At 53.1% G+C, this 67,357-nt stretch overlaps 5 protein-coding genes, 1 long non-coding RNA gene and 1 other non-coding gene across 11 annotated transcripts in view; 4 read left to right on the top strand and 3 right to left on the bottom strand.

Annotated features, from left to right (window-relative positions):
* Positions 1–9,711: 9,711 nt before the first annotated feature.
* On the top strand, positions 9,712–14,685 carry FOSB (FosB proto-oncogene, AP-1 transcription factor subunit). Of its 2 annotated transcripts, XM_055311676.1 has the most exons (5): positions 9,712–10,383; positions 12,317–12,637; positions 12,879–12,986; positions 13,940–14,095; positions 14,236–14,370. In XM_055311676.1, the coding sequence occupies exons 1-5, from the start codon at positions 10,258–10,260 to the stop codon at positions 14,236–14,238; spliced, it is 714 nt and encodes a 237-aa protein (XP_055167651.1). In that variant the 5' UTR covers positions 9,712–10,257; the 3' UTR covers positions 14,239–14,370. The 2 variants fall into 2 exon arrangements, with proteins under 2 accessions (XP_055167651.1, XP_055167649.1); XM_055311674.1 differs by having other exon boundaries at positions 13,940–14,685.
* Positions 14,686–18,950: 4,265 nt separating this feature from the next.
* On the bottom strand, positions 18,951–19,037 carry TRNASTOP-UCA (transfer RNA opal suppressor (anticodon UCA)). Its single transcript has one exon. It is a non-coding gene; the product is annotated as a tRNA-Sec (tRNA).
* Positions 19,038–22,829: 3,792 nt separating this feature from the next.
* RTN2 (reticulon 2) lies at positions 22,830–31,295 on the bottom strand. Its single transcript, XM_055312025.1, has 10 exons — positions 31,090–31,295; positions 29,186–29,230; positions 28,593–29,063; positions 28,217–28,489; positions 25,430–25,637; positions 24,938–25,076; positions 24,727–24,796; positions 24,554–24,600; positions 23,605–23,663; positions 22,830–23,281 (listed from the first exon to the last, which is right to left on the bottom strand). The coding sequence occupies exons 1-10, from the start codon at positions 31,121–31,123 to the stop codon at positions 23,200–23,202; spliced, it is 1,428 nt and encodes a 475-aa protein (XP_055168000.1). The 5' UTR covers positions 31,124–31,295; the 3' UTR covers positions 22,830–23,199.
* Positions 31,296–31,901: 606 nt separating this feature from the next.
* On the top strand, positions 31,902–35,953 carry PPM1N (protein phosphatase, Mg2+/Mn2+ dependent 1N (putative)). Of its 2 annotated transcripts, XM_055312024.1 has the most exons (5): positions 31,902–33,422; positions 33,958–34,075; positions 34,154–34,259; positions 34,346–34,406; positions 35,472–35,585. In XM_055312024.1, the coding sequence occupies exons 1-5, from the start codon at positions 32,508–32,510 to the stop codon at positions 35,508–35,510; spliced, it is 1,239 nt and encodes a 412-aa protein (XP_055167999.1). In that variant the 5' UTR covers positions 31,902–32,507; the 3' UTR covers positions 35,511–35,585. The 2 variants fall into 2 exon arrangements, with proteins under 2 accessions (XP_055167999.1, XP_055167998.1); XM_055312023.1 differs by lacking the exon at positions 34,346–34,406 and having other exon boundaries at positions 35,472–35,953.
* Positions 35,954–39,949: 3,996 nt separating this feature from the next.
* Positions 39,950–52,446, top strand: VASP (vasodilator stimulated phosphoprotein). 2 transcript variants are annotated; one of them, XM_055311729.1, is made up of 13 exons: positions 39,950–40,298; positions 46,680–46,851; positions 46,945–47,110; positions 48,148–48,241; positions 48,733–48,782; positions 48,914–49,155; positions 49,309–49,409; positions 50,015–50,066; positions 50,221–50,260; positions 50,458–50,503; positions 50,659–50,749; positions 51,414–51,471; positions 51,597–52,446. In XM_055311729.1, exons 1-13 carry the CDS (start codon positions 40,294–40,296, stop codon positions 51,632–51,634), a joined length of 1,155 nt encoding a protein of 384 aa, XP_055167704.1. In that variant the 5' UTR covers positions 39,950–40,293; the 3' UTR covers positions 51,635–52,446. The 2 variants fall into 2 exon arrangements, with proteins under 2 accessions (XP_055167704.1, XP_055167703.1); XM_055311728.1 differs by having other exon boundaries at positions 39,951–40,298; positions 50,218–50,260.
* A 1,471-nt stretch (positions 52,447–53,917) lies between these two features.
* LOC129500116 (optic atrophy 3 protein homolog) lies at positions 53,918–54,518 on the bottom strand. Its single transcript, XM_055310245.1, is given in 2 exon segments — positions 53,918–54,038; positions 54,040–54,518. Coding segments are annotated over 2 exon segments (600 nt in total).
* A 12,183-nt stretch (positions 54,519–66,701) lies between these two features.
* The window catches only part of LOC129500553 (uncharacterized), a 4,981-nt gene continuing 4,325 nt past the window's right edge, over positions 66,702–67,357 (top strand). The window contains exons 1-2 of one of the 2 annotated variants that reach the window (XR_008662567.1): positions 66,702–66,794; positions 66,865–66,918. This is a non-coding gene — a long non-coding RNA (uncharacterized LOC129500553). The remainder of the gene's footprint in view (positions 66,795–66,864; positions 66,919–67,357) is intronic. The other variant, XR_008662568.1, reaches the window with a different exon arrangement.

Here is a 67,357-nt window from a genome sequence, read left to right as displayed (position 1 = left end):
TGACTTGGAGGTGCATGACTCTGCCAGTGACAATGTGTACGTCTGGTATTTCCTGTGTGAAAGCATGATCATGAGGGCTTCCTTTGTGTGTGAAAGAGCAACTAATTACCAGACTCAGAGTTTCCCCAGCTTGCATTTGTGTATCTGGATATATGGGTATTTGGAGCCCTGCTAACTCTGTGTGTGTTTGCATGCGTGTGTGTGTTCGTGCATGCCAGTGTATAGTTGTGTCTCTGCATGTGGTCATATGTAGAAACTGTGTAAGCACAGTGCTTGTGTATGGTTTTGCCTCTGGTTTGCATTTCTAGTCCTTTGTGTGTGTGGTTCTGAATCTCATATAGGTCACGTGCGTGTAACTATATGCAGGTACCTGTTGTAGTGAGCAGATTATCTCTAGAGTTCTCTCTCCAGCATTTATCACAATTTCTACTAGTTATACATTTGTTTATCTACAGTCTGTTTCCTCCACTGGACTGTGTGCCCCATGAAGGCAGGGCCCAGAGCTGTTGTCACCGCTGGGTCCCCAGCACTGCCCTGCACACAGTAGGTACTCAGTAGTTATTTGTTGAGTGAATAAATCAATGATTCATGTGTGTCCATGTCAAGTGCACGCATTGGTGTAACTGTGAGGGTGGGTCTGTGCTTCTGGGTGGTGGTCTCCTCTGTGCGGTTCGGATCACAGGAGGAGGCATTGTGTCTGGCTGCGCAGCTCTAGTTTTCAGTACTCGCCACCCTATGTGATGCATAGGAGGGCCTCAGTCAATATTTGTGGACTTGAACCTGTGTGCTTCTCTCTTTTAGCATTAGGACCTCTACATACCTCAGTTTTCTCATCTGTCAAATGGAGATAGTAATCGGCCCACTCATGGGACTGTTGTGGGAAGTAAATGAGTCTGTACAGAGAGCATTTAGAAAGTGCCTGGCACACAATAAATATTTACAAAAATAGCACTTTTGATCGTCAGCAGTATTATTACTTCCTGTTTATTCGGCCCTGGATGCGTATGTCCTGAATTCAAGTTACAGACTCAGGTGTTAGCTGTGTGGTCGTGACCTACTTCTGAGTCTCAGTTTCCTTCTTATAAAATGGGCACTTCTCCTCCAGAAGTGACTGTAGCCAAATGAAGCCATGTCTGTTAAGTCTTGGTCCTGGTGTAAGAATGCAACGAGCACTCAGAGTCTACAAGGCCCAATGACCGTCATCACTGTGAAGCTCAGGTCCTTGGGAAGGCCAAGGAGGGGTGGAGGTTCAGATCCTTCAAGGGGACCAGGAATGCAGAGTTGAAAAAAAGAAAATGTATCCACTGAGGCAGGCTGACGGAAGGTCAGATTCCAGAAAGGACTTCTTCCAAGGACCATGAAGGGCTAAGGATTAAAAGAAGCTGGAGCTGTAGGGAGAGTTGCCTGGAGGAAGAGAGACCAGCCTGAGTATTGCAGGCTGGTTGGTGGGATTTGGGGAGGGGGTAATGGTAGCAATGATCCTAAGGTACAGTGTGTAGATGCCATTAGGGGTTTGGGGGGGGGACTTCTGTCTTGTTCTCGGCTCTGACACCAGTGGCTAGACTGCCTGACACAGGGGCCCCGCTGAGGAGTGTGTTTGGTGGATTGGATGAATACAGAGTGGATGAATTTCATCCCACAACAACCCGTGAGTCTGGGTCTTGGGGGGGAGTGGGGAAGGCCGGAGGGCATGCCCGGCTGGCTCTGGGCCCTGGGCCTGTGGGTACCCCCTCCCCCGGGCCTGCCCCCACCCCCACCCCGCCGTTCCCACAGCTCAGCGCCGCGGAGGGCGTGGAAGGGGCCGGGAAGGGAGTGGCAAGCGGCCGGCCCGCTGCCCGCCCTGGACGGATGCCCGGAGTGTCTGCTGCAGGAGGGAAAGGGTAGCTCAGGCGCCTGAGTCACCTCAGAGAAACCCCGGGGCCGCATACCTGGCCGCTGACATCACCCAGCCAGGGCACCCCCGGCAGCCCAGACAAGCGGACTGAATCACAGGCGGAATTCAGCCACCGCGGGCGCGGGCACGTGGCCCGCTGTGACCCCCCCAGGAGACACCTCCGCGCGGCCAGTCTGGGTGCGGGGGCCGCCGGCAGGCCGCACGGGGGTCAGGGAGGGGGCACCGGGGCCTGAGTCAGGGATGGGCGGCTACCGGCGGGGACCACCGGCCGCAGGCATCCCCGACGTGCAGGAGGGACAGCGTGAGGGGGGGCAGGGGGCGGAGAGCGGCGGGGAGGCCCCAGCGCTGGAGGAGGAAGCCCGCGTGGGTGTGACCGGGAGGCTGTGGCTTGCGGGCCCGCGGCTGGATGACCTGCCGGGGTGGGGTGGGCCCCGCTGCTTGCGCAGGGAGCCACGGGGTCAGGGAACAGGGCCATCGCCATACAATGCGCTCACGCACGCACGCACACGCACACCCACACCCACACCTGCAGGCACGCGCGATCTCGCACACTCCGATCCCCAGGTGGTGAGGCCCTGTAGCCATCCCGCCCATCCAGCCCGGGAGGCCCCGCCTGGGTTGGCACCTGGGCCTCACACCACACGCAAGCCTGCAAGTTGGGCAGGTTCCGCAAGGGCTCCGGGCCTTAGTTTCCTTATCTGGGGAATGGGGATGATGCTACTTTTTGCCCTGAGCGCTTAAGCTCACGGGGAACATACTTTTTGCCAGACACTGTTCTAAGCACTTTGCATATGAACTCTTGTACTCCTAAAAGCCAGGCTTGGGGGGAGGTGTCCTGGTTCTCCCCACTTCACAGATGAGGACATTGAGGCTCGGAGAAGTTAAGTTACTTGTACAGGGTCACACAGCTAGTGCCCACCCTATAGTGTTACTGGAAGGGTTAAACAAGAAAATACGGTGGTGGGATGCCTGGGTGGGATGCCTCAGTGGCTGAGCCTTTGGCTCAATCCCGGGGTCCAGGATCGAGTCCCGCATTAGGCTCCCCATGGAGAGCCTGCTTCTCCTTCTGCCTGTGTCTCTGCCTCTGTCTCTCTCATCAATAAATCAATAAAATCTTAAAAAATAAAAATACAGTGGTTCTAGGGGGGCCTTGCTGGCTCATTCAATGGACCATGTGACTCTTGATCTTGGGGTCGGGTCATGAGTTGGAGTCCCACACTGGGTGTCTGGCTTAAAGAAGAGGATAGAGTGGTTCTGCATAACATAGCACCTGACACATGGTCGTTTTCTTAAATGACTGTTACCATATTATTACTGCTATTCTGATTATCTTCACCCCAAATCCAGCCAGAAAGGTCTTCAAAACAGTCATCTTCAACACCTCGGGCTGGTCCTTCCTCTCAGCTTTCCACAGTCTCTGCTGCTTCCCCTTCTTTGGTCTTACATGTCTACAGTAAGGAGAGAGCGCTCCTTATCTAAATCTTTTCAGGACTTGGTGGTGGTTGTCCAGACTCACCTCTACCAGGAAGTTCTCCTGGCTTGCTCCAACATCGCAGACCACTCTTGCCACCCAATGCCTGGAGTGATGATAACCAGTGACACACCATTGCACTGTGCGGGTCTAGGTTGGGGGTGAATGAGAAGCTAGCCTGCACAGTGAAGGGGTTCACAGCACCCCTGGCCCATGGCCTGAGACAGGCCAGCAGCTGAGAGTGGCCTCTGCTTAGCTAGGTCTGCAGGCCCACAGATGTAGAACTGTGTGTGTGAGTGCATGTTGGAGCGGGGTGTGTGATCTGTGTGCCTTGTTCTATAGGTTTTCATGCAACTCTGAGCAAGTTCATTGAGGCTCTTTGGGCCTATGCATCTGTGGGTGCATCTCAGCACAAAGAAATTCCGTGAGTCCACAGCTCTGGGGGGATCTTACCTGGCAGTGGGGTAAACTCAGCCAGTTTGTGCATGTGGAGTTGTATGTCTGTGCAGACAGACAAAGGAGCATGTCGGTACCTATGTGGTTTGGTGTATGCACACCTCTGTGCTGTGGATGCACAACGGTGTGTGTTTGGCTGTGTGTGTGTGATTGTGCACTGACTTCGTTATCTGTGTATCTATGCAGACAAAAGTGAAAGGTATGTGCCTGTGTATCTGCTGCGTGTACGTGTCTTTCTGCCTCCACGGTTTGGATTCTGTAAACCAAACCTGCTTCTTTGCTGTACCCCTGAAAAATGTGTCCACACCAACCCAATCCAACTCACCAAGATTGGAAAGACCCAAGGTCACTAGCTCGGCTCAGTTCCCCACTTAAATTCAGGCAGGAAGTATGAGCAGGCCGACTGTTTATCAACACCTGGAGCCAGGCCCCAACACCCACGTACAGCCTCCCCGCCTGTCAACCGGTCTATAACATCTTTCCCCCTCAAAGAGCATGATGGCAAAGGAACAGAGAGGCCTCGATATGCTTCTGTCTGAGACAATCTGTCAGGGTTTGAATGCATAAATGAGTGAATGGTGAAGATTCATTTAGTCAACAAATGTTTATTCAGTGCCTACTGAATGCCCGGCACTGTGCTGGACCTGGCTGTGACCCGGACAGCCTCAGCCCAGGCCTCAATTACAATGCAGCCTGGTGGGAGAGAAAGATCCAGTTCCCAGAGGGTGATGAATACAGACAGAGCTGGGAGGGGGGCTGCCTCGGAGGGCTACCTGGAGGAAGAGGCTAAGCAAGGGACAGGGAGAGTGCTCCAGGCAGAGGACAGAGCACATTCAAAGACCTGAAGACAAGGAGGGAGACCATGACGTCTAGAACATGGAGAGTTGGCACAGGCCAGGTTATGGTGGACCTTGTGGGCCACGGTGAATGAGGAGTTTGAATTCCAAATGCAAATGTGCTGGGAAAGTCAAGCTAGGAGTCCCCCATCTGGACTACTTGGTTTCCCTGACACGCTACAGACACCCCCTCCAGGAGGCCTCCAGGACTGCTGAGTGGGGAGCTGGCCTAGCTAGCCAGTAAAACTATTCAGTGCTGGGTACCAAGGGGCCAGCAGTAACTAACCTGCCTGGCCCTACAGTCATGGAGGTCACAGTCACAACAGCAAAACACACACTTGCAGGTGCATCCCACCCCCACCCCACTCCATTACGCAGAAACCCCCACAGACATTTCTCTTGGGGGCTGAAGCCCCAGCATCACCCAGGGGCTTGCTGGAAATGCAAAAGGCTCCATCAGATCAGCCCTGTAACCAGATTCCCCAACTGATTCGCCATCACACCAACAGCTGAGACGCCCTGCTCTCAGGCTTCACCTCCTAGTTTCTTTTCTGTACAATGTGGATAATAACAACCTCCTCCTGGGGCTGGCCCGCTGTGAAGATTAACTGAGATAACGTGCATGAAAGCACCCAGCACAGCCTACTAAGCATTTGCTTTCCTCCTCCTCTTCCTCCTCCTCCTTCTTCTCAGCATTAAATTAGAGAGGGATCCCTGGGTGGCGCAGGGGTTTAGCGCCTGCCTCTGGCCCAGGGCGCGATCCTGGAGACCCAGGATGGATCCCACGTCGGGCTCCCGGTGCATGGAGCCTGCTTCTCCCTCTCCCTCTGCCTATGTCTCTGCCTCTCTCTCTCTCTCTCTCTCTGTGTGTGTGTGACTATCATAAATAAATAAATTTAAAAAAATAAATAAAATAGAGAGCCAGAAAGGGCTTTCAGAGCCCACTGTCATCCAGCTGTCTTGCTCTGTGGATGGGGAAACTGAGGAACAGGGTTGCAAGAGTTTTGTTCAGGGAAAGATAGAAGGATGTGCTGAGGTCCACCTTTGGCAGAGTTGCCTCCAGGGCTGCTTACAGGATCCTCTGAGCAAGCGGGAGTTAGCACTGCCACCCCAGCCCCCACCCATGGGGGCAGAGGGCTGAGGGTTCCCTCTTCCCCCTCCCCATGCAGAGCCAAGCCCTCCAGAGCCAGAGCAGGTATGTACGTGTGTGTGTCTTGCCCTCTCCCCTATATTCCAGTCCTCCTGGAAGCTCCCTGGGATTGAGCCCTGTGAAGAAAGATTTGCCTTGCCCACCCCATACTCTGTGAACAAGGTGTGCATACCTGTGTGTGTGTTTGTGTGTGTGTGCATGTGTGGTCACCAGGGCTAACGTTTCCCTTAGGCACAGAGGGCACAGCACTAGAGCCTATGATAGTTTTAGGGCCTCACCCCCAAAATGCAATTTCTTTTAACATCAGAAGAAAAAAAAAAACCCTGAACTTCTAAGTAAAAGAAAATGTTCTAATATATAGTATTCTCTGTCTTTATACCAATGCAGTCATAATAATCCCATTTTATTATTTTTCTAAAAGATATTATTTGAGAGGGAGAGAGCGATTGAGAAGGGCAGAGGGAGTCAGGGAGAGAGAATCTCAAGCAGACTCCCTACTGAGTGCACAGCCCCATGTAGGATTCGATCTCATGACCCTGAGATCATGAACTGAGCTGAAATCAAAAGTGTCAGACCCCCAAATGACTGAATCACCCAAGTGCTGCATAAAATATAATTTTAGATGTCTTTATGGAGGAAGAAGGCAATGAAAACAAAAGTATCCATGGCTCAAGAGAGTTATAATGTGACCTTGTGCATCTCTGCTTCAGGGTGACATCTCTAGGAGGGTGCACATCTGCAAAGGTCAGGATGGCTCTGTTTCTGTTTTGTTTTTTTTTTTTTAGTAGCATCATGCCCAGTGTGGAGCCCAACACAGGGCTTGAACTCACAACCCAGAGATCAAGACCTGAGCTGAAATCAAGAGTCAGATGCTTAACCAAATGAGCCACCCAGGTCCCCCAGGGTGGCTCTGTTTTCATAACAAAACAACTCCCTACAATGTGCCAGGTGTGATCCAGAAGCTTTCCTGATACTCATCTTATGTAGTCCCCCACCAGCCACATGAGCTGGGCGCTATTCCTTTCCTCCTTTCCCAGATGAGGAAATGGATGCTCCAAACATCACTAAATCAAGGTCACCCAACTACTAAGTGGTAGGACAAGAATGTAAGCCCAGGGTGTCTAGATTCTGGGTCTGCCTGTCAAGAGCATAAATGCAAAGTGTCTACATGAGCATAATCATATGCATGTGAATATATTGACATACATAACTCATTAAAAGCACAGGCTTGGGGCACCTGACTGGCTCAGCAGGTGGAGCGTGCGACTCTTGATTTCAGGGTTGTAAGTTCAAGCCTCATGATGGATGTAGAGATTATTTAACAATAAAATCTGAAAAAAATAAATAAACAAAATAAAAGCATGGGCTCTGACATGCTGTCTTGGCATCCCAGTTTTGCCGCTAATTTGCTGTGTGACTCTAAGAAAGTGACTCCACCTCTCTGGGCCTCCATTTCCTTGCAGGTTAAATGAAAGTTCCTACCTTACAGGAGTGTGGTGAGAAGAAAAGAAATTAGTAGGAGGGCTGGGGAAGAGTTAGCCCTCATTATGATCATGTGAAGAGCGTCCATGTGCATCCACAGTGAAGGTGTGTGGGTCATGTGTGTCAGTGACCACATGACAGTTGTGTGTTTCAATATGTGGGTGTGGGCGAAGCTGTTTTTCTGTGTGGCCATATATGTTGCTGGTCGTGGGTGAATGTCTGAATGCCCGCATGACCCTGTGAGTATGTGCCGGTGACTGAGTGGACATGTGGGCCACCTGTGTCGGGGTGTAAGGGTGTGAAGATCTTTGGGCAGCCAGGGTATTTGTGTGTCTCCTTAATTCTGTGGGAGAGATGAGGGGCTTAGACAGGACAGGGAACGAGGGGTCACTCCCTGTCTGCTGCTGGAGCCGAGTCACTGCCTGCTGGTGGTTGCTGTGTCATCTCCTAGTCCTTGTCCCTACTTCCAGACTGATGGCAGACAGAGGGGGCGTAGGGGAATGAGGTGGAGGGCAAGCTTGAGGCTGGACTTTTGTCTGGAAACCTTGACCTCCCCAGATTGCCCCCTGTGTTCCTCCAGCCTTCCACGTCTCCCCATCCCCTCCCCACTATCAAAGCAGGGAATGAAGGTTCTGCTGGGAATCAGGGTCTACCCACCCCCTCCTGCTCTGCCTCAGACCTGCTGTGTGACCCTGAGCCAGAGCCTCCTCCTCTCTGGGCTTCAGCAATCTCAAAGCGCTTCTCCCTCCAGGGCCAGGTTTGGCTCCACACTGGAGGGGAAGTACCGAACCCAGGATCTCTGAGATTTGTGAAGCAGCAGGTGGGACCCTTTCCAGTGGGCGGTTAAGAGCCAGGGATTGTGGCATCCCAAATACCCAGATTAAACTCCTGAACTCTATTTCCTAACTGGGAGGGGCCGCAGGGAAGCAACTCTACCCCTCTGTGCCTGGGTCACAACAGTACACTGTGAGCAGACAGGCAGGTTCGCAAGGCTTAGAGCTTCAGCTCAGTATCACCGTTATCATTTCAACAATCCCAAGACCCAGTTTCTTCAGGGAGTTTCGCTGAACCAGGCAGTTCTCAGAAATCAGGAAGAAAGTAGGAGCTCTGGAGTTTAACATTCTGGGTTTGAATCTCTTGCCATCGGATCCCAGGCAAGTCACTTAACCTCTTTGAGTATTATTTTCCTCTTTTAGAAAGTGAAGATTTTCCTCCCTTAACCTTCAAACACCGTTTCGAGGATTACAAATCTCATATTCAAAGGCTTAGTACAGGAGCTGGTATTTGGTCATTGTTAAATACAGGGCATCTATTATTATTTTTATTTTATTCATGAGAGACACATAGGCAGAGAGAGAAGCAGGCTCCCTGCGGGGACCCGGATGCGGGACTCGATCCCACCCGGGATCAGGACCCGAACCAAAGGCGGACGCTCAACCACTGAGCCACCCAGGCGCCCAGCATCTATTATTACTATTAATGATTCTTCACGCACACATTCGTTCTGTCTACAGGTAGGATTATAACGCGGGAAGGAGAGGTTACCAACCCCGTCAGCAGGGACGCTTCATCCTAAATTTCGCTCTCTACCCGCTCGGAACCTGCATACCTCCCCCGAACGCCGGGCTGCGGGGCCAGCGGGTTCCAAGACACACATCCTTTGTCCAGCCGGGAAAACTGAAGCTGAAACTCAGAGCGGGAAAACACTTCCCGAGTCAGGGCCGAAAGCCTCCAAGAGCCTAGGGGCTCCACCCCCACCTCCACTTTCACCTGGAGCAGCAAAACCCCTCCCACTCCGCTCGAGACTCAGTTTCCCCACCTACGTGACTCACGCCACGCTAGCCAGGGTCTCTACCTGGGGATCTGACCTTCCTCTTGAGCGAGGGCGCTGCACCCCCGGGAGAACTGAGGGGGCCTGCCAGAGGTGAGGGGTACCCGCTTCTCGGGGTCTTCCCCAGGCTAGTTTCAGAGCCTATTAATACTCAGCCCCCGGGGCAGCGCGGTACTGCGCAGGCGCGGGCGGGTTCCGCAGGCGCGCGGGGTGAGCGCGCGAGCGAGCGAGGGATTCCCTCTGACGTAATTGCTAGGATACCAAACAAACACTCAGCCGCGCCGGCCGAGCTCCTTATATGGCTAATTGCGTCACAGGAACTTCTGGGAGGCGGGCCGGGATCCCCTCCCGCCGAGGGCTCTGGAACGTAGCCCCCACGACCCCCAGGGTCGCGAAGGTGATGCAGGTGGACAGACCGAGGCCAGGGCAGACCTCTTGCCGGACGGCGCGGGGCTGCGTTCGGTGGGGCCAGAGATTTTAGGAAGTTTGTGGAGCTTGGGTAGGGTGACGTAAGCAGAGAGGCGGGCCCCGGGCATATAAATACAGGCTGGCGGCTTTGGGCTTCATTCATAAAACTGAGAGCTACGGCCTCGGCAGGGACAGGCGGAGCTGGGACTTGGGGACTTGATTGTTGTGGTTCTTCTTGGGGGCTGTGAAGTTCAGCTTTTTTTTTTTTTTTTCCGGCGAGAAAGTTTTGGGGGCTGGATTCTTCTAGATAATTCTACATTTTATTTTGGAGGAGCGACTTACTCTTTTTGTCTTCTTTATTACTCCCCTCCCCCCGTGGGACCCGCTGGACGCGTGGAGGAGACCGCACCCGAAGCAGATTCTGTACGGCAAGACAGCGCTTTCAGCCTCTGGGGGAGCGATCCCCCCCCACGCCCCTGGGTCCTACGGAGCCTGGACTTTCGAGGCACAGCGGCATCTTGTGGGGGCCTGGGCACCGCAGAGGAATTGCACAGAAACTTTGCCATTGTTGGAGCGGGACGCTGCCCTCATCCCGAGTTTTCTCGGACAGCGCGCTTTGGGGACGCGCTCGGCTCACCCCGGACTCGCACCTTTCTTTTCCACCCGGCCATAGCCTTGGCTTCCCGGCGACCTCAGCGTGGTCACAGGGCCCCCCCTGTGCCCAGGGAAATGTTTCAAGCTTTCCCCGGAGACTACGACTCCGGCTCCCGGTGCAGCTCCTCACCCTCCGCCGAGTCTCAGTATCTGTCTTCGGTGGACTCCTTCGGCAGTCCACCCACCGCCGCCGCCTCCCAGGTAAGTTCTGGAGGGTTGGGGTGCTGCTTTACGGGTTTTATTTCATTTATTTTTAAATCGGGGTGGAGCGAGCAATCCCCCCTCCCCAAATAAAGACGCACCGAAACTCAGGATCTGAGGAGAGACAGGCTCACCGCACACTTTGCAAACTGCAGAGTCGGGACGCGTTTGCAATTGGTGGTGTGCGCGGATCGCAGGGAGGGAACGCGGAGGGGTAAGCTTGGGGGTGGGGAGAATGCTCCGTTCAGTGCAACGTGTATGCGGTGGCAGGGCTGAGAACTTTTAGCTCGCTCCGGGACTGCTCCCGACTCAGTCCCCAACCTGAAGCTAGCGCAGTTAGGCAGGTGGGCGAAACCCCAGGGAAGCTGCCAATGACCTCCTCCCCTTTCCTTCTCCATCGGAGCGCCTACTCCGGCATCGGGTTGCCCTCGATCCCGCCGGCAAGCTGGCCTCGAACCCTCGCTTGGAAGCGCAGCCTCCGCCTCCTGCGCGGAGACGTAACGGGGGACCCGTGCGTAACGGCTGACGCGCTGGAATCCTCCGTCTGACGCGGGGCACGCACGGCGCGCGGCGCCCCCTTCGTCCGCCCCGCCCCTGACGTCCCGGAGCGTTCTATTTTGGAACGCCGGGGCCACGTTGCTAAGGGAGGGGGCAGCCCGGCGCTCCGATTGGCCGCCGCGGCGCGGGCTTTGGCCAATCAACTTTCCCTTCCTATTTGTAGGGTGCAGTTCCCTTCCCCCTCCCCTCCGTCCCCGGAACTCGTGGTTCCTCGGCACTGGGGTCTCTGTTACGGGCCTCTAGAGGCCGAGTGATGGGATTCCTGTCGCGACAGGAGCGACCCTCTGCGATCCAATGGATCCACGAGGACCTTGCGGGGATCAGGACTCTCCGATCTCAGGGGCGGCGGGCGTCCGTGCGCCGGGATCTCTTTGGGAAACATGGGTGGCCGTCACCCTCTTGCCAGGGCACACACAGACACAGCCCCAATCCCCCTGCTCCGGACGCCCGATCCCTCCGCTGTGTCGGAAGAGGGGACTAGAAACGCTAACCTTGGGGGAACCAGCCAGGTGGTCTCCGGGAGCCCCGCCCCCTCTGGGTTTCCAGGGCTCTGATTGGCCAGTGAGCCAGCCCATCCCTCACCACGCCCCCGGGAGAGTAGTTAAGCCTGCCGAGCAGTTCTAGGATTCCATTTGGGGGTGGGGGTAGATGAGCGCCGCGGGGCTGGGGGGGCTCGGGACCTGCTCCATTCGTTCCCCGTGGCAGGCTGTGGGAACCCGGGTCGTCACTTTTCTCTACCTGTCGGTCCACCGTAACCTGTCACTTGTCGGCCTCACTCCGTGGAGAGACAATTACTTGAAACGTTGTTCTAAACTCCTAGGCCTGTCCCCCAACACCCCTTTAACTAAGAACCCCTCCCACCCCTGCACGGAGGTCTCATGGACCTTCCAGTCTCTCGTCCCCCCGTCTCAGAGGAGTGTGTGTATGTGTGTGAGTGTGGAGGAAGGCTTGGCCTAAGGCCTCTCCCTCTCCCTCCCCTTGCCTCTGGGGTGGGGGTGGGGTGTTGTGGCTGTGTGTGTGGCTGTGACTCCTTCCCGGGGGTTCTGTCACCCGGCTGTGTCCAGCCTCCTCCCCACCCCCCCACCTAAGAGTCACCAACCCGGGGTGTGATTCACCACCCGCTGGAACCGTGCAACCTTTCCCCGAAGAAGAAGGAGGAGGTAGAAGCCAGTTGAGCAGAAATCCTCTCATTAACCACTGCGTCACGGTGTAGTGGAAGGGTGGGTGTTGTGGCTTTTTGCCTGTGACACACACATCCACACCCGCTCGCCCTGTGCTCACTCACGGGGTCGGTGTGTGTATGTGTGTTGGGTGTGTGTGTGTCGGTGTCTCTGTTTGTGTGTCTACGCCTGTGTGTGTATGTGTCACCCCGTAGGAGTGCGCCGGTCTCGGGGAAATGCCCGGTTCCTTCGTGCCCACGGTCACCGCGATCACAACCAGCCAGGACCTCCAGTGGCTTGTGCAACCCACCCTCATCTCTTCCATGGCCCAGTCCCAGGGGCAACCATTGGCCTCCCAGCCCCCGGCTGTCGACCCCTACGACATGCCAGGAACCAGTTACTCCACGCCGGGCATGAGTGGCTACAGTAGTGGCGGAGCTAGTGGCAGCGGTGGGCCTTCCACCAGCGGAACCACCAGTGGACCTGGGCCTGCCCGCCCCGCCCGAGCCCGGCCTAGAAGACCCCGAGAGGAGACGGTGAGTAAGGGGCACCCGAACTTGGGGCTGGGAGTGGGAAGCAAGAGAGGTGGGAACTTTCTCACCCATGGGGTGAGGGACCAGCAAGGCTTTAGTGCCACAGAAACCTTGCCCACAGTCAGTGAGGACCAGAGGGGTCCTCTTCTGGCCCTTGGGCCTTCTGGAAGAAGAGGAGGTTTGGAATGGATGGAGGCAGTGCATCATGTCCCCAAACCTCATGGCCTCTGTCTCCCCTATTCAGCTGACTCCGGAGGAGGAGGAGAAGAGAAGGGTTCGCCGGGAACGAAACAAACTGGCAGCAGCTAAGTGTAGGAATCGTCGGAGGGAGCTGACTGACCGGCTCCAGGCGGTGAGCATGGTCCCTGGGGCAGGGTGAGGGTAGACTGACCCAAGGTGGGGGGCTCCCCCATCTACTACCCCTTGCCACCTGTGCCTTTGGCCTGACTCACTGCCAGAGGTTCCTCTCAAGGAACTAGGTACGGGTGTGGCCAGACAGGGTAAAACACCCCCCTGCCCCCCGCCCGGCACACACAGCCCCTCATGTACTCCCTGCCCTGCCTGCCCTGGCTTATGACCTTTAACAGAGGTCCTGTCCTCTCTCCTCCCTTTCGGGCTTGGGCAAGCCATAACCCATTTTGGACTCAGTTTCTCCATCTCTTCAACCCCTCGTGGAACCTTCCTGGTTCCTCCTAGTTTTGGCATTCCAGAAAGTCTGGGAAACAAAATGCTTTTCTCCTAGGTCAGTTTCTTGTCACATGCACCCGTGCTTCTCAGACCATGGGCAGGTGGCATCTGCCACCGCTCCCTTCCCTTTTTTACAATTCACCTTGGTCTGGGAGCTGTGCCTACAGGGTAACCTGCTGCCCTTTGAGGAAAGCAGGGCAGAGTGTGTGGGATCCTCTCCTTCCCTGTGCCACCTGACCTCTTCCCTGGGAGACGGGGAGGGAAGGGTAACCGAGAAGAGGAGGTGGCATTAAAATCATGTAACGATTGCTCATTCATTCAACAAACCTCCGAGTGCCTCTTGCAACCAGAGCCCCCCCCCCCCCATGTCTACCCTTCTCAGTTCCCACTGAACATATGGGGAAAATGGGCTCTTCAGAGGCAAGACCCTTGTCCCAAGTCCCATCCATAGCACACTGGGACCCCCATATCAGGAGGTCTCTCCTCTCCATGTGGAGCTGCTTCCAGCCCCCCGGGGGCCTCTGCAGCACGTCTAAGGGAGCTGGTTTCCACCGACCCACCTTCTCTGGTCGCTCACCGCCTTTTTCTCCTTCCCTCCTCTCCACGACCGCGCCTCAGGAGACAGATCAGTTGGAGGAAGAAAAGGCAGAGCTGGAGTCGGAGATCGCTGAGCTCCAAAAGGAGAAGGAGCGTCTGGAGTTTGTGCTGGTGGCCCACAAACCGGGCTGCAAGATTCCCTACGAAGAGGGGCCGGGTCCTGGCCCGCTGGCGGAGGTGAGAGATTTGCCGGGGTCAGCATCCACTAAGGAAGATGGTTTCAGCTGGCTGCTGCCGCCCCCGCCAGCACCGCCCCTGCCCTTCCAGACCAGCCAAGACGCAGCCCCCAACCTGACAGCTTCTCTCTTTACACACAGTGAAGTTCAAGTCCTCGGCGACCCCTTCCCTGTTGTTAACCCTTCGTACACTTCCTCGTTTGTCCTCACCTGCCCGGAGGTCTCCGCGTTCGCCGGCACCCAACGCCCCAGCGGCAGTGACCAGCCCACCGACCCCCTGAACTCGCCCTCCCTTCTTGCTCTGTGAACTCTTTAGACACAAAACAAACAAACACACAAGGGAGAGAGATTTGGAAGAGGAGGAGGACGAGAGAGAGGGGAAGAGACAAAGCGGGTGTGTGGCCTTCCTGCCTCTCCTGTCTGACTCTCTGCGACCACTGTCATCGGACAGGAGGACCTCCTTGTGTTTTGTGCCGCCTCTTGTTTCTGTGGCCCGGTGAGGCCAGAACGCTGGTGACTCTGGGGGCAGGGGTTGGGGAGGGAATGGACCCCCCCCCCCAGCTGCCGGTTGGCCCTTTCACCTCAACCCAACCTCTGGGGATGGGAGGGGAGGGGGTGGGGGGAGGGCGTCTCGCTTTGGGCGGAGGGAAAGGGGTACTGGTGGTGAGCTGCGGGGTGGACTGGAGTCTTCCCAGAGAGGCCCGACAAGGAAACGCCACAGACCACTGCCCCACGATGTTGCCCACGCCCACCCTTCAGGGGGTAACCAGGCGGTTCTTCCTGCTTCCCGGACCTTAGCTTATTTATCTGACATTTCCACGTGGTTAGATCCTCCTCTGAATTGAGCCTCCCTTTAAGGGAAGTTGATGCACCCTATGATAATCTCCTTCCCTGCCACCCAGACTTAGTCTGAAATGTGAACCTCCCTCCCTGGCTGTCCAGCCTCTCCCTCCCAGCAAAAGTGGCTCTGAATTTCTGGTCTCCTAAGGATCCCCCATCACAACCACCGTCCAATTCAGCCCCCAGTCCTCCTTTCTGATTACAGTGTTACCCCAAGCCTCCCAGCCTGGCTCAGCCTTCCCTCCTGGCCTTCCTTGCTGGGCCTCTCTGATTCAGGCAGCAGGGGGGCGCTGTGATGCCCGCCCTGCTGGAGTGCTTTATACTGTGAACCGGGTTGGCCGGATTGTGGGGTGGGGGGCGGGGGGCGGGGGAGGGAAGCCCAGTGGGACAGAACCCTTCCTGTGGGCGGGGAGAGAATTGTGTTCCCCAGCCTCAAAGCCTTTCCTTGGTCTCCCCTCCTCCCAGCCGCCTCCTTCCTCCCCTCAACAGTGAGTTAGTTAGACTCCAGGGGTGACAGTATCGAGAGTGGGGGTGACAGTTATCCACCCGCGTGGCCTCTGTCCTCAGGACCCCGCAGCCCCCAGCCCTGGCCTTCTTCTCTAAGGCCTGTCCCCCTACCCCGGCCTAGGACGCCCACTTCTCCCTCCTCGTGGCACCCCTACATCCTTTCTAGAAAGGGACTAATGGGAGGTTGCCAGGGGGCCCAGTATTTTTTTCCGGAGAAGATTTAAAGGCTGAGGCCTTGCCCCCACCCCCAACCCCCAACCCCAATATTTTCGGACTGGCAAACTCAAAGGGGCTGGACTCCCACAGTCCCAGCTTCCTAGCCCCCCAGGCCCCCAGCCCCAGATTCTTGGTTTGGGCTCCCCATCCCTACTCTTCCCGTGCTTCACCTCACGGGAATTCTACCGTGAGGCTGATTGTTTTTTTTTTTTTTTTTTTAATTTTAACTTCGGGTGGGCCACGCCGCCTTCTGTGCTGCATGGGAAACATTCCACGTGCCCCGTCCCCGCGCCCCCCGTCCCCGTGGCTATTTATCCCTTTCCTGGTTTCCGAAAGGCACTTATATCTATTATGTATAAATAAATATATTATATATGGGTGTGCGTGTGCGCGTGCGCGTGAGTGTGTGTGAGAGCTTCTGCAGCGTCGGCCTAGGTCACGTCCGGCCCCCCAAAGCAGTGCTGTTGAATTGGAAGCACTGCTTCTGGAACCTTCGAGGCAGCCTGTGTCAGGCTCCCGTTTTCCTCTGGCTGTCTCTAGCTGTCTCTTCTGATTGTCCAGGGCCCCTCTGGTCGTTTGGGGGCAGTGTCTCTGGCTGTCTCTCTCTCGAGTCCCTCCCACGCCGGTCTCTTCTCTGCCTATTCTCACCTGGTCTTGTGCCCGCTCCCCCCCACCCCTCAGTGTGTCTCTTTTCTGATGGCCCCCCATCCTCCCCAGCTGTCTCCTGACTCTGGGTGTGTTGGGGACATGAGATTTTACTCTTGTGAGCGAGCCTGAGGGATCATAGATTTTTACAACCTGTATCTTTTAAGGATTCTGGGTGTGAGTGTGAGACTGTGAGCAGGGCCTGCCCCTGCCGGACCACAACTTATTGACTCCGCGACTCCCCCCACCCCATGCTGTATTTGTGATTCTCTTTTTTTGTATTTTGCACCTGACCGTGGGGGGGCTGGGGCTGGCTGGCACTGGGCCACCACCCTCCCGCCATGGTTCTGCACTGTCGCCAATAAAAAGCTCTTAAATATGAGTCTGCCAAGCTGTAGGGTCTGTTTGTCCCTGATACCCGTCCCCCTCCTTTGGCAGGAGGGTGCCAGGTTAGATCTGCTGAGGGGGCTGGACACACGCATCACACATTCTGGGACTCCCACTTGTGAATCAGTCTGTAGCAGGACCACAGGACAGAGGAGGCTAAGCAGTCAGAGGACTTCCCACAGAGTTTGCCTCCTCTTAGAGGGACTGAGGCAGAACAGTGGGTGTGAGGAACTGAAATGCCAAAGGGTGTTTTGGGGGTTTCTTGACAATAGAGGAACTTAACCAGCCCCTGTATGCTCAGGATGAGCTGAGTGAAGCTTGAACAGGTAGAGAAATTCGAACCACGCATCCCACAGTACTAGAGATAAAAAAATACTTAGCAATCCTCAGGGTTATATGAACCACAAAAACATGGATCACTTTACACCGAAGACGAGTTTCCTCTTACTTTTCCCATGACCATATTTTCTGGATTATGAACATATAGAGGCCAACCTAAAATGGAATGAACCAAAAATATTGCTACTTCATCTTTTCAAAGATACAGATGAACCATCCCCGCTGCAAAATTCAAGCCCTGTCTTATTTGCACGGCAGCAAGTACTCTGGGAATGAAGTGATGGTCTGGAAGCCTTTGTAAAAGAATAAGGAGGGGCAGTTGTCATGATGGAATCACTTAATTTATTAATCAATATGAAACATTTGCTAAGTACCTACTCTGTGCCCAGCCCACTGCTGGGCAGTGTGGGGGACTCGGCAGGGACTGAGACAGCTCCAGACTCTGCCCTCCTAGGGTTCACAGTCCAGTGAAGGACACAGATCTGTCGGGAATGATCCAAAGTGCCCAGGGTTGGGGGAATCCATGGGGCTGGGGGAGCCCAGTGGGGCACATAACCTGGTCTGGGAGTCATCCTTCTTTGAGGAGGGATGGATGAGTTGAGTTCTGGAGGCTAAACAGAAAGTACAGAAGGGGATAGAAAAAGATGCAGTGAGTACAAAGAGCTGTTGGTGGGGAAATGGCTTGATACATTGAAGGAGCTAGAGGTTCATGGAGCAAAGTGTGTAGAGAAATTGTTTAGCAAGGACAGGATTCTGCAGGCTTAAGTTCCAGACTAAGAATTTAAATCTTTTCTTGTGGGCACTGGGGAGCCATGGCAGGTTTTGAGTGCACGAAAGGTAGGGGCAGGTTTTTGCTTCAAGAAGACAGCTTTAACCACCAAGTGGAGGGTAGTTGGCCGAGAAAGGGGCAAGACTGGGGCAGGAGACCAGGGAGGGGCCTCAGGTGGGCATGCTGGTGTGTGTCAGGGAAGCCTGGAATAGGGGCAAGGCTATGAGATAGAGAGGAGGACCGGAATTGAAAAGACATTAGGAGGCAGAACAGACAGGACTCAGTGGAAAGCTAGCTTGTGAAAGTCAGCACAGGGCAGTAGTAAATAGTATGGGCCAGGGGTGTGAGAGTCCTGGAGCACTGGGACCAAGGCTGGATGACCTCAGACAAGAGGCTTCATCTCTCTGAACCTCAGTTTTCTCATCTGCAGAATGGGGCTATGAGGTGTTAGGAAGCTTATGCCTGCCGATGCTGAGTGCAGAACGAAGGTACAGTTATCGCCCTCTTCACTGCTGTTATTGGGGCCACCTTGATCCCTGGCCTGGAATATTCTCCCCTTCTGTTGGCTCATCCCCTCTCATCCTTCAGGTGTCTGCCCACATGCAACTCTGACACCTCACCTGAACTCAGGTCTCCCTATGACATGGCCTCTACGTTTGGCACTTGCCTTCCCAGTAGTTATCACCTTTGTGATTGTTCATTAAATGTGTAATTAATGATTGATTAATATCGGTCTCCTTCACTGGACTGGGAACATCATGAGGCTGGAGCCAGGGCTGTGATCAACACTGTGTGCCAGCACCTGGCACCAAGTAAATACATGTTGAATGAATGAATGAATGAATGAATGAATGAATGAATATCTGACCTATGAAGAAGTGCATGTGTGATTAAATACACGAATGAGCAAATACACTGAATAGGAAAATAAGCAAGTGAAGGGGAGAGATCAAGGATGATTTTCATCATCTTTTGGAATCTTCTTTGATATTCCCAGGAAAAGTGTCACCGTGGGAAGAGACCTGACTGGCGGAGATTAAAATGTGAAGCCGAGGATTGCAGTGACGTGACTAGGCGTAGAGCAGAGGGATGTTCTTTCTCACGACAATCCGCTCTAATGTGCAGTTTGAAAGGAATAAGAAAAGTTTGCCTTCGCCCGAAAGGTGGAATTGAACCACTCTGTCGCTAGACAGCTACAGGTTTGAAGCCTGCACCCCAGACCACTGAGGATCATCCGGGCAAGATTTGCCTTTCCCCACACAGCTATATAAAACTCAGAAATCGCTATCTTTTTACAATTATGGTCGTATAGTTTGGGAGGGTGTGAGATTGTCGGCTCTGATATCTATAAATTCTCCCCAACTACGACATATATCCTTCCAAAATGTTACCTTTTTTCTTGCATGGTATGAATCATCCTCGCTTTGGAAACCATCTTCATTTGCATAGCGCCGCGCATTCTGGGACAGGGACAGGACCCAGTCGCCTCTAGCTGTTAAAGGGCCCGAAGTCCCCTTATCCAAGTGAGAAGTTTTGTTTTGTTTTGTTTTGTTTTTTAGGAGGAGAAACTCATAAGTCGGCTTTCAGAAGCCCGTTCCCTGAAAAAAAAAAAAATCCGAATTCGAGTGAGCGAGTTCCTGCTAGAGTTTGATGAAACCCAGCCCCGCGGACTCTGGGTAGGCGGTTATGGGGCTGGTGCGACACCTGCTGTTCCTTTATGGAACTTCACCGACCTACAGAGTCTTGGTTCTTCAAATATTTATTGAGAGCCTACTGAGTCCCAGGCACCATCCTAGGCCGCGGGATGACAGAAATTCTGTACCCGTTAGGCTTAAGACACTAGAGGTCATCAATTGAGGCACCTATATCTTATGGCCAAGGAAATCTAGGCTTAGAAGCAGATAGTACCGTACCCTGGTCTACACGACCCATTCACCTGGGGGAATCAAACCTGTGCCATCGTAATTGTTAATACAAAAAAGTGACCCTTTTATAATTTAAGTCACTCGTTCTGGACCACATGAAACCTACCCAGGGCTCCCATTTCAGAATAAAAGTCAAAGTTCTCACCACAGCCTTTAAAAATCTCTATATTGTAGTTCCTTCATTCCTCTGACCCCATCTCCTAATCTGCTGTCCTCATTTTTTTGGCATCTGGGATACAGATCTCCTGCTGCACACACCAGGCATGCTTCTTTCCCGGGGCCATTGTGTTTGCTGATCCTCCTGCCTGAATCTCCTTTCCTCCACATGTCCACTGACTCACTGCCCCCCATCGCTCTGGCCTCTGCTCAAATACCACCACCTGGTGAGGTCTTCTTTGACCACTCAGTTTAAAATAGCAAGTCCTGGGGACGCCTGAGTGACTTAGTGGTCGAGCATCTGCCTTCCGCTCAGGGCTTGATCTTGAGTCCTGGGATCAAGTCCCACATCAGGCTCCTCATGGGGAACCTGCTTCTTCCTATGTCTCTGCCTCTCTGTGTGTCTCTCATGAATAAATAAACAAAACCTTAAAAAAAATTAAAATAGCAAGTCCTGGCACTCTATCCCCTTACCCTGATGGGCTTTTCTCCACTTCTGATCACCAGTTACCATATTCTATGCCTGTTGGCTTATGGTCTGTCTGTTCCCACTAGAATATCAGTTCCATTACACTATGGACTTTGTTTTGGTTTATTTCTGAGTCCCTACTGCCTAAAGAGAGCTTGAGAACTTAGCATATGCTTGGTAAATGTCTGTAGGATGGATATAAGACCATGCTTCTCTGAGCCTCGGTTTCCTCATCTGGAAAACAAGATTAGTACAACTGATTCCAGTTGTGGAGGAATCAAAATGAGCATATGGATATAAAACTCTGGGGTGCACTCCCTAAAGGTTGTTTTAAACTCCAATCTGTTTCTAGATTCTTGTAAGGGTGCTAAGGATGGGCTTGGGGGCTTTAACCATTCTTGGATCCATAATTATTTTTTTAAAGATTTTTATTTATTTATTCACGAGAGACACACAGAGAGAGGCAGAGACATAGGCAGAGGGAGAAGCAGGCTCCATGCAGGGAGCCGGATGTGGGGCTCAATCCCAGGACCCTGGGATCATGACTTGAGCCAAAGGCAGACATTCAACTGAGCCACCCAAGTGCCCCGGACCCACAATTTCAACCAGTCCCTCTTTCTCCATTCATTTTTTATAGGTTTTTTTGTTGTTGTAGTTAATTTTACTTTGAAGTAATCTCTACACCCAATGCGGGGCTCCAACTCACAACCCTGAGATCAAGAATAGAAGCTCCACTAAGCAAGCCAGACACCGTCTTCCATTCTTCATTACAAAGCGACACTATCTTATGGAAAGTGTGAATAAAAACATATTTAGGAAATCTCATTATTTTTAAATTTGGAAATGGAGAACATGGTCCCTGCTTAGCAGGTCTAGATTCAAGCGAAGCCCCCTTAAGCTCTCTTTTTCTTTTCTTCTTTTTTGTTACATAGCTGCTGCTAGGCAACCCCTACACACAAAGATCGGGGCTGTAACTACTAGTCCTGCAACATCATTATCTATCTCCTAAAATGTGACATACGTCTCTAGCGGCAAGTGAGATGATTTTAGGTGATGCACGAACAAACTGTTTAAATGTTAATACTTTTGTGTTTATTTTTACTCTTACCTTCTATTTCTAGCAAGTGATACTTACTTCCATAGACGTGAAGTAACTTTTTTTTTTTTTTTTTTAAAGACATTTGTTTTCAGGGCAACCTGGGTGCCTCAGTCGGCTAAGTGTCTGCCTTCAGCTCAGGTCATGATCTCAGGATCTTAGGATCGAGTCCTGCATCAGGCTCTCTGCTCAGTGAGGAGCCTGCTTCTCCCTTCCCTCCGCTCGCTTATGCTCTTTCTCAAAAGATTAAGTAAAAAATATATTTTTTAAAGACATTTGTTTTCTTTTTAATTAACCGATTTAAAGAAAAATATTAGATGAAAAGCAGAATGGGTGATAGAAAGATCATGAAGGTTAATGAGGGAATGACTGAGATTCGGGGAAATAATGTCATAGCTCACAAGCAGCTTCTGTTTACTGGGCATTTAGTGTGTGCTAGGCCCTGCACCAAGGGCTTTACAAGTCCACACAGTTATGATGACAGTTTTCCATTTGAGGAAACTGAGGCTTCAAGAGGTGAAATTACCGGATACCTGGGTGGCTCAATGGTCCAGTCTCTGCCTTTGGCTTAGGTCATGATCCCAGGGTCCTGGGATGAAGTCCCACATCAGGCTCCCTGCAGGGAGCCTGCTTCTCCCTCTGCCTATATCTCTGCCTCTCCCTGTGTGTGTCTATCATGAATAAATAAATATAATCCTTAAAAAAAAAAAAAAGGAAGTGAAGTCACTTGCTCAAGGTCACATGGCCAAGAGGTAGTGAAGCCGGGATTCAAATCCAGGTCTCTAGGTCATTAGCACCCAGTTTCCTGCCTCCTTCTCCCTTGGTTTTGGAATCTGAGGCCCAGAAAAGCCATGAGGCCCTTTACTTGGTCTCAAGGAAAGTAGATAGAAAGAGGTGGTTGGATGAGGACATTTGAGAAAGAGAATAGACGTGGCTTCCTGATTTATTAGGTGTTGGGGCTGAGGAAGTAGGAATCTAGGGCTGTAACGAGGTCTCTTGCCTAGTGACAAAGTGGCAGAGGGGATATCCCTGAGCTGGAAATCCGGTAGGGCAATAAAAGGTGTGGACATGTTTGTGGAGGGAGTTGTCCAGAAGGCAGGTGGGCATGGGTCTGGGGCTCAGGTGAGAGGGCTGCCTGGCAGGTAGGGTGCGGGGATCGACTAGTGATGTCTGCCTTGGGCAGAGGCATGGAAAGCTGCCGTCAAACTAGCCCTGGGACAGAGGGTCTCTCAGCATCTTCCCCTCGATCATTTCATAATATAAACAGATTACGAGGGAGCTTCTTCTGGAAGGCTGGGGAAGGTTCCTCCGTGAATACCACTTAGGTGCTTTTCGGTGCAGGAAGGTGAAAGCTGGAGGAGGCTGGAAGCACAGGAGGCCTTGGGTTTTCCACAGGAGTCTTTATTACAGTGTAAATCCAAGCTCAGGCCTCCCCTGGGCCCCATGCAAAGCCCTGGCTTTGGGGCTAGTGGCGTCCAGGAGACACCAATCTCTCACGGCGCCTCCAGCGGCGGGGTCACGGAAGTGCAGGGCGGGTGCCCTATCTAGGCGACTACAAGTCCCAGGAGGCGCCACGGCCAAAGGTGCCTCGCCTTTCCGGGACTCCTAGAGCAGAGCCTCTTGGGAGATGTAGTCCTGGCCGCTCAGGAAATGGCTCGGGCGGAGGCGGAGGAAGGGCGGGGACGGAAGGGAGATGGAGTTGGGCAGAGGGCTGCAGGGGATGGGGGCAGGCGTCCCGAGGGCAGAGACACCCCTTTCATTCGGCTTTGGCTTTGGATCCAGAGACTGCAGCTGCTGCCGAGGCGAGGGCTCCGGACCCTGGGATCTTAGCTCGGATCCTGAGGGAGAAACAAGTGGAGTCATGAGGTGGGGCAAGAGACCCATAGGAATCTAAGAACTATGAGGAAATCTGGACGGGGGGGGGCGGGGTGTGTGTGTGTGTGTGTGTGTGTGTGTGTGTGTGTATGTGTGTGCGCGCGCGCGCGCGCGCACAAGCTGAGTGCCCCGAGGCAGTCCTTGCCCTCCACCTAATAGCCTGCGTTGAAATTGTCTTTGAGGAGGGGACATTAACCCCAAGAAATTTAGGGATAGGTAATATCCGGGAAAAAGTTCCTAAGCTTCTCCCCTTCCCATCCCATCCATCTCCATCCCATGCCCTTACTTAGCTTTGATGTGGCTCAACTGATTGGTCACCAATCCCACATACTGGTCCATCTGGGCCTGGAAAAGACCACAAAGGAGAGATTTGAGAGCTTCTTCTGGATTCATTCAGGAGGTTGCTTCCTCTCCCACCTCCAAATGAGCAATTGGGGAGAGTGGTCCACTACTGGACCTTCAGCTCCAAGCCTAATAAAATACCCTTGAAAGTCAGAAGTTCAAGCTGAGGTGTCAGTCGGTCCGGCCGAGCTCTGCGTGGGGAATGATGTCGGGTAGACACGCAGGAAATTGCCGGTAAGTCTGTTTCCCGGGAATGACTATTAATCTTTGAGTGAGTTGTACGTGCGTGTGTCTGTGTATGAGTCGGGTGAGAGTATGGGGCATAGGGGTTGGTTGTCAAGTCGCTGCGTGGATTGACTTAAATACTAGTTTAAATCACAGTGTGACCGCCTTTGAGAGTCTTGATGATTCCAGCATGTGAGGGAGTTAGTACTATCTCTGGCAGACATGTGTATCATTTGGCTCTCAGCTGTGCCGGGAAAGGGAAAGGGAATGTCAGTCCATCTGCCTGTCTCCAGATAGGATATATGGCAGTTGGCCTCGGTTCTCTCAGTGTTCTGGGCCACAGCCATCCCACCCAATGTTGACCGAGATGTCAGTCCCTGGCAGTTTTGGGGTGAAAGCATCGGTTAGTCCTCCTGCCTTGGGTTGGGGCGTGTCAGTAGGATCCTGGCTCTGCTAAGGGGACCCCAATCAAAATGCTTATTATCTCTGGCTGGTGAAACATATCTGTTCTACTCTAGCTGTGTTGAGGAGGGGCCGTAGGCAGACCACCTGTGCCTGGCTGGGACATCTGTCAGTAGGACACTGGCTGTGGTGGGGGGGGGGCGAGGGAGGAGTCAGACCACCTGTGTTTGCTGGGACACTGCCAATGGAGGGCCTGTCACACCCACCTGGTGTTGCCGGTACAGCAAGGGGACAGTGAATAAACCAATCACTCCTGTAAACACAGAAATGGGGATCAGGGTTCTCCCAAGAGATTAACAGTTCCATCTAGAACCTTGTCCCCCACCAAACCCCAATGACCCACCTCCCCACCCTGCCCCCCACAGGTTTCCCAGCTCACCCAGAATGAGAAGCGTCAAACCGTTGAAGACGGCACCCACGAAGGTCAAGATGTAGAAGAGAAGGGCCAGCTGGAGGTGAGGGTCAGTGTCAGCAGAGCCCTCAGGGCAGTCCCCAGGCTGTGACCTTACCCAGCAATGGCCCTCCTACCCCCCAGGGGCAGCAAGGTGAAAGCTGGGAACCCAGGAGGGCAGTGGGGGTTTCGGGGGCACCTTGAGGGAGTCCACGAGGTCTTCTACCAGGAAGAAATGCCGCAGCTGGATGGCCATAGAGACCACTCGGGACGCGATCTGCTGGGACAAACGTTCCATCTGCTCCCGAGTCAGGGTCAGGTCCACATCCAGATAGGCCCTGGGACGACAAAGGGGTGTCAGGCACCTCACTGTGTGGACCAGCCCAGTCTGAGGGGTGTGTCTGGGACATCTGGGACATGGGCAATAACTAGGGTTTGAGGAGGCCAGGTGTAGTGGCCTAGGGTCAAGGTCAAGGGCAAGAGATGGGGTCAAGGATTAAGGGTAAGAGGTTAGGATCAGAGAGGTTAGGGCTGGAAATCGGGGTCAGAGTCGGGTTGGAGTCAGAAACAAGAACAGGGTGGGTCATGGTCAATGTGAGTTGTGCCTGGTTGGAGTTCAAGGGCCACACCACCCATTTGGTCAACACTGAGGTCTAGACAGAGGTCAAGGTTAGGGGCCAGGGGTTCTCACTGGAAGGGGTTGGCACCATCCCCCCGGTGCACGGCCTGCAGCACTTTTCGGTAAACCCTGAGAGAGATGGTGCCACAGAGCAGCAACAGGGCCACATGGGCGGTCACGGACACGATGCTAAAGTGCAGGAGGCAGAGCAGGGAGACCATGAGGCCTGTGAAGACCACTCCTGACGTCCTTGTGTCCTTCCAGTATAGCAGGTCCGCCACTGTGGAGGGAGAGGGGGCCATCAGGCTGGGCTTTGGACCTGGCCTGACTGATCTCTTGACCTTCCGCTTCCTGTCTCAGAGCTGAACCTTGACTTCTTGAACACACCTGGCCTGCACCTGAACTCAATTTCCCAATTTCTAGTTATCTTCTTTTATTCCGAGCTGCTTCCCCTCTTCTCCTGGAAAGCCCAAGTTAACCATCTAGCAAATTCCCTTAATCTCAGTCCTGCCCATAGAGTATGTGTGGATGCAATTTTTGGTCGTTGCTTATGAAAAATAGAATCATATATACACTTTTCTGCATCATGCACATCCTACTCTTTTCCCTCCTAGAATTCCTTCCTCGTCAGTTGGAATAGCTCTTAATTCATTCATTTTTTTTTAAAGATTTTATTTATTCATTTGTCAGAGAAAGAGAGAGAGCACAAACAGAGGGAGTGACAGGCAGAGGGAGAAGCAATCTCCCTGCTGGGCAAGGAGCCTGATGCAAGATTGATCCTAGGACCCTGGGATCATGACCCGAGCCGAAGGCAGACACCCAACCCACTGAGCCACCCAGGCATCCCTCTTAATTCATTCTTTATAAGGGTTCCACAGTATTCTGTAGTGTGGCTGTACCATCGTTCATTTCATTTAACATTTATCTATTGCTGGGTCATTCATTTGGTTTCTTAACCCCCATTCCTCAACAGTGCTGTAAGCACCAGCCTTCTACAGATATTCTTACCTCCCTGCAGGGAGGTTCTATTTCTGAGATAGAATCCCAGACGTGAAATGGCCAGGTGGACTAGTCCTGTGTTTCTGAATGTCCTTAGTATTATCAGATTGCTTACTAGCAGAACTATTAACAATTTTCATTTCCATGAGCAACTTGAGAGTGATCTTTTCTCACATCCTGCCCGACAATGGGTGTTATTGTTCTTTTCATTTTTTGCCAACCTGACAAGTGTAAAGTGGTATCTTCTTGATACTCCCACCAGCACACTCTTCTAAGTCCTAAATGTATTAAAAATACCATCCTCAAAAAAAAAAAAAAATACCATCCTCCTTTTTAAGCCTTGATTCAAATTTCTGACTCCTTTCTGAAATGCTAAATTTGCCTTACAAGCCCACCCTGAGCCCTGACCTCCAGACTCTAATGTTTCATTTTTTGGGGGTGGAGGGGGGCTCTATGTGCAACCTGGGGCTTGAACTCACCACTGGAGATCAGTGGCTCTACCCACTGAGCCAGCCAGGTGCCCCTCCAACGTTTCATTTTGCCCATCTAAATGTTAACAGCCTTTCCAATAATGTGATCCCATCTGAGACCTGAACCAGGAGCCCAATACCCTTCCAGATGCTCCACCCTCTGACCCTCACTTGGATCAAATTCTGACCCTTCCAGACTGATCCCCCTCAGAGTCTGACTCCCCTCACTTTTGTATCCTCCTGATAACACGTCCTCTCATCTATCTCTAACTAGGGCAGGCCTCCCCCTACCCGCAATGCAGGGCCCTCCCTTGCAGGCTTCCCAGGGCCAGTGCCAACTGGTGGGGGAGGGGCCGGGTCGTCTTAGGCGGGGGCTAAGTTTAGGCACGCTGGGGGGAGGGGGCCTGGCCCACAGCTGTGCTGGCCTGTCCAGGTCCTGAGTGACAGCGCCGCCTGGGCCTGAGGCTGGGGGAAGGGGGCCTCCCTGCTCTCAGGCCCCAAAACCTCCGCTCGGGGGAGAGAGGACCCCACGCTCCCTCCACTCCCTCTCTAGACACCCCCACAACCCCCCGGCCTCCGCCGGCAGCTCCAGGGAATCTGGGACCAGTAGGAAACATACCCGCAGATTTGAGGGGCATAAGAGAGAATCTGGACCCATTGACGCCGTTCCCCAACCCCGGTCCCACCAGCCCGCTCCGCAAGCCCACCTTTACTCCCCATCTCGGCTCCAAGTGAGAGGCTGCGGACACCGCTACTTCTCAGGGATTTTGCCCGCTTCGGTGGAACTCGGAGGGAGGGAGTAGGGGGGCGGGGCCCCTTTGTACCCAGCCAATGGCTCTCCCTAGAGGTGGGGACAGTTCCAGAAAGGGGTGGCTTTCTTTGTAAACACCCAAAGGCAGTGCTGTCTGTAATCAACCCACGGCCATTCGTGGAGGCTAAGCGTATTTTAGAGGAAGGTGGGGTCTGTTTGCAACGGGCCAACGGATGCGGTCAGGGCAGAGGAGCGTTGCAAAAAGGCGCAGAGTTTACTTATTAATGTCCCATGGCCACAACCAGAAGACAGCAGTTATTTTTTCAGGGATCTGTCCTGCCCAAAAGCAGCCTCTAGGAGGAGCACCCCAAAAGAGGGATTTTATTTTTAGCCACCAGCCAATCGTAATGCTCAAAGGAGGGCTCAGGTCTCAACGTGGGAGGGACAACTATACAAAAAGCCAATGGCAATCTTAGATAACGGGAAAATTTGCCTAAAAGGGCGGAGCTTATATCTAGCCAATGGCAATACCTTCTCTTCTCCAGGATCCTCACTTCCTTCGCGAGGTAGGTCCCTTTAAATGCCGACCCTCCCACTTTCGCTGTGGTCCAAAGGAGCACCTTCACTCACGCACATTACCTAGAAGGAGTGGTTCCAGTGTGAATTCTGATTGGTCCGTGCTATCGAGGCACTGCCCCGTGATTGGCTCCTGCTCCAGATGCCCCCGCGGCTCTTCCTCCTTCTGGTCCGGGGAGGGCTCATCAGGCCAAGAGTTCGAATCCCGGGATCGGGGTGGGGACGGGGTACCCGCCAGAGGGGTTCCAGAGCCCGGGCTGGGCTGCGGAGTCAAGACTTCCGGCGGCGGCGGCGGCGGCGGTAAGGACTGAGGGAGTCCGAGTTGTAGGTCCAGTTCTGGCGCGTTAGAAAGAGAAGGCCGTGAGTTTTCACCTTGGAGCTGCCCTGAGGAAAGACCACCCACCCTGTGGCTTCGGTCCCAGCACCTCTGACATCTCACCTTTCCCAGCCTCTCCAGCCTCCGAGCCGTCGGGCTCCTCGTCCTCCAGTGGGGTGGAGCTACTTGTGGCAGAGTCTTCTCCGGACCCCGCTCCCCGGGCCGCCCAGCCCAGCTGGTCCAGCTGGAGCCCTAGGTCCTCCAGGGGGCGTCCGGCCGGAGGGGCAGTTTCAGGGCCACTGCGGCGCCCAGGTTCCGGGGATTGGCTCAGGCTGGGGATGCTCTCCAAACTGTCGCCCAGGCCAGGCTGAGGGGGCGGGTCTCGCGGTTCAGAGACTGAGCGGCCCTGGGGTCGGGGGCGGCGGGCAGCTGAATCCCGGCGGGTCCCAGAGCCCACCACACCATCGAAGGCGATGTAGGAGAAGGTCAGCTCCCGAGGGGTACCCCAGTCCTGCGACGTGGTCTCTTCCTCCTCGTCCTCTGAGAATTCTCGGGCTGTGTGAAGCTCCCGAAAATCTGAGTCGTCATTCCCTCCTGCAGTGAGCAAAGGAGGGTATGAGCTACTCTAAGTGGGACCCTGACCCTCTCTCTTCAACCCCCCGGCCCAGCTGTGAGCCCCTTCAAGGCTCACTCTCACATCCTCCCCCTCCACTTACCTTCTGTGGAGTCAGGGGTAGAGGAGGCTGTAGACGGAGCTTCTTCTGCGAGAAGGAAAGAATCGAAGATTCTTAGAAGCTTAGACTGTCGGAATCACAGAAGTGTGCCAGTCCTGGAAACTTGGCCGGTCCGAATTAAGGAATCTTAGAATAGTTGAATCACAGGACCTTTAGAACATTCTACAGACTGTAAAACCTTACTATAGTGCTATCAGAAGTTCACCCTTATAAGCTCAAATCCAGGGATTTTGTTTTTAAAGATTTTATTTATTTATTCATGAGAGACACAGAGAGAGAGGCAGAAACATTGGCAGAGGGAGAAGCAGGCTCCCTGCAGGGAGCCCAATGCTGGACTCAATCCCAGGACCCCGGAATCATGACTGAGCCAAAGGCAGAAACTCAACCACTGAGCCACCCGGGTGCCCCTCAAATCCAGGAATCTTAATCTTAGAGTCTTCAAATTAGGAATTTTAGGAGGCTTCAATCAGTTATTCTTTCAAAAACCTTTTATTGAACACCTACTATGTACCAGGCACTGTTTTAGACTGAGAATACAAATATGAACAAAACAGACAAAATCCCTGCCTTGTAGGGCTTATACTACGTGGTTGAGATAGACAGTACACAAATATATGATGCTGGGTGCTAAGTGTGCAGAAAACAATAAAGCAGGGTAAGGGAAGTGAAAGTGAGAGGATGCTATTTCAGACAGGTGGATCAGGAAGTCTTCCATGATAAGATTACATTTAAGCAGAGACTTGAATGAAGTGAGAAATCCTACAGGTGTCTAGGGAAGAGTCTTGCAGGCAGAGAAAAAAGTCCAGTGCATGGCCCTGAGACAGGCACTATGCTTGGCAAATCTGAGGAACAGAGACGTGGAATAGAGTGACTGGGAGGAAGAAGGGTGGGAGATGAGGGCAGAGAGAGGTAGGTGGGGATTATGTAGGGCCTTCCTTTGTAAGCCAAAGTAAGGGCAAGATCTTAGGATGCTGGGATGATGTCCTTTAATGTTGAAATAACAAATGCTCAGAATTTTGGCATCTGGACTCCTAGGACATGCAAGTGGCCAGATCTGAGAGTGTTGAAATTCTCAGCTGCGGGAACCACGGGGTGTGACAGAAGATGTTAGCCCAGGACTGTTAGAGCCCTGATCTCAGAGACCGTGAGGATCAGATAAGGCATTTTTCAATTGTGGAACCTAGCCCCTCAAAGCTAGCTTGGGGTTTTGCCTACAGGAGATGCTCAATGCTGCTTGGAAACTGAAATATGATGCACACCCCCCACCCCCGTCCCCACCTCGTTTTGGCAGCTGGGGAATCGGAGGCCCGGAGTAGAATGGGTGTCATCCAGGGTTACTACTAATCAGTGGTAAAGCTCAAGTAAGGACCCAGGAGTCCTGGCCCCAACCCAGGGATAGCTGTTTCCAAGGGACAGGATGTTGGACAATTTGGGCGAGGTCGGGGAAGCCTCTGGGTCTGGGCAGAAGACGGAGGTGGGATGCGAAGATGGATGTTGGGGGTGGAGTGTGGATCCCTCTTCTTTATCCTGGCTCTACCCCTCCGTTCAACTCCCCTCCCCGCGGGCTGCGGCCAGCACCAGGGCGAGGGGACAGCTCCCGGAGAGCGTCCTCATCCCTGGGTGGGGTCCGGCGCCATGTCCTAGAGCCCGGCGCGACCCTCGCCAGTTACCTCGGTGCCCCCCACCTCCGCCTGGACTCACTCAGGTCCTCCGGGTCAGGCTGCCCCCGTCGCCACTGGAATGCGGGGGGAGGGGAGAGCTTCCTTTGTCTCCTTCATCTCCTCCCCCATCCCAATTCTCCCGCGACCCGGCACGGAGCGGTTACTGGGGAGGAGCCCACCCGGGCCTCTGGGCCCCACACCAGGCCTGAGCTTCCCCCTACTCACTGCAGTGGGCGAAGACAGGCAGGACCTGCCCCATGGCCCTCCTCGGGCCTGCATCGGGACCCCCGCCCACTCCGGCCACGCCGCCCTGGGCCTGGGGCCGCGGGCGCTCATCTCCGCCGCGCCCACGACGCCGCCGCCATCCTCGCCGCCTCCTCCTCCGGGGCCGCTCCAGCAGCAGCAGCAGCAGCACCCGCCGCCGCCGCCCTCTGCTCCGCTCGGCGGGGGCGGGCGGGGCCGCGGTGGGGAAGGCACTGCAGCGCGGGGCCGGGGGCGGGGCCAGAGGACCAGCGGGCGGAGCTCAGAAGCGGGCGGGGGGCGGGCAAACACCAAGGGGCATAGAGGGGCGTGGCTTCCTACAAAGGGGGCGGGGCTAAGAGGTTAGGCTACTAAGCGGAAAGGCGCGGAAGGCGGTCTGAAAAGGGCGGGGCCTGATGGACGGGGCGCGGCCTCTAGCGGAAGAGAGGAGGAGCCTAGGGTAGGACCCGGGGAGGGGCTCGGGGGGAGAAGGATGGACGCACCTAGAATGAGGGCGTGGATCTCAGTATGGGTTGGGGCGGAGCCAGGGGAGGCATTCAGCAGAGGGTGTAAAGACCACCGCTCTGAGGAGGGGTCGGAGCTGAGAACCCCAGAGGGAGTGGGATAGGGGGCGGGAGAAACTACACGGAAAGTTTGAGGCAAGGGGAGGAGCTCAGATGTGGGCGGGGCTTAAGTTACGTTAGCATTAAGCAGGTAGTTGGGCGGGGTCAAAGACGGAGAAGGTAGAGGCGTGGCCTAGAAAAAGTAGGAAAGAGCAGGCAGGGAAGGGGCGCAGCCCAGAGGGTAGGAGAAACCTACAGAGCAGGGGGCCAGGCTCCCCAGAATGTGGGGACTGGGTCTGTAGTTAAGGGGCGGAGCTAAGACTGAAAATTAGGAGTGTCTGAGGCTATGTGCTTGAATGCACGGGTAGGACCTGGAAACGGAGAAAACGAAGACCCGGGGCAAGACCCAGAAGGGGAGCGGTCGAACTGAAAAAAATAAAGGATTTAAAGATTTTGAAACTGGGGAGGTTGGGGGGCAGGACACTAAACTAACAGTGTATAGAACACGGATTCTAAAGCTCTTTCCGAAACACTCTTTACTTCTTTTATGACTCAGTTTCCTCTTCGGTACATCGGAGATGATGTAAAATAGTGGTAGCGCATGGTAAGTGCTGTTTACTACTATTTTTTCGTGACCCAGATCCCCAAACGTCATTTTGAAGATACAGGAGAGAAGACACCCAAGAGTCCAATCTCTTCTAGTAACTCGACTTGAGTGCAGGTCAAGGGTACAGGAAGGAGATTTAGGTGGTTTAAAATCTCACAGTGGAGGGGATTAATGGAGTTGGGGAGGGGGGGTAGGTGCAGAGGGTGGAGGCGTCCTGATCCCAGGGCTGAAGAATGGCTGCCTTTGCCCGCCTGCTGGAGCATCTCCTCTGGCCAGCTTGCAAAAAACAGGAGGCAGAGGAGGAGGAGGAGGGGCGCAGGTCTCACCACGGGCCTCGGTCGCTCCTGGACGCGCCGCGATGCGTCCAGCGGCCGCACGGGGGTGCGGCGGCGTCTTGCGGCTTGCGCTTCGGGGCCAGCGCTGTGCAGGGCTGGCGCGCGCACATGGAGGACGCGCACTGCGCTTGGCTCGAGCTGCCCGGGCTACCCCCAGGCTGGGCATTCTTCGCGGTCCTCGACGGCCACGGCGGGGCGCGAGCTGCCCTATTCGGTGCGCGCCACCTGCCGGGCCACGTGCTAGAGGCTCTGGGCCCCGCGCCGGGCGAGCCCGAGGGAGTGCGCGGGGCGCTACGCCGAGCCTTCCTGAGCGCGGACGCACGCCTGCGTGCGCTCTGGCCTCGTGGCGAGCCGGGGGGCACCACGGCCGTGGCTTTGCTAGTCTCCCCGCGTTTTCTGTACCTGGCGCATTGCGGTGACTCCCGAGCGATGCTGAGTCGCGCCGGCGCCGTGGCCTTCAGCACCGAGGACCATCGGCCCCTCCGGCCCCGGGAACGGGAGCGCATCCACAACGCGGGGGGCACCATCCGCCGCCGGCGCCTCGAAGGCTCACTGGCAGTATCCCGAGCGCTGGGCGACTTTGCTTACAAAGAGGCTCCGGGAAGGCCCCCTGAGCTGCAGCTCGTTTCTGCGGAGCCTGAGGTCACCGCCCTGGCTCGCCAGGCCGAGGACGAGTTCCTGCTCTTGGCCTCTGACGGTGTGTGGGACGCGATGTCTGGCGCTGCCCTGGCGGGACTGGTGGCATCGCGCCTCCGCTTGGGCCTGGCCCCGGAGCTTCTCTGCGCGCAGCTATTGGACACGTGTCTGTGCAAGGTCCTAGGGGCGGGGCTTGGAGTCACTGAGGGGAAGAATTTAAAGGATCTAGGGAGTAAGGGATTTTGAGGGAGGGGCTCCCTCGAACTAGAGGAGGGGGTTAGGCTTCAGTAAAGGGCGTGGCCTGCCGAGTGGGCAGGGCCAAAACATGGAGGGGCAGAGACAGAGGGCTGTCTGTGCAAGATCCAAAAGCCATAGTGATGGATAGGTAAGTGGGAGGGACCTAAGAGAAAGGCGTGGTCTTTCTTGGGATTTAGTAGTGGATCATGAGGTCTGATTCATGCCTTTATGAAGAGCAGCAGGACGGCGGAGTGGGAGGAGCCTCGGCGAAGGGGCAGGGTTCTCTGATAGAGTGCGGTTAGGACAGTGAGAGGTCTAGGTGACCCGTCCTGGTGAGAGGACTTGGTTTACACTGGCAGATGGGCAAGACATCAGAGAAATGGCCCTAACCAGATTGGGGAGGAGGACACTAGAAGGCTGAGATTGTTGGGAAGTTCTGCATCCCATCAGGCTCCTTTTTCTCCACTTTCTCCAGGGCAGCCTGGACAACATGACCTGCATCCTGGTCTGCTTCCCCGGAGCCCCCAGGCCTTGTGAGGAGGCGATCAGGAAGGAGTTAGCGCTGGACACAGCCCTGGGCCACAGGGTCGCCGGTGAGGAGGCTCCAAGAGCATAGCGGGAGGGGTGGTCAGTGGGCAAGGACACCCCCATAATCCTTCCCTCCTTCTCAGCGCTGTGTTCCTCTGCTCAGGAGCCCCCCAACCTGAACACGGTTTTCTGGACTCTGGCCTCAGAGGACATCCCAGATTTACCTCCTGGGGGAGGGCTGCACTGCAAGTGAGTGTGGGGGGGCGTGGTGAGGTGTAATGGGGGGAGGGGTAGTAGAAGGAGGGTCCCCTGCTGGGCCTCTCTCTGCTCTCCAGGGCGGCTGTCATTGCTGAAGTTTATTCTCAGCTCTACCAAGCCTCAGGACACCAAAGGCAGGTAAGGACTTCATGTTCTTGAATGTTTCTCTTGGAAGCATGTAACCCAGCCCTCCTACCTCCTTTAATGTTGGAGAAGTTGAGGAGACAAGCGGCTTTCCTGATATATTAATAAATTCTCACTCCTGGCCCTGAATCATTGTGCTAGACATGATAGGGGCAGGGGAGGGGGGAAGCAGAAGCAGAGACTGCCTCTCTTCCCAAGAAATGTGTCCCCTGCATTAGCCTGTACAACCCATTATCCCAAGCACCACCCCTTTCATCCATAAATAAGGCAGAAAAATTCAAGTAATGTTTATGACCAATCCCAAGACCTGGATGTGAGGATGGTCAGGGTCTTGGATGAGTGAGTAGGGCCCAGATAGCTTACAAGAATTTGGAGCTCTCCAAAGAGGTGGTGGGTGGAGCCAAATAAAGTCAGGCAAGGGGTGGGAGTCCGGGAGGAAATGGAGGGAAGGGAGATTGTTGATAGTTCCCCAGCAGCAGAAGGAGGTGTTTGGCAAGATTGTTTGATTTGTAATCGACAGAAACCCAATTCCACCTGGGACAGAAAAACAAGGAACTTACTGGGTCACTTAATTGAAGAGTTCAGGCATAAGGCATTGACTACATCCAGTTCTCAGATGATATCAGGAACCATCTCTTGGTTTTATTTTCTCTGCATTGACTTCATTTCCAGGCAGGATCTCCGCATGAGGTAGCAGAGAGTTGCAGCTCTAGCAGCCTCATGTCCCAGGAGCCCAACATCCCCAGTGGAGAGAATTCACCAGGTTCCCAGTAGTAGAAGCTCTGGTTCCATGGCTGGTTCTCACTGGTCACACTGGCCCACATGTCTGATCAGTCACTGTGTCTCTGTCTCTGACTGGCCAGGCTGGGGTCACATGCCCACCCCTAGGACTTGGGGCTGAGGTCCACTCCACCCAACCCAGAAGGATTGATGGACAGATGGGGAATGGCAGCCCCTCAAAGAAAAATAAAAGTGGTGCTTCCAGAATATAGGGAAGCAGATACTGAGAACCAAGGGGAGGTTCTTATCAGCCGTTTCCCACCTTCTTTGTTACAAAAGGGCCCAACTGGGGCCAGAAAGCCCACTGGCACCCACTGAAACTCTTCCTTGGACTTGGAGGCCTGACAGCTGTTGCCCTTTGAGGACCCTGTGCCCAGCCAGGGCCTCAAAGGAACTGAGGAAGAAGACTCCCCTTCCCCAGCTACACAGGCCAGCGGAAGGAAGACAACCCGAGGGAGGAACCCCAGAATGCTTATTTCCCCTTCTCCTACTTCCCTCTCACACAAAGTCTTATGGGGAAATTCCACCCATCTGAACTTAAAAGGAAAAAAAAAAAAAAAAAAAACCCCACCCCAAACCAAATCAAATGCTTCTGAAATATTTTAAGCTGAATGGAACCTTGAGTGATAACCCAGTTCAATAACCTTCTCTTCCCTTCCCATTTTTTCATCTGTTTTGGAGGCAGTTAGGAGAGAAGACTTGTTGCTAAATTTTAATGATATAACTCAAAATAAATTTCATATATGTATGTATGTATGTATAAAAAACCCTAGACCTTATTTCTCTCATCATGGGGCAGATATGTATTGGGCATCTGCTGTGTGCTAGACCCTGCTCACAGCCATCAACCAGGCAGGACCATTGAAACCCTGCCACCCCGAGGGACACACCTAGTGTGTGGGGAGACAGCGAACAAGGAAACAGATATTACCATCTCACATACTGATAAGTGTCTTAAGGCAAATAAAACAGGGTAACGTGGTAAGATGTCTAGGGGGGCTACTTTGTTTTTTAAATTGTATTCTTTTTTAAAAAAAATACTTTATTTATTTATTTATTTATTTGACAGAGCACACACAAGTAGGAGGAGTGGTAGAGTGTGAAGCAGACACCCTGCTGAGCAGGGAGCTTGATCCCAGGACCCAGGGATCACAACCTGAGCCAAAGGCAGATGCCCAACTGACTGAACCACCCAGGCACCCCCCTTTTTTTGAATGGGTAATAAGTTCACTGGATTCAAAATTCACAGGGTACAAAATGGTATACAAAAATGAAAGTCTTGGGATCCCTGGGTGGCGCAGCGGTTTGGCGCCTGCCTTTGGCCCAGGGCGCGATCCTGGAGACCCGGGATCGAATCCCACATCGGGCTCCCGGTGCATGGAGCCTGCTTCTCCCTCTGCCTGTGTCTCTGCCTCTCTCTCTCATTCTCTGTGACTATCATAAATAAATAAAAATTTTAAAAAAAAAGAGAAATGTTTAAAAAAAAATGAAAGTCTTTCTCCTCCCTACTCCTTAGCCACTCAATTTCCCACCTGGGGTTTTATTTTTATTTTTTTATTTTTTAAAAGATTTATTTATTTATTTATTTATTTATTTATTTATTTATGAGAGAGAGAGAGAGAGAGAGAGACAGAGACACAGGCAGAGGGAGAAGCAGGCTCCATGCCAGGAGCCCGATGCAGGACTTGATCCTGGGACTCCAGGATCGCGCCCTGGGCCAAAGGCAGGTGCTAAACCGCTAAGCCATCCAGGGATCCCCCCCACCTGGGGTTTTAAACAGGGGGATCCGGGGAGATCTCTGAGAAGAGTGCAAAGATCACAGAGAAGAGTGTCCCAAGGCACAAGGAGTAGTCAGTGCAAAAGCCTAGAGGCTGGATGGAACCTGGTATTTTCAAGATGAAATTTGATATGTCTCGAGATGTCTATGACCATCAAATGCCCTTTCTCTATCCTATTAGTAACCACTGTAATGAGTTTGGAGTAGATCTTTCCAGACCTTTTACCCGGCTGTGTGTGGTAGCTTTGGTGTTTCCTTGATTTTTTTTTTTTATTTATTTTTTTCATTCCGTGTATCATTTGGCAGTTACTTTTTTCCCCTCGGTGATACCTTGGAGACTACTTTCATGCCATTTACACACCTCTTTTTTTTTTTTTCCTGCTGCCCAGCACTGCAGACAAGGTACAATGTACTATGGTTTAGCTATCCATTCTCCTCTTGGTGGATTTTCTTTTTAAATCTAGTATTTACTTATTTGAGAGAGACAGAGCATGAGCAGGCCGGTGGGGCAGAGGGAGAGGGAGAAACAGACAGTCCTATGTGGGGCTCCAACCCCAGGACCCTGAGATCATGCCCTGAACCAAAGGCAGATGCTTAACTGAGTCACCCAGGTGCCCCTTGACCGACATTCAAACTATTTCCAATTTTTTGCTTTCACATCACTGCTGCCACAAAGATCCTTGATCAGGCTTCTCGTGTACACATGCCACTTTCTCTAGCACAAGAGTCCTGTTACCTGTGTTGTGTAGCACCTGAGCTCAGAATGGTTTGTACAGGGCCACCTGGGTGGCTCAGTGGTTGAGCGTCTGCCTTCCACTCAGGGCTTGATCCCGGATCTGGGGATCCAGTCCTGCAGCAGGCTCCCTGTGAGGAGACTGCCTCTCCTTCTGTCTCTGTCTTTGTCTCTCTGTGTCCCTCATGAATAAATAAATAAAATCTTTAAAAAAATGGTTTTACATTTTTAAAAGGATCAGAGGAAAAAGGGAATATGTGAAAGAGCCCCTATGTCTGATATGCCTGAAATATTTACTATTTGGACCTTTATAGAAAAATTTGCTGACTGAAGTGCTAGCCCTCTACAGAAGGACTAGCCCTCACCCTCCTATTTCACAGATGTGAAAGCTGAGCAACAGAGATGAGAAAAAAGTTGCCCAAAGTCTTCCGGAACTGGGGTTTTCATTCTGTTGGATAAATGTCTATTGAACTGCTGTTGTGGGCCCGGCTGGATTGAGGGAGGCACACAAACTGATCAAATTGGGGAACTGGGGTGGCTTGGGGGTTGAGTGTCTGCCTTTGGCTCCGGTCGAGATCTCGGGTCCTGGAATGGAGTCCCACATCAGGCTCCCTTCAGAGAGTCTGCTTCTTTCTTCCTCTGTCTTTGTCTCTGCCTCTCTATGTCTCTAGTGAATAAATAAATAAAATCTTTTAAAAAAAGATACTGATCAAGGCTACCCCTGTCCCCAAAGAACTCACAGCTTAGGAGAGACAGTGGGAAATAATTATAACCTAGATGGAGGAGAGTTCAAGCTCTCCCAGAGTAGGGGAGAAAAGGGGAGAAGAGGGGAGACTGGGTGGCTCAGCGGTTTGGTGCCTGTCTTTGGCCCAGAGCATGATCCTGGAGTCCCAGGATCGAGTCCCACATCAAGCTCCCTGCATGGAGCCTGCTTCTCCCTCTGCCTATGTCTCTGCCTCTCTCTGAGTCTCTGATGAATGAATAAATAAAATCTTTAAAAAAAGAAAAGGGGAGAAAATTACTCAGTTATTTAGAGAAGAATTAATGTCGGAGCATGGCCTGGAAGGATGAGGTGAAGGAGGTGTGAATCCAGATAGAGGACCTGGCTTGAACAAAGGCTGGGAATGGTGGTTCTCTCCCCTAGTCAGCTGGGTCCTGGGAACTGTTGGTTTCACACCCCTACATTGCGCCTAGGCACCCCTGTGATTCAGGAGCTCAGGCAAGAGGGCTATGGCCCAGATTTCTTCCTTTCCCTTCAGGCCTCAGTTTACCACTTGTGAACGTTGAACCTCTGATTTCCCAGGCATCCAGCCCCAGGGTACCTGACCCGGGCCAGGTGGCGCTCTGCGGGAGGGGAGTGGCCACCAGTGGAGTCACATGGGGCGGGGCCTGCGGGACCCGCTGCGGAAGCCTGGGAGGGTGTTTGGGCCTCAGACCCAAGCTACTGCGTGGGGGAGGGGGTTCCTAGGAGCCAGCACCAGGGGGGTGGGTGCCCCTGCCTCCGCGCCCTCCTATTGCTGGATGATCCCGCCATCCTCTGCGGGCGAAACTGAGTCACGGCGGGGGTGCGTGGGGAGAGGTTCCAGGGGTTTTAACCACACAGGAACCTGGAGTCCCATTCCCACCCAGGGGCAGCGCCGCACCCTCACCCCCGCCCCCGCCCCCACCCCCACCTCCAGGCAGTGAGTCAGCGGCCGGCCGCGCCCCCTCGGCCCACTTCCTCCTCACCTTCCTGGGGCGGGCGGGGGGCGGCGAGAGGGATGGGGCCCTCCCCGCCCACCCCACCCTGAGCTGGGGAAAGGGGTTCATCCCTTAGTCACCTTTCATATATTGGCAGAGAAGAGAGACGTTGGGGGTAGCATTTAAGGTATCATTTAAGGGGGAAAATTTGAGAGAATCTTGAGAGAATCTATGCTTAACCAGAGGATCGTCTTCGCGCCCACCCCCCAAATTGAGCAGAACGTGAAGAAATGGAGAAGTTGTTGGGGAGGGTGAGCAGGAATTGTCCCCATTAAGATCCTCCTAAGAATTTCCATCGTAGGAGCGAATGAGCGATCAGGAAGGATCCCTTGCCCTCCACCAGACCTACCCCCTAATTTGGGGGTGACCCTCAGCGTGCATCCCTATTTCTCTAACGTTGGGGAAGAGGTAAATAGCGGAAGTGTAGGGTTCCGCGTTGCCCTTTTAAGCGCCCTTCACCACCCCCCACCGCCTAGAGGTGTCCGCGGCCCCTTTAAGGCGCAGGGCATTGTGGGTGCGGGGAGTGGAATTTTGGAACGAAATGTAGCGAAGAGAAGTACAGTAGTAAGAGTAACGTTGTACCCGCCGCCGGCCGAGGGGGCGCGCCGGGGACGGGACGCCGCACCCCCTTTCTGCCGCAGGGACCCCCGATCAAACCTCCAGAGGGAGGAGGCGCCTGAGGACCCGCCCCGGCCCCGTCCACGTTCCCCCCCAGGAAGCCGGACTCTATGGGGCGGGACCCTGGGGGAGACTGAGCAGAACCTGGAGCCAGCCCCGAACCCCTGAACCTTGAGCCAGGGGCGCCCCGGGAGCACCCACCCGTGGGTGCGCCGCCCTCCCGCTGAGCAGCCATGAGGTGAGCCTCGAACTGCCTCCAAACCCTTCCGCGCTCCGCGCGGGCTCCCCGCCCCGCCTTTGTCCCCCTCCCCCAGCTGGAATTTGGGGACAGGGCACTGGGGGCCTCGGATTTGAGGCCGAGCCCCCTTGGACGAGTTCCAAATACTGACCGCTTCGCCATGACGCCTAAGGCTCGGGTGGTGCCTCAGAGGTTCTCTCGGAAGCCCTCAGATTTGGGGGCGCCCCGAGGACTCCCGAATTTCTTAGACTTTTTCAGAGAACCTCCAAGTTGCCAGATCCTGCAGCATGGAGGCCAGAATTAAGGCAGGGCTCAGACTACCCCCCAAAAATCTCAACTCGGGCTCCGGGAGGGATTGAGGGGACCGGGTTGGGGGTCCCTGGGACCTGGAAGAGAGATTCGGGACGTAGACCTTGGTTTGCCGGGTCTGCCTTTACGTGGCGCTGGAAAAAGCCTTCCCAAGTGGGACCTCGCTTCTTAACTTCGGGGGCACTTAACCCCTTAAATTTGGGGGGGCTCTCGTCCTCCGGTGGAGGTGGGTGCAGACGAACCCACGGACCCGGACAGCCTCGAGGGTCTGGTTGGGACTCCCCTCCCCCGCCGCTCCCCACCCACCTTCTGTCTAAAAGAAGCGGTGCCTAGGACCGAGCTCCAGCGCTCGGCGCGGAGGGCGGCTCCCCGGCCTCGGGCCAGGAGGGCGGCCCCGCGCCCCCACCTGTGCGTCCTGGGGAGGGAGGGGGCGCGGCAGCTGCGGGAAGAGGGGCCTTTGTCTTCCTGACTCACCTGTCGAGACAGCTGGTGTTGGGGGGGCGGGCAAGGAGTGCTGTGGGCCGGCTGCTTTCCCCACCACGCGCCTCCCCTTGCTCTCACCACCGCCCCCCTACCCGGCCATCCAGAGCCGTGGGGTTGGGGGGGGGGGCTGTAAAAAGCTTCAAGGTCATAGTCCTCTCCCCCTGGGACCCAGGCTCCCAAGACAGTCCCAGACACCTTCCCAGGAATTTAATCCTGGGGGTGGGGGGCCCAGAGGAACCAGGGATTTTTGTCTTACCGGGTCGGACCTCAGAACTCCTGGGCTCACCTGAGGGCGGGGACGGGGCGGGCTGGGAGACCGGAGTAGACCCTCCCCCACTCTCCCCTCCCCCGGCCCCCCATAATCTCTCCCTTGGGGCCTGAGCCTGACAATACTATCTCCCTTCCTCCACTCTCTCAGGGACTTCCTGCCCCCAAAGCCCCCAGCTTGAGGGGGAGGCCCCCCGAGGAGGACTGGGGATTAACCCCCTGGTGCCCACATCCTCCCACTTCCCCCCACACGCCCCTGCCCTCTGACATCAAGAGGCGCATTGCCCTTTAGGACCATTAGAGACCCCCTCCGCCTGTGTTCCTTCTGATGTGAAAGTGTTGGAGCATTTGGAGTGAGGGGGCACCCACGGACACCCACCCTCGAGGTCTCCCGCCTACCTACCCCCCATTATAGCCACATCCCTCCGAGGCCTGCCCCGGAGAGGGGGCATTTTGGGGGGAGCCTGGCTCTCTCCCCTCACCCTCTTCCCAGGGGACCCTCCTCTCCCACTGCTGCCCCCCCCCCGCCCCCCCTCGCGTTTCCGGTCCCAGGCACCCTGGAAGGCGGATGGCGGATGTCCGAGTTAGTGCTGCCTCACTCACTGTGAGACCGTAAAAGGGCAGGAGCTGTGTCTGGGCCGGCCTCCCGCCCCCCCTCCCCCAGGCCCGGAGGCCTTCGCCCTCCCACAGGGTCCCCCTACTGTTGGCTGTGGCCAAAGCTCCCACCTCCTGGGGGTGGGGGGGCGGTGGGCAGGAGTTGAACTGCTGGGCCTCCCACCGGAGGGTCACCCGCACCTCCGCGAGGGGTCTTCCCTGCTGATGGCCACGCCCAACTCGCTGCGCTGCGCCCCCTCTTCCAGGACCTCTAGGATTCCAAAAGACCCCTGCCCCTCATGAGGGCAGCCGGGGAAACTGAGGCTTTCCCTAGATCCCTCAGGCAGTGTTGAGGGAGGGGAGGGGACTGGGATCCTGCGACTTGACTTCTGTCTGCTTTGGCTGGGCGAAGAGAGGATGTTAAAATGGAAAGTTACAAGATATAGTTCTTTTTCTCCCAGTTTGACAAATATTTGTTAAGTGTCTGCTGTGTGCGAGACTCAGCTGGGATTCTGGGAAGGCTCAGAGAGGGGGCAGAGGTCTGAGAATCTCAGGGCAGAGGGCTGCAAGCGGTATTTAGGTCCATTTCTTTCCTCTTCCAGGAATGGTAATTATATAGTAATTATTACCTTACAAAGTTGTTGTTTTTTAAATAATAATAAGAGACCATCTGATCAAACATGTGCTCTGTGCCAGGCACTGTATTATTCTGACTGCCCCACCTCCATGGGTCAACTGAGACACAGAAAAATTAAGCAAATAACCTATTCAAGTCAGTTTGGAAGTAGGCAGCTCTGGATTTGAATTTAGGGCAGTCTCCAGACTATGATGCTATTACAGAAAAAGGAAAATAAAACGTTTTAATGGTATAAAAAAAAAAAACAAGTAACGTGTTTGCACTATGTGAACACTTAAGATAATGCAGATAAGCAAGAAGAATCTTTTACCTTCCTGTTCATTTATGAGAAACTGAGGCTTATAGGGAAGGAGCGGCTAGAGTGAACCCACACAAACCCAAAGCCCATAGATCTGGTTCTTTGTACAGGGTTGCTTCAAAGACTTGCAGTTTTGGAAGGGTTATAGTTGGTGTGTGCATGGGGGTTTGCAGGGAGTGCATTACAAGTTTTATGGTATAAAGAGACTGTGGGGTAAATCCTGAGGGGGGAATGAAGGGGTGAAGGGAAGGGCAAGCCTCTAATCTGGAAGGCTTGAGTAAACCAGAGTGACTATGCTTGATTGCCTCCAGTGATGAGAAACTCTCTTTCTCAGTTAGGACGTTCAGCTCCCTCATGCAGAGTGTGTGCCAAGTCCCAGGTCCTGAACTTAGGGCTTTTCTTATCTCTTTCAATCCTTACAGCAAACCCAGTGAATTCTGGTTTCCAGGCCTGGAAACTGCAGCTTAGAGAGGTGAAGCCACATAGCAAGGGAGTGACTTGAACCCTTTGTCATCCACCACATGTTTTCCAGAATGCAGGGACTTCCTGGGGGAGGCGCAGGGTGCCGGTGGGGGAGGGTCCTGAGCTGGCTGAGAATTAAGACTCTCTCCTGGGAAATTGAGGGAGCAAGACCCCAGGAGCCCCATGGGAATCAGGCGCACCCCTGTTTCAGACCCACTCCCCGCTTCCTGGGCTGTGGGATTTTCCATCAAGCTTTTACCTGGTTTAGAGTTTTGGTTGTTTTGAACTTAAGTAATGAATTGGTGTTTTCTAGGTAATACCGCCCAGAGGTTGGAAAAGAAAAAAGAAATGAGCAATTCAAAAGCGTAAACAGCACTAAACATCCATTTCCTCCCTCCTTCCTCCGGCCCCAGCTGCCCTCTTCCTAGGAGACAGCCTCTGTTAGTCTCCTGAGAAGCTTGAGAAGCGGCCTCTGCTTCTATCACCTCATTGCCTTGTGTGCGGATATATTTATATCCTTTCACCTTTTTTTTTAAAACCCCTGATATGCACCACTTTATACCTCACCTCTTAAAAGATTCAGCCTAGCTGTTTCCTCATCTTTAAATGAGGTTGAGAACTTGGGTAGACCAGGGTTCAAATACGAGCCCCTCCGTGTACTTGCTGAATGACCCGGGACAAGCGTCTTGACCTCTCTGTGCCCATGGTCATTCATCCCTTAAAAAAGGGTAAGTGCCAGAGCCCGTGCCATGAGGTCAGGTGTAAATTGGGGCCCAGGACCCCAAACAGTGTCCGGGACTCAGGCCAACCCATAAACATCAGCGCCTTTGTTAAGAGTTTTTCCTTTTAACGATTAATGACTCATTAGCTAATTTGGCAACTAGCGAGTACCTACAATGTGCCAGGCACCGTGCTAGGTTGTGGGGACATAGCAGGCAGATGGAAAGAAAAAGAATCTCTGCCCTGACAATTTGGTAGGGGAGACAGGGGTCTCTCAGGTAGGATCCCTGCTGTGAAATACGGAACTTGGGACCAGAAGGAGGAATTTTTTCAGATAGGGTAGTCAGGGAGGGCTTCTCAGAGGAGGTGACGTGGAAGTGGAGACCCCAAGGAGACAAGACTAGGTTGAGGAGGAACAAGTGCACAGGCCCGAGGGGGTGATCTGTCTGGCATGCTGAAAGAGCGGCACGGAGCCCAGTGGGGCTGGAACAGAGCAGTGGGGCTGGAACAGCAAGCTTGAGGGAGGGAAGAGATGAGGTCAAAGATCCCACAGCTCACACAAACCACAGAGAGAACTCGGCTTTTAGTCTGTGGGGAGCCACGGGAGCTTTCCGAGAAGAGGAGGGACCCGATCTGACTGGTGTTTTAATAGGATCCTTCTGCCATAATGGGGACACTGTGGCCTGGAGAGGGGCAGGACCAGCCTGGGGTCACTCAGCAGACGCCCAGTTCTCCAGCCCTGCCAGAGACTCAGCAGGACAAGACTGCTTGGGAGAGCAAAGTGCAGCCAGGGTGGGGTAGCAGCTATAGCCTCGGGCGCCTGGCCAGAGTCTGCCCTGGGTGTGGGTAGCAGGTGTGGGCGAGGCCTTAACCCTGCCCTGCCAAGGGCAGTGGGAACCAGAAACAATCCCCGAGGCTGCACTTGTCTGGAAACAGCACCTGATATTTGCGTAGGGCCCACGCAGTCTTGGGGGGTTAAGACCGTGGACTTGGGTGCCAGGTGGCCGGGCTTCAAATCCTCGCTCTGCTGCTTACCAGCTGTGTGATCAGGGCCAAGTCGCTCAGCCTCTCTGGGCCTCCATTTATAGTCCTCACTTGCAAAACAAAGATGAACTAGTGTCCATCTTGAAGGGCTGCGGTGAGAATAAAATGAGCATCTCTTTGGAAAGGGCCTTGAGTGCCTGACTCGCTGAAGTGCACCCTAAGAAGGAGGTGCTGCGGTTGTATAAACTTGTGGGGGGGAACGGGGCTCAGCTTCCTGGCCTAGGAACCAGGAGCTGGGTCAGCTGAAGGGGCTTTCCCTGCCCTGCCTTTTACCACATCAGCGTCACGCCCCGGCCTCGGCCCTCGGCCCTCGGCCCTCGTGGAGACAGCCCATTGCTGGGTATAATTTATCTCCCCGGAAACCTCTCACCACCTACTTCCTCTTTTAAGGAAAAAGTCTGCTGGGGGTGGGGGTGGGGACTAGTGGTTCCCCCTGGTCTGTGTGTGACCTTGGGCAAGTCACTTCCCCTCTGGGAGCCTGAGTTTCCTCACTGGGGGGAGGGGACTTGGAACCTCTCCAGAAGGACTGGTGGGGGCTCCGGAGGGATGTGGCTGTCTGGCTCCCCAGTGGTGTCTGTTCAGGGGACCGTGAAAGGGATGCTGACAGTTACTAAGCACTCAGTATGTGCCAGGCATTGTGCCAAGTGTTCTGTGCCTGGACTCCATTTACTCCTGCCACTGCCCCAGGAAGGGGGGGGGACTGTCATTTTCCCACTTTGCAGGCAAGGAAGATGGGTACAGGGTGGGGAGGTCGCTTCCCTGAGTCATGGAGTCAGTGTCTCAGTGAGGACTGGAACCCAGTTCTGTGGATGTCAGATCCTGAACTCTGAACCAGTTTCCTGACCCCTCCCTGCCAAAGCTGAGTCAGATGTCACTTTATCCAGGAAGACCTCCCTGACCCTTGGGCCGGGGCTGGCACTGTCTGGGGACAGGACTGGCTCCTACCCCGGAGGGTGGGGCCGGGGCTGTCTGGATCATTGCCCAAAACCCAGGCTCGACAGAGCAGGGAGCGTCTGCTGGTGGCCGCCGGTGCCCAGGGAGCCGGATGGATGGGGCGGAAGAGTCTAGGCTCCTGCATCCATGCCCAGCACCCTGTGGACCTCACCCTTCCCCTCCCCGCGTCTCAGCTTCCGCTGGGGACTGGAGCAGGCAGTGAGGGCCGGGGGGCTGGTCAAGCACCCTGGCAGAGACAGGGAAACCGAGGCTGAGATCAGCAGGGGGGAGCTAGTCCCGGAACTCCTGCTCGGTCCCCACCGGCTCTCTCACCTGTGCACCCCTGCATCTGCCTGCCTGTCTGTCTCACTCCCTTCTGTGCTGTCTCTGTTTCTCCAGCCCCTGCCTTTCTGTTTGTTCTCTCCCCTATTCCAGATCTGTCTCTGTCCACCCGTCTGCTTCTCTCTCCCCATCTCTGCCTCGGTCTCCCCGTCCGCCTCTCTCCTTCCCCCCACTCCCCCCCACATCACATGCCGGGAATCTCTGAATGTCCCCAGGTGACCCAGATGGAGGTGACTGGCCTCTGGAGGGTGCAGGCCGTGCCCCCTCCGCTAACCCGCCCCCCCCCCCGCAGTGAGACGGTTATCTGCTCCAGCTGGGCCACTGTGATGCTTTACGACGACAGCAATAAGCGATGGCTGCCGGCAGGCACGGGCCCCCAGAGTTTCAGCCGCGTCCAGATCTACCACAACCCCACGGCCAATTCTTTCCGGGTTGTGGGCTGGAAGATGCAGCCAGAACAGCAGGTGAACCTCCGCCTCCCTCTCCCTCCCCCTCTCTCCCTCCGCAGGCTGCGCCCTGCACCCACCATCCTCACCCATCTTTCCCCTCCTGCCAAGGTGGTCATCAACTGTGCCATCGTCCGGGGTATCAAGTATAACCAGGCCACCCCCACCTTCCACCAGTGGCGCGATGCCCGCCAGGTCTGGGGCCTCAACTTTGGGAGCAAGGAGGATGCCACCCAGTTCGCGGCGGCCATGGCCAGCGCCCTTGAGGCTCTGGAAGGTGAGAGTGGGCAGCGGGGAAGCACGGAGCCCTGCCCGGGGCCGCCGCTTCCCCACTCGCAGATTAGCCCCCTTCTCACGAACTGCTGTTGCACCGCTACCGTGGGAGGATTATGGTGCGGACTCTGTAGAGGCGCCTGTGTGCCCGGTGCGCACCCGTGTCTAAAACACACCAATTCCTAAGGGTGCGGCCTGCTCCGTGAGTTTTTCCCCCGGTGACCGCCTCTCCGATCCAGATCCTTCCAGCCCCTAGAAGGCTCCCTGTGCCCTTTACTAGATCCCCATTGTAGTGGTGGGTCATCAGTTAGTTTTCTGGCATCACTATTAAGAGAAAGCTCTCCAGCTGGTATTTCATAGACGTGAGCATGCACACGCATCCCCTGGGCATGGGGGTGAATGCAGATCCTGGTTCAGTTGAGCTGGGGCATGGCCTGAGCCTCTGCATTTATAACCAGTGCCCTGGTGATGACAAGGCTGCCACTCCATGGGCACAGCGGAGCGAGGCTTTAGGAAACTGCTGTGCATCCAGGGTCCGGGAGCAGAGGTATTTGCTTCCTGGAGAAGCCTCAGTGCCAGTGGGGAAGGGCTTGCTTGGCTGGGGGCATAGAAGAGTATGGTGGGTGGTTCAGGTTGCAGGAGCCAGAGGCCTGGAGGTGGGTGAGGAAGAGGCTCCCAACCTTCCAGTGTTCTTGGGTTGGGGTCTGAGTGGCGGTGACAGTGGTTAAGAGCCTAGATGCTAGAAATCAGCCTGAATTGGTCTTGTTCATGCAAATTCTGGTCTGCAAGACATGGGCAAGTGACTCAGGAAAGTTCTGGGCTTTTGCTCGGCATCATCACAGCACCTGCCGCTTATCGGCTCAGTCAAGGGAGGCCAGTGCTGCCCCTCATCCCACACCCCAGCCCGAGGGTCAGACTCTTGGAGAAAGAACGAAGCCAGTGCCTCTGGCACAGATTCCTGGGAGAGCTGAGTGAGAGTATCATGGGGTGGGGCTGAGTTCCGGGGTTGACTCACCACACTTTCCAACTCTTACCTTCCAGGAGGGGGGCCTCCGCCACCCCCACCACCTGCAGCACCTCCCACCTGGTCTGTCCAGAATGGTCCCGCCTCAGAGGAGGTGGAGCAGCAGAAAAGGTGGGGCCAGCCCCTGAGTGGAGAACCCTATCAGCACCAGAGTTCTAGGATGTTCCAGAACCCCAGACTCCCAGAGTCCAGAACTGTCCAACTTTCAGTTTCCAGAATGTCCCTACTCCCAGGGGGCTAGAAATGAAGGGCTTTCAGGAAACCCCACCTCCTGGAGTTCAAGAAACTCCCATACCCAGAGTTGCAGAACCTTCTGACCCCTCAAATCCCAGCCCCCCACATTCCCAGAATCCAGAAGTTGGCTGTTTAAAAGATCTTGGGCATTTTGTAATTCAGACGTTCTTGACAGTCTGATGACAAGAATGCTAACATCTTGGTCTCACTCTGTCCTTGCCCTTCCCCCCAACTCCTTCCCCGGGTCCCTGGGGGAGGAAGGCGAGGGTGGGGATTGGCAGTCAGCCTCCCTGGAGATCTGGGAGGGGGGGGGGTTGCTGGCCATCCTTGGGGCCCTCAGTGATGGCAGCTCTATCACCCCTTCACAGGCAGCAGCCAGGCCCACCGGAGCACCTGGAGCGCCGAGTCTCCAATGCAGGTGATTGCTCAGTGGCCTTGGGGGATGGGGACGGGGGTAGGGGGATGACCTCCCAGGGAAGGGGTGGGCCAGCTGGATAGGAAGGACTAAGGCTCCTCTCTTAGCACCCTCCTTTTCTGTGTTTCTTCCAGGAGGGCCTCCTGCTCCCCCAGCTGGGGGACCGCCCCCCCCTCCAGGACCTCCTCCTCCTCCGGGTCCCCCCCCACCCCCTGGTGTGTCCCTCTCAGGGGGCTCTGCGGCAGGGCACGGAGCAGGGGGAGGCCCACCCCCTGCGCCCCCTCTCCCCACAGCACAAGGCCCCAGTGGGGGGGGAACAGGGGCCCCCGGTCTTGCAGCAGCCATTGCCGGAGCCAAACTCAGGAAAGTCAGCAAGGTGAGGGGGCCACGTATGGCTGGATGTGGGGGGATGGCCCTGATGGGATGAGACCAGAGTTGCAGGGGTCGGAGGGGGGAGTGGGGCCACAGGAGGGCCAGGGGGGCTAGGAGGCCCACCCATAAAGCCCCTTCTTCTTTGTCATTTCTCCAGCAAGAGGAGGCCTCAGGGGGGCCCTCAGTCCCTAAAGCAGAGAGCACTCGAAGCACGGGCGGGGGGCTGATGGAAGAGATGAATGCCATGCTGGCCCGGAGGTGAGCCTGAGCCTGGAGCCTGGAGCCGCCAATGCCTTGGAAAGCTCTGGGAAGAAACCTCTCAGACCTGCAGTTAGCACCTGGAGATTCCAGTTCTGTAGGGCCAGGTTGGGGGAGGGCTCAGATTCCCATCTGGTTTGTTTCTTTGGGTGAAAGTTCCTTCTGTGATAGGCAGGTTTGGGATCGACAGTGCTGGAGATTACATTCTCCCGCGATGGCTGAGGTTTGGAACCACCTGGGGGTAGCCTCCAGAATGTTCTGAAACCCTGAATTCTAGAACCTGAGGAGGTCTCCCCTTAGAGGAGATCTTGCCTCGGAATCTTGGAAACCCAGATTCCTAGAATCCCAGCCATGTAAGATCGAGAATCCTCCACCCTTAGAGTTTTGTGATTCCCAAATGTGAGAATCCTAACCCCCCTTCCCCCTACACACACACCCCAGTTGGAGAACAGCACTCTCTTTAACTTCTAAAACTCCAGTTTCCTTACCCTTTGAGGATTCCAGAACTCTACACCTTAGCATCCACCTTTCTAGAACTCTGGTAAGAATTACTGAGTGGCTGAGGGAGGGCTGAAGTCATCTGTTTTTGCCTGTCCCTCCTGCAGAAGGAAAGCCACACAAGTTGGGGAGAAACCCCCCAAGGATGAATCTGCCAATGTGAGTTAGGGGCTCTTCCTGCCAGGTGCACCTTAGGCTGTACCATTCGGGTAGGGATACTGGGGAGGGCCGGGGTGTGACAGGAACGGGGCGGGGTGACGCCAAGGCGAGGATCAGCCGGCGGTCTCATGGCAGTTTTATTTCCCACCAGCAGGAGGAGCCAGAGGCCAGAGTCCCAGTCCCAGCCCAGAGTGGTGAGTGGAGCCTGTCTAGCCTCTAGGGCCGGATGCCCTGTTCTCAGGTGGAATGCCCCCTCCTGGGGGAGTCTGCAGGCCATGCTGTGGACTGTAGTCCCTTGAGACCCTTTGAACAGGGGCTGATGAGGCTGTGGGGAGACTGAGGCGGGGCATTCCTCGTTCCTGATCTTCCTGGTTTGTTGCCTGTCCCCCAGAAACTGTGCGGAGACCCTGGGAGAAGAACAGCACAACCTTGCCAAGGTGCGCCATCAGTGCTGGGTCCCTCCCCTCCCATAAATAGATGGATCTGTCACCTTTGTAGGAAGGGACACCAGGCGACCCTTGGAACGGGAAGCAGGGGAGGCCGACCCTTTCTCTAACCTCATTTCTGTCCCAAACCACACTGACTCTCCTAGGATGAAGTCCTCTTCATCCGTGACCACTTCCGAGGCCCACCCCTCCACGCCCAGCTCCAGTGACGAGTCAGACCTGGAGAGGGTGAAACAGGTAGCTTGGCGGGGGTGGAGTGGGGGGTGGGGGGTCGGGTGTTGGGAGGCCCGGGCTAGAAAGGAGCCACAGGTAGAAAGGAGATTTGGGGCCAAACTCCGCCATCCATCTGCCCTGTGATTCTGTTAAAAGGCCTCAGAAACCTCAGTTATCCAGCCTGAGAAATGGAGAGATTGAATCAGGTCAGGGATGACACACATACCACAGCCTCCTTTTCCAGCGCCAGTCACAGACCTTACTAATCTATCACTGCACTCATTCCTGATGAGCACCCAGAGTCCTTTCCAGCACACTAGCCCCAGACAGCACCAATCAGAATTGGCAGGAGACAGAAAAATATTTGCCAGCCCTAATACTGGATGCTCTCCAGTCCTTTTCATCTGGCTCCAACGATCCAGAATTTTCCCTGAGAATTCTCCAGTCACTCTCTGGCCTTATCAGTGATGTCACTGTGTGTGTGTGTGTGTCCCCCGCGTGTGTGTTGGGGTGGGTAAGGGTCTTGAACCTTCTTCCTCTGGCCCTTATTAAGAAAGGGGGGGGGGCTTTCTCTTTAGAAAGGGGGGGGAGTTATTTTTAAAAGGGGGCTTTCTCTTTAAAAAAGAGGAGCTTCATTTCTGCAAGTCCAGGGTGCCCTTCCTGATTGGTTGCACCCCATTATTTCCAGGAGCTTCTGGAAGAGGTGAGGAAGGAACTGCAGAAAGTAAAAGAAGAGATCATTGAAGGTGAGGTGGTTTTTGAATTTTAAACATTTGTTTTGGAGGCATCACGTCTCCTGGAAAGGGCCCTGTGTTGGAAGGGAAGGCGGAAGAGGCTCTGCCCCTGACCCCTGCTCCTTGTTTCCTTCCAGCGTTTGTCCAGGAGCTGAGGAAGCGGGGTTCCCCCTGACCACAGGGCTCCAGAAGATCCTGTATCTCCTTTCTGCACACCCCGCCTGTCACCCCGCTTTCCCTGCCTCAACTCAACTCGACTTGGAATTGGCTAAAGACCACACAGGAATGCATCTCCCCCACTCCCTGTCCTACTTGGAAAATACCAAGGGGGTGTGGCTCCGTGGCCTCAGGGCCACACCCATACTGGCTGCTGATTGGCTGGGGAGGCCCCCACCCTTTGCTCCCTTTGGTCCTTCCCCTTCGCCATCCCCTTGGGGCTGGTTCCTCTGTTGGGGATGTTCCAAGTGACCCCACAGTAAGGGGGAAGGAAGGAGGGAATCTCACATTCCCTTGTTCTAGATTCACTTTAACGCTTAATGCCTTCGAATTTTTGTTTTTTTAAGGAAAAAAAAATATATATATATATTTAGGTTTTGGGGGGAAGGGAAATTTTGTTTCTCTTTCGTTTTGATAAAATTGGGGTGTGGGGAGTTTTTAAATGCTATGCCCAGGGCTTGTCCCCTTTGGAGCAGCTATTTAAGGGGGAGGATGTCCCACCAGGCTGGGGGCACCTCCCCCACCCCCACTCCCACCCCAGGGAGCTCCCTTCCCTTTGGCTCCTTCCCCTTTTCTATGAGGAATTAAGATGCTATAACTTTTTGGAACCTCAGTTTTTTGGTTTTTTATTTGGGTAGGTTTTGGGGTCCCCCTGGGGAAATAAGATGAGGGAGAAAGGAAAGGGGGAGGAAACCTCCCCTCTCCCACCTTCACCTTTAGCTTCTTGAAAATGGGCCCCTACCGAATAAATCTGCCTGTTTTTTATAAATACGAAGATTTCTGGACTGATTTGGAGGGCTGCTCTGATGAGGGTGGAGGTGTGTGTGTGCCCCTCCAGGCAGTGATCTGCCTTCCCCTCCTCCTCCTTCCATCCTGTATCTGCTCCAGTTCCCACAGGCTCCGACAACCAATCTGCCACCCTGGAGAAAGCTAAGGATAGTCTCGCACAGTGTGGCATCAGGCAAGTCCTGTTGCTACTCCTGGGCCTCAGTTTCCCCATCTGGGAAATGGCTTGTGGGATGACTCTGACCCTTCCAATGGGAATCCTCCCAGCTTCTCTGCTAATTCCAATGATCCTGTACCCATTTTGCAGATGTACGCCATGGTGCTCAGACACATTCTTAAAGATGACTTATTTACCCCAGAGCTCCTTTAATTATAAAATATTTACATCTTAAAAAAAAATAGAATTCAGAAATCACAGAGCTCACATACACCCTCTTCAGGGGTTCATTGGTTTGGTAGGGGGTGGGGGGGTAGATAACACTGCCTGGTTGGAATATTCCATTTGGATGCGGGGGGGACTTCAGGGCTGAGGGCCAGGTGGTCCCACTAGAGGAAGCCTTTGTATGAAGGAGGGTGAGGGTGGACTGGGTGACCAGTCGAAGGATAAGCAGGAAGAAGGAATCCCAGAGTACTTGAGCAGGTTGGGGTGGGAGATGGCAGATGTGACAAGTGACCCAGGTAGTAGGGGAACAGGTGGGGGTCTCTATGAGGGACCAGCTGAGGAGGACAGTAGGCAGGGACAACAGTAGGTCAGACAGGTATACAGCTGAGACCAAAACACAGAATGGTTCATCCCTGTGCAGAACTGATTTTTCTACCCCAAAGGACCAAGTCCTGCTGGAACAGACAACAGAAGGCGGGGGGATCCTGCACAGCCTTTCCATGGGTTATGGCACCCACTGAAGTGAGGGTATCTGTTGGAATGGTCTGCTTGGGGTGATCAACTGAGGTACCGATGGCTGGTGGGCCAAAGGCAGGAGCCACAGGGTGACTCACTGGAGCTAAGGCACTCCAAGATCATCCTTCTCTGCCCCCTCCAAAGCGAGGTAGATGGAAAGTATGGGGTCCAAAGTCCCTGGGAGTTTGCATTTTCATTACAATAGTCTGTACCAATGAAGAATGTGGAAAGGGTGCTCTGGTATACTGGATGAGTGTCCCGGCCGGGGAAAGCCACTCAGGTAAGTGGAGGTGTGAGTGACAGAATGAGTTAGCTGGGTCCACGTGTCCTGCTGGCCCACCTAGTTGTGGGTGGGTGGGATCCAGGGGGAAGACTGCTAAATCAGTGGGCTGAGGTGGGGGGGGGGAGGGCAAGGGGTGGGAAACTCCTGTTGGAATGTTCCACCAGTGGGTGGGGAGTCCCCGTGGACGGTACCACTGGGGTAGGGAGGTGTCCCAGAGCCTGGTTGCCTCAGCCCCAGTACAGCCTCCGTCCTGCCCCTGAGATGACCGGGTGGTATTAGCTGGGCCGGTTCAGGAAGGGACAGTGTGGACAGAAGGTCGTGTCGGAGACGTCACAGCCCAGGCCACGGCCACATGGAGGCCCAAGGTCCGGCAGCCCCCTATTCCTTGGGCTTGGCTTGGGGCGCGGACGGCGGGTCGCGGGCGCAGAGCTGGGCGCGCACCTCCCGCATCTGCACCTGCAGCTCCTCCAGCGCCCTCTGCTGCGGCGCCGCGCGCACCTGGTCGTGCAGGGCGGCCAGCGCCAGCGCCAGGTGGTCCACCTCGTCCCGCATCGCGCTCCAGGCGGCGCGCCGCGCTGTCTCCTTGCGACGGTGGTGCGCCTGGTGGCGCCAGTACTCCAGCACCAGGCAGCCGCAGGCCACCACGAAGACCGTGGCCTCGCCCAGCAGCTCGGCGCCCAGCTCGGCGGCCGCGTCCTCGTTCAGCGGCTTCACGGCGGCCGCGTTGAAGCCCATGAGGCGCATCTTGGCCCGCATCTCCACCCAGTGGTACACTGCGGGGAAGAGGGGTAAGGGATCTTGGCCGGGAGCCGCCGCAGTCCCCGCCGCTCGACGCCTGGGCGTCCGGCCCGGAGCCACCGCGACGCGGCAGCGCATCGCCCGCGTTAGGGAGCGGGCGCCTGACCGAGGGGCCGGCGCGGGGCCGGGTTGGCCATCTGGCCTGGGGTGGCCCCTTTGAAAGCGTCCAGAAGATTCTGGCGAGCAGCCAGGGATGAGAAATGCTGCTTTGGGGGGGAGGTCCCGCGTGGGGCCCGCACCTCTGGGGCGGGCGGTGGTGGGTGCTACGAAGCCAGGGCAGGTGTAAAGCTTTTGCTCCTTCAGCGCCTTCCCCAGTGCGCCCAGCGCCAGCCAGGCTCTTCCCTCCTCCCTGAACTTGGCTCCGACGCTTCGCTGCCCTGAGATGTGTTCACTGTGGGGCCTGGGGCTTTGGGAGGAGCTCAGGGCTTGAGCCAGGCTGTGCTAACTGCTTCTTTACCTAATCAATTATTCAGGCGAATAAGGATTCTGAGCATTGTCATCGTTCGTAAACACAACACAAGCACAGAGCACGGTGCTGAAACCCCAAGTCACTCCACGAATAATTAACATCCATCCACAGACACAGGAATTGATGGGGAAAATCCCGGGCCTCTGGCTCATTAGGAAATGAATTTCTGAAAACATCTTATACTTCGCCCCTGCCACAGCAGCCACAGCTGATCTCATCCCATTTCCTTCCTTTTAGGTAGAAGAATAACATATGCACGTGTGTGAGGGGGTGGGGGTGGGGTGGGGGGATGGTTTAAGACCACATAAAAGGGGTTAGACTGAAAAACAGAAGTCCACCCTCCCAGTTCCAGCTTCAGTCCTGCTCCTGCTCCAACCACTTTTGGTCTGTTCTGCATTTATTTCTTCCAGTTTAACCCTGTGATGCCAAATAACGAGCTTATGCCTCCATTTCTTGATTTTCTAAGTTGAATTTTCAAAAATATTATGTTTTAATTGTTCTACTGCCACCCGCCCATATTATGGGACTTTATCACATATTCTATATCCTGTCCTCACCCCCCTCGATTTTTATAAGTGATTTTAACTTTTTTTTTTTTAAGATTTTATTTGTTTATTCATGAGAGAGAGAGAGAGAGGCAGAGACACAGGCAAAGGGAGAAGCAGGCTCAATGCAGGGAGCCTGACACGGGACTCGGTCCCAGGACCCCAGGATCACGCCCCCGGCCAAAGGCAGGCGCTGAACCACTGAGCCACCCAGGGATCCCCTTAGTTTAACTTTTTGTTGTGTATTGGTAATATTTGTAATCGTGAATAATATACCTATTACCTGAACTTCCTGACAGTGTACCCATAAGTACCTACCCTCCACTCCCCTACCTCCTATGGTCAGTAGCTCATACTATTACTTTTATATTGCCATACTCTCTTTCTCTTTAGGATTTTACTTTTTATCTGACAGAGAGAGAGAGCACAGAGGGAGAAGGAGAAGCAAGGCTCTCCTCTGAACAGGGAGACCAATGTGGCTCCATCCCAGGACCCCGAGACCATGACCTACGACAAAGGCAAACACCTAACCGACCCAAGCCACCAAGGTGCCCTGCCATGGTGTCTTTCTAAGGTTAAAATAAGTCTTCAGTGCTCTGTCCATAGACTGAGTCTGAAAGTGAAAATATAGATCCTGTATATAATTAAGGTTATGTAGATACTAATCACTGTAAATCCATAACGAAGATGTAATTTTGTTTGCCATCTGAAGCAGTAACATTAATTGGCAGCTCTAAACAGTGCTACATATCATGCCAGAAATAGTCTTTTCTTTCTTTCTTTCAGCTGATTCCATGCCCGATATGGAACTTGAACTCACAACCCTGAGATTAAGAGTTGCATGCTCTTACAACTGAGCCAGCCAGGTGCCCAGTTTTCTCATCTTTAGAGTTTTATTTTACTGTATGAAATTTTTAGTTTTCCCTAGAGTGGGGTTTCTCACCACAGATGCCAGATGTGTATGGGATCCCTGGTGGGCTCAGCAGTTTAGCACCACCTTCAGCCCAGGATGTGATCCTGGAGTCCCGGGATCGAGTCCAGCATCAGGCTCCTGGCATGAAGCCTGCTTCTCCCTCTGCCTGCCCCTTTCTCTCTATCTCTCTCTCTTTCTCTGTCTATCATGAGTATATTAAAAAAATATGATGGAAAAAATACACAAATTTGATGTATGGTTAGGAAGGTGTTTCATGGTTTCTTTATATAATTTTAGCATGTGATTTTTACCACAGTTCTTTGTCAAATTTCTTATGTCCGTGTCCTCCTTAAATCTAAACACAGTTCCTTCAGGTAAAGGCTTGAAATGGAAACAGCCTAAAACGGAGGGGGATTTTATGTCACAATCTGTAAATTACACTGTGGTTGTGAAGCCCAGTAGTTAAAAGCAAACGAAGCAGAAATGGTGAAATCACTCATGTTTGCTTCCCTAGCAGTGACTTACAACCACAGCCATGCTTTTGCCTACGGACCAACAATGCTGAAATGTTTCACTATTAAATGTCGTAATTTCAAAAGGAAAAAAAACGGGGTGAATGAGCTTTATATATTCAACACAGAAAAATTCCCCAAACATAATGTCAAGTGGAGAAACACATACAAGTTCTGAAAGGTGGGGATCCCTGGGGGTGGTGCAGCGGTTTGGCGCCTGCCTTTGGCCCAGGGTGCGATCCTGGAGACCCGGGATCGAATCCCACGTCGGGCTCCCGGTGCATGGAGCCTGCTTCTCCCTCTGCCTGTGTCTCTGCCTCTCTCTCTCTGTAACTATCATAAATAAAAATTAAAATTAAAAAAAAAGTTCTGAAAGGTACCTACAGTGGGATAAAAACAAGAATAAGCATTGATGGTAGACACGTATCTAGGAAAAGTATAAAGTCTCAATGGAATAATACTCAGCATCCTCAGGACAGGTGCGGGGAGAGGGAAGAGAACCAATGAGGCTTAAGTTTTGTCTTCTAGGAACCCCTGGGTGGCTCAACAGTTGAGTGTCTGCCTTTGGCTCAGGGTGTGATCCTGGAGTCTCGGGATCGAGTCCCGCATTGGGCTCTCATGGAGCCTGCTTCTCCGCCCTCTTCCTATGTCTCTTCCTCTCTCTGTGTCTCTCTCATGAATAAATAAATCTTAAAAAAAAAAAAAAGTCGTCTTCTAAAAAACAGGAGGAGCACCTGGCTGGCTCAGTCAGTAGGATGTATGACCCTTGATCTCAGTTCAAGCCCCACAGTGGGTAAAGAGACTACTTTAAAAAAACTTCAAGGTCTCCTGGGTGGCTCAGTCAGTTAAGTGTCCAACTCCTGGTTTCGGCTTGGGTCATGATCTCAGGGTCATGAGATTGAGGCCCACGTCTGGCTCAGTGCTCAGTGTGGAGTCTACTTGAGATTCTCTCTCTCCCTCTGTCTCTCCCCAATTCATGTTCTTTCTAAATAAATAAATTAATGAATAAATAAAATCTTTTTTAAAAAACAATATTCGGGGCACCTGGCTGGCTCAGTGGGTAGAATGCACAACTCTCGATTTTGAGGTTGGGAGTTCAAGCACCAAGTTGGGCATAGAGCTTACTTTAAAAAAAAAACAGAAATGGGGGATGCCTGGGTGACTCAGTGGTTGAGAGTCTGCCTTTGGCTCAGGGCGTGATCCTGGGGTCCTGGGATCGAGTCCCGCATCGGGCCCTGTGCAGGGAGCCTGCTTCTCCCTCTACCTATGTCTCTGCCTCTCTCTGTGTCCCTCATGAATAAATAAATAAAATCTTTTAAAAAGGGGAGCCCAGCTGGCCTAGAGGTTTAGCGCCGCTTTCAGCCTGGGGTGTGCTCCTGGAGTCCCAGGATCGAGTCCCACGTCGGGACTCCCTCTGCCTGTGTCTCTGCCTCTCTCTCTCTCTCTCTCTCTCTGTGTGTCTGTCATGAATAAATAAATAAAATCTTAAACAAAATCTTCAAAAAAAAACAAAAGAAATTTTATACCATTAAGAAAGAGAGAAGGCAAGCCACAGACTGGGAGAAAATATTTGCAGATAATATATAATAATGTTATTATATATTTATATATAATAATGTATTTATTTTAAAATAATATAACCTAATAATAATAATATAATTATTATCTAACAAAGGACTTGTATCTAGAACATATGAAGAGCTTTTAAAACACAACATTAGGAAGGTAAATAATCCAATTAAAATGGGCAAGAGGTTTGAACAGATATCTCACGAAAGAAGACATACAAATGGCCAATAAGCACATGAAAAGGTGCTCCACATGTTAATAATTAGAGGAACACCAATCAAAACCACAATGAGATACCACTTCACACCTACTAGAATAACTATAATCAGTACAACAAAAAAACCCAAGTGCTTTCAAGGTTTCAGAGCAAAAGCAAATCTCATGTACCTCTAGTGGGAAAGTCAAATGGTGCAGCCACTTTGAAAAACAGTTTGGCACTTTCCTAAAAAGATAAACAACAAACCCACTCCTAGGTATCTATGCAAGAGAAATTACATACATCCACATGCTTGTGCACTAAATGTTCACAGTGGCATTTATTCACAAGAGCCAGAAAGTGGAAATAACGCAATGGCCATCGATTGGTCAATGGATAAATAAAATCTGGTGTATTTATATAGTGAAGTATTATTAATACATAGAAGGGAGTGAAGCAGTGATCCATGCTACAACACAGATGAATTCTTGAAAACATCACACTGAGTCAAAGAAGCCAGATACAAAAGACCACATAGTGTACGGTTCCTTTTATATGAAATATCCAGCACAGGGAAATCTATGGAGACAGGAAGTAGATTAGGGGTGGCTGGGGGTGGGGGTGGGAGTAGGGGTGAGGTGTGGGAGTGTGGAGGTAGGGGTGAGAGGGGGGTGGGGGTGGGGAGTGACTGCTAATGGACACATGGGATCTCTTTAGAGTGATGAAATATTCTAAAATTGAATTTTGGTAATGGTTGCATAGCCATGTAAATTTACCCAAAATAATTAAAGTGTCCACTTGAAACAGGAATGTTATGGCATGTAGATAATACCTCAATAAAAACTGTTCCAACAAACAAAGCAAAATGTCAGGGTCTCAGAGTGGCTGCCCCTGAAACTGATGGATGCTGTCATGAGCAGGTGTGCGGACTAACGACGAAGGCTCCCTGCTGAACCCAAGTGGGACCTCGCCAAAGGGCAGTGGCCTCAAGAATGAGTGGTTGGATTTGTGGGGTGTTCAGTTTTCCAAAATCTAAACCCCTCTCCTGGTCTGGGGATGCACCATTGCTGTCAGCCAGGACCAGCAGGTAATAGAAATTGGAAAATCCCATGGCTTCCCCAGATGGGGATTCCTCTTCTCCCATAACCACAGGGCCCGAGGCCAGAAGCCAGGGCTGCCATGGTGGCCACGGGATGTCACCAGGGACCCAGACTCTCTTTCAGCTTCTTCTCCCTCATTATGATTATGGGGATTTTAGCCACAGGCCCCAAACATGCCTGCTGCCCCTCTGGGTGCCATATCCTCCTTCCGGGCAGTGGGCAGGGCAGGGGTGGTCAGAAAGCACATGCATCTGATCTGTCCCTTTTTATGAGGAAACTACTGGATTTCATGAAAACCCCATGGAGTAGATTGGCCTCCATACCCTGGAGCCACCCTTCACTGCAGGCGAGTCCAACATTCTTGGCTGCCTACCTGTTTCCACCTAATCAAACTGGGGTTCTCGTGATGGAGAGAGAGGTGGGGGAGATTGGTGACTTGGGAAGAAGCAGAGTGTCTGCCAAAGTGAGTGCCGCTGGTGGGACCTCACCTCTCTACAGCCACCCGAAGACTCTTTGCTGTTCTCCTGCCCTGGCAAACAGCTCTCAGGCTGGTGGGCCAGGCTCAGTCGTTTTGCTCCCTCTCTGGACCTGAAATCTTGAGCAAGGCTTCAAGGGTGTCCCTCCCCCTCGAGCTACACTCACTGCAAAAAGCCACAGAGATAACAAACTATGCTGTCCACAGGCTCTGCGGCCTGTAATTTGTGTTGGGTCGTGACAGGAAGCCAAGTGGTGGTTGCCTGGGGGAGGGGAGAGGAGAGAGGCTTGAGCAAACCTGGGGAGTGATGACATGTGGTCACTCTCTCCAGTGTGGAGGTGGCTTCACAGATACACACATTTGTCAAAAGTCAAGTTACACTTTATATATGTGCGTTATATTGTGTGTCACTTACATCTCACTAAAGCTTCTTTCAGGAAAAAAAAAAAAAAGGTAAAGCAGGATAAGCAGCTTAGAAACAGACAGAAGAACTGAGAGTCCTGACTCTAAAATGCTCACCAGGCCGTATGTGATCTTTCCCCTTGCTGATTTTCTGGCCATTTCCAACGGAACCTCATTCAGTACTCAGCCCCTTTGTGCTCTGTCTCATCTCTGGGCCTTTGCATATGCCATTCCCTCTGCCTGCAACACTCACTCCTTTCCCACCAGAGTCACCCTGAATTTTCGGGTCCTGGCTCACATGCTTCCTCCTGTGGGAAGCCCTTGCTGACCACCCAGGCTGGGTCTGTCACCCTCTGTACCGGCTCTGCCATCCAACCTCCAACCACTCTGGGTCATCACCATCTGGGGAGCAGTCTGTCTCCCCCATGGACTGGGAGTCCCAAGAATGGAGAACCAAGAGTGTCTTGGTCACCCCTGTGATCACCCCCAGCACTGCCTAGTAAGGGGCCAGGCTCAGAGCAGGTACTCAGGGAATATTTATTAAAAACATCAATCAATCAATCAGTCAACCAATAAATAAATAACCTCCTGACTAATTACAAAAGGGCAAAAGGCACTTTCACGGTGGATAGACCCAGTGGTTACCACTTAAGCCAAGTGATCAAACTCAGCATCATCTATAATGGGACCAACTGATATTGTGACCCAATGGAGTCCTCAGGGGACAGTCACAGCATCACCCACAGGGTTTTCCTGCTGAAAATGTTCACTTTGAATCTTTTTTTTTTTAAGATTTTATTTTTTTTTTTTATGAGAGACACACAGAGAGAGAGAGAGAGAGAGAGAGGCAGAGACACAGGTAGAGGGAGAAGCAGGCTCCATGCAGGAAGCCCGATGCAGGACTCAATCCCGGGACTCCAGGATCAGGCCCTGAGCTGAAGGCAGATGCTCAACTGCTGAGCCACCCCGGCATCCCCAAAATTTTTTTAAGATTTTATTTATTTATTTATGAGAGACACACACACAGAGGCAGAGGGAAAAGCAGACTCCCTGTGGGAGGCCCGGTACAGGACTCCATCCCAAGACCCCGGGATCACAACTTGAGCTAAAGGCAGATGCTCAACCACTGAGCCAACCAGGTGCCCATGCTCACTCTGAATCTATTCATGAGTCCAGAGTGTGGGGCATCTTGTGCAGGACAACTGAGCTAGAAGTTTTCAAAACTCCAAAGTTATACAAATCCAAAAAAAGGCAAAGCTGCCCTAGATTTAAAAAGATTAAAGATTAAAGAGATGACTATAAAATGTACTGTGTGGGCCATGACTAAATCCTGGGTTGGATGGGAAAAAAATCTATAAAGACATTTTGACATTGTTGGAGAGATCTGAAAAAAAAAAGTTTCTTAGATGACATTGTGAAATTATTAAGAATTTTCTTATGATGTGTATAGTGTATGATGGCCTTTTTGGACTGTATGGGAGAAGGTCCTTATTCTTAGAAGACATACACTTAAGTTTTTAAGGTAAAGTGTCATGACATCTGCAGATTACTTTCAAATGATTCAGTGGGAAAAAAATCTGTGTATGGATGGAGACGGAGACACAGATAGAGGTGTGAAGTGTTTTGGACTACATGTAGTGTGTGCACACCCCCAGGACATATGGTGAAGCCCTATGAAATACCATGAAGATGGTATTTGGAGGTGGGGCCTTTGGGAGTTAATTTGGTTTGTATAAGTTCATGGGGCAAGAACCCCCCAGGATGGGATTAGTGTCCTTTATAAAAATTTTTTTATTTATTTGAGAGGGAGAGAGAGAGAGAGAGAGAGAGAGAGAGAGAGAGAGAGAGAGAGAAAACACAGGAGGGAGGGGCAGAAGGAGAAAGAGAGACAGATGCAGACACCCCTGAGGGGGCAGCCAGATGAACACAGGGCTTGATCCCAGGACCCTGAGATTATGACCTGAGCAGAAATCAAGAGTCAGATGCTCAACTGACTGAGCCACCCAGGCGCCCCCTAGGGATTGGTGTCCTTATAAGGAGAGAAAGAGGGCAGCCCCGGTGGCGCAGCGGTTTAGCGCCACCTTCAGCCTGGGATGGGGTCCTGGAGGCCCTGAATCAAGGCCCACGTCCGGCTCCCTGCGTGGAGCCTGCTTCTCTCTCTGTCTCTCTCTCTCTGTCTCTCTCTCTCTCTCTCTCTCTCTCTGTGTCTCATGCATAAATAAATAAAATCCTTTAAAAAAAAGAAAAAGGGAGAGAAAGAGACACCAGGGCTTTCTCTCTCTCTCTCTCTCTCTCTCTCTCTCTCTCTCTGCCATATGAGTACAGGGCATGAAGGCAGCTTCTGCAAGCCAGGAAGCAGGACCTCACTGGGAAGCGAATCTGCCAACACCTTGATTTTGGACTTCCCAGCCTCCAGAACGGTGAGAAAATAAATGTCTGTTGTCTAAGCCCCTCATCCGGTGGCATTTTGCTAGAGCAGCAGACATAATCATAGACATAAACATGCAGATCCAAGATCTCTGAAGGGCACAGACAGGGCACAATGTGAACAAGTGGTGAATCTAGTAAGGGCACCTGGGTGTTCATTGTACAGTTTTTTTCTATTTTTCTGTAGGTTTGACAATTTTCCAGATTAAGATGTTGGGGAGAACTAAAAAAAAAAAAAAAAAAAAAAATTGAGTTTGTAAAGAAAATGTGCCAAAATTTAAGTAAGTGCTGATGATTTCTAGCAGGTAGGTTTTTTTTTTTAAAGTATACTTTATTATTTTTTTTATTTATTTATGATAGTCACAGAGAGAGAGAGAGAGAGGCTCAGAGACATAGGCAGAGGGAGAAGCAGGCTCCATGCACCGGGAGCCCGATGTGGGATTCGATCCTGGGTCTCCAGGATCGTGCCCTGGGCCAAAGGCAGGCGCCAAACCGCTGCGCCACCCAGGGATCCCCCTAGCAGGTAGGTTTTATGGTGCTCTTGGTTTTTAAATTTTCTCCTATGAATACTGAGGACTTGCTTAGTTAAATGAATGAGGAAAATCCAAAATGTACATGTGATCAGATCCAGCCATTGTCATTTCCAGGAATTATTCTGGAATAATTATTCTGGAAGTAACAATGGGACACACAAAGATTAGCCCAGGGTCCCTGAGGCCTAGCATGGCTCTCTGAGGGGCTCCTTGCCTGCTAATTGCTGGGGTAGTGCCCTCCAGGGCAAGGAGAGGCTGTGCCACTGTGTGGTGTGTGACATGTCCCTCTTCTATGTTTAAAGCTCAAGACCCAGGGCAGCCTGGCTGGCTCAGTCGGTGGAGCATGTAACTCTTGATCTTGGGGTTCTAAGTTCAAGCCCCACATTGGGTATGGGAGATTACTTAAAACATTAAAAAATTTTTTTAAAGGGATCCCTGGGTGGCGCAGCGGTTTGGCGCCTGCCTTTGGCCCAGGGCGCGATCCTGGAGACCCGGGATCGAATCCCACATCGGGCTCCCGGTGCATGGAGCCTGCTTCTCCCTCTGCCTGTGTCTCTGCCTCTCTCTCTCTCTCACTGTGTGCCTATCATAAATAAAAAAATAAAAAAAATTTTAAAAAAAAGAAAGGGAAAGCTAGTACTAGCCATTAGAGAAAAGGAACTTTTTATTTTATTAAAAGCAAAAATCGGGACACCTCAGTGGTTGAGCATCTGCCTTCAGCTCAGGTCATAATTCTATGGTCCTGGGATTGTGTCCCGCATCAGGCTCCCCACAGGGAGTCTGCTTCTTCCCTCTGCCTGTGTCTCTGCCTCTTTCTCTGTGTCTCTCGTGAATAAATAAATAAAATCTTAAAAAAAAAAAAGATTAGGACTAAACCTGCCTGAATTTCTGGCTCAATCACAGAGCCAGGAATTCCATCCCTCTTGCCCACCTGGTGGGCCTGAGCCAATTCCTGGTTGGCAGCCCTATTTGAAGGGCGGGTGGAAAGCGTTCTCCCGTGGAAGCTCCAGGATCCCTCCTACGCCTTACCTTCTGTGTATCTTTTATAATAAAACCACAACTGTAGGCATAATGTTTTCAGGGCATTCTGTGAGTTGTTATAGCAAACTTTTGGACCTGAGGGGGTTGGTGGAAGCTCTCGAATTTGTAGCTGGTTGATCAGAAGTGCAGGTGGCTTGGGAACCCCTGCTCATGGTTGCTGCCTGGGGTGAGAAAAGTCTTTGGGACAGAGCCTTCACCCTGTGGAGTCTGCACTGACGCTGGGGGATTATTGCCAGAATTGCATGGCAGTACACCATACCTGTCGGCCAGCTGGGGGTGAACCAGAGCAGTACCTGGACTCATTTCTCACCACCAAATTATCTTTTCTTCTTAAATGGACAAAATGTACATAACATACAAGCAATCATTTTAGCCATTTTAAGTATTTAATTCAGTGGCATTAAGTACACCTACAGAGTTGTGTAACCATCACCACCCTCTTTGTCTAGAACTTTTTCATCATGCCAAACAGAAACCCAGTACCTCTTAAACAACCAAGTTAGTTTTTCCCCCTTTTTTTGCTACAAGTAGGGCCCCTCATTCCTCTCTTCAGAAAGTAATTACGGAATATTGGGAGAATGAATTGCTGCTAGCCCTAGACTGTTTGAGGGGGAGGTACAAGATGTTCTTTTGGACCAAAGTGAGAGGAGAGAGGAAGGGAGTCTTTACAAGGTATTTAGAGAACAGGTTACTTCTGTGGGCATCTGCTGCTTAATCTTGCAAGAGACAGTGTGTGTGTAAGGCACCTGAGAGTTAGCCCTCTGCCTCTCTGACTTGCCCATGAGTCTTGAGCTTTATTTTGATTTTTTTAATTAAAAAAAAAAGTTTTGGGACACCTGGGTTGTTTAGCAGTTGAGCGTCTGCTTTTGGCTCAGGGTATGATCCTGGAGTCCTGTGTCAGGCTCTCTGCATGGAGCCAGCTTCTCCTCCCTCTTCCTATGTCTCTGCCTCTCTGTGTGTCTCTCATGAATAAATAACTAAAATCTTAAAATTTTTTTTAAATTTTTATTTACTTAGGATAGTCACAGAGAGAGAGAGAGAGGCAGAGACACAGGCAGAGGGAGAAGCAGGCTCCATGCACCAGGAGCCCGATACGGGACTCGATCGCAGGTCTCCAGGATCACGCCCTGGGCCAAAGGCAGGCGCCAAACCGCTGCGCCACCCAGGGATCCCTAGGTTTCCCTTTCTGTTAGAAGGTTCCAGAGCTAAGCAACACTCTCCTAGCCACTGGTCACAGGTGTCTATTGAGCACTTGAAATGTCACTAGCCAAAAAGTGGCTTCTTTGTAGGTGAAATAGAAACAGAAATAGATCTGAAGACTTGGTATGAAAAAAAAGGTAGGGTTTCTCAGTACTAATGTTTATACTGGTTACATGTTGAAATGATAATATTTTGGACATATGAGGCAAAGCAAAATATATCCTTAAAATTGATTTTACTGGGGCAGCCCAGGTGGTTCAGCGGTTTAGCGCCACCTTCAGCCCAGGGCCTTACCCTGGAGACCTGGGATCAAGTCCCATGTGGGACTCCCTGCGTGGAGCCTGCTTCTCCCTCTGCCTGTGTCTCTGCCTCTCTCTCTCTCTCTCTCTCTCTGTCTCTCTGTCTCTCGTGAATAAATAAAATCTTTTAAAAATAAATTAATTAAATTAATTTTACTGGTTTCTTTTTGTGTTTTGAATGTGGCTGCTAAAATATTTTGTTTTTAAAGATTTTATTTATTTATTCATGAGAGTCACAGAGAGAGAGGCAGAGACACAGGTAGAAGGAGAAGCAGGCTCCCTGTGGGGACCCTGATGCAGGACTCCATCCCAGGACCCCAGGATCACGACCTGAGCCAAAGGCAGACCCTCAACCACTGAGCCACCCCCCAAGTTTAGTCATAATCTTATGTGAGGTCTTCCCAATCAGCCCCACCCAAAGTCGCTTTAGGAGCATAACAAAAATACAGTTATCACTTAGGAATTTAACAAAGGCTTCCAAAGCTATATGGAACTGGTAAAACCAGTCAACAGATATGTTCTTTATTACCCTCCAATTACAAAGGGAGGTGATTAGTAACCTTCTCCCCACACACAAGCTGTGGCTGCCATGATAGGCACCAACAAGGGGCAGCCAGGTGCAGGCCAGTGCCCAGGAGCAGCGCTGGCTGGGAGTCCAGACTCCTCATCTTAGGTAAGGGCCTCCCACCACCTGTTCCCTCTCTCCAGAGGCTCCTCCACCTTCATATCTCTCTCCCTTGCAGCTCTCTTCCTCCTGCTGCTTCCATTTCTGCACAGAAGCCTCCATCCCTCCAAAGGTGAGCATGCATGGTGTGGGGGGCCGGGAGGTCTGAACCCCCTGAGGTGGCCGAGCAGCAGTGAGAGGCAGAGGACAGAAGGGCTTTCTGGGGACGTCTGAGAGGCAAATATGAAATAGCAGCCAGTTCAATTGAGACACCAAGTGATAAACTGAACCTCAATCTCTGGAGGAGCTGGGAGCCCTGGCCAGGGGTTCAAGGGCTCCAGCCCCTTAAGAATCACAGGCTGTGATTCCTCTGAAGGGGAAACTGCAGAGCTGGCTTTGCGGGGTGGGGGTTGGGGGATGGGTGGGTGGGTGGGTGGGGCCCTTCCCCCCATGACCTGAGGTAAGTCAGGGAAACAGCAGGAGACAGGGTCACAAACTGGGATTATGCAAACCTCAAACCCAAACCATAAAAGCAGAGGGGCCGGTACTAGGACAGAGCTGCCATTGGGGAC

The sequence above is a fragment of the Nyctereutes procyonoides genome, unplaced genomic scaffold (assembly GCF_905146905.1).
Source record: "Nyctereutes procyonoides isolate TBG_1078 unplaced genomic scaffold, NYPRO_anot_genome, whole genome shotgun sequence".
Classification (NCBI taxonomy): Eukaryota; Metazoa; Chordata; class Mammalia; order Carnivora; family Canidae; genus Nyctereutes; species Nyctereutes procyonoides.
This window is presented reverse-complemented; position numbering and strand designations above follow the sequence as displayed.

Excerpts from the sequence above, each read along its gene's own strand:
- FOSB (XM_055311674.1), top strand. The coding sequence starts at position 10,258 with ATGTTTCAAGCTTTCCCCGGAGACTACGACTCCGGCTCCCGGTGCAGC. Across the intron at positions 10,384-12,316 it reads CCACCGCCGCCGCCTCCCAG|GAGTGCGCCGGTCTCGGGGA; the intron begins GTAAGTTCTGGA and ends GTCACCCCGTAG. Across the intron at positions 12,987-13,939 it reads TGACTGACCGGCTCCAGGCG|GAGACAGATCAGTTGGAGGA; the intron begins GTGAGCATGGTC and ends ACCGCGCCTCAG.
- RTN2 (XM_055312025.1), bottom strand. The coding sequence starts at position 31,123 with ATGGGGCAGGTCCTGCCTGTCTTCGCCCACTGCA. Across the intron at positions 28,490-28,592 it reads GGCTGGAGAGGCTGGGAAAG|AACTGGACCTACAACTCGGA; the intron begins GTGAGATGTCAG and ends CTAACGCGCCAG. Across the intron at positions 24,797-24,937 it reads ACCTCGTGGACTCCCTCAAG|CTGGCCCTTCTCTTCTACAT; the intron begins GTGCCCCCGAAA and ends CCTCACCTCCAG.
- PPM1N (XM_055312023.1), top strand. The coding sequence starts at position 32,508 with ATGGCTGCCTTTGCCCGCCTGCTGGAGCATCTCCTCTGGCCAGCTTGC. Across the intron at positions 33,423-33,957 it reads TGGACACGTGTCTGTGCAAG|GGCAGCCTGGACAACATGAC; the intron begins GTCCTAGGGGCG and ends CACTTTCTCCAG. Across the intron at positions 34,076-34,153 it reads CCTGGGCCACAGGGTCGCCG|CGCTGTGTTCCTCTGCTCAG; the intron begins GTGAGGAGGCTC and ends CCTCCTTCTCAG.
- VASP (XM_055311728.1), top strand. Across the intron at positions 48,783-48,913 it reads GCGCCGAGTCTCCAATGCAG|GAGGGCCTCCTGCTCCCCCA; the intron begins GTGATTGCTCAG and ends TGTTTCTTCCAG. Across the intron at positions 50,261-50,457 it reads CCCAGTCCCAGCCCAGAGTG|AAACTGTGCGGAGACCCTGG; the intron begins GTGAGTGGAGCC and ends CCTGTCCCCCAG.